The sequence below is a fragment of the Phytophthora cinnamomi genome (assembly GCF_018691715.1).
Source record: "Phytophthora cinnamomi strain GKB4 chromosome Unknown Contig21, whole genome shotgun sequence".
Lineage (NCBI taxonomy): Eukaryota > Oomycota > Peronosporomycetes > Peronosporales > Peronosporaceae > Phytophthora > Phytophthora cinnamomi.
In genome coordinates, this window is record NW_027150954.1 from 2516981 (window position 1) to 2588745 (window position 71765).

At 52.3% G+C, this 71765-nt stretch overlaps 5 protein-coding genes across 5 annotated transcripts; 3 read left to right on the top strand and 2 right to left on the bottom strand.

Annotated features, from left to right (window-relative positions):
- Positions 1 to 12815: 12815 nt before the first annotated feature.
- IUM83_03788 (uncharacterized protein) lies at positions 12816 to 13049 on the bottom strand (the record flags this gene model as incomplete). The annotated part of the gene is made up of 1 exon (XM_067927820.1): positions 12816 to 13049. One exon carries the CDS (start codon positions 13047 to 13049, stop codon positions 12816 to 12818), a length of 234 nt encoding a protein of 77 aa, XP_067795478.1.
- A 301-nt stretch (positions 13050 to 13350) lies between these two features.
- On the top strand, positions 13351 to 15440 carry IUM83_03789 (uncharacterized protein; the record flags this gene model as incomplete). The annotated part of the gene is made up of 2 exons (XM_067927821.1): positions 13351 to 13485; positions 14841 to 15440. The coding sequence occupies 2 exons, from the start codon at positions 13351 to 13353 to the stop codon at positions 15438 to 15440; spliced, it is 735 nt and encodes a 244-aa protein (XP_067795528.1).
- Positions 15441 to 15551: 111 nt separating this feature from the next.
- Positions 15552 to 16142, top strand: IUM83_03790 (uncharacterized protein; the record flags this gene model as incomplete). Its single annotated transcript, XM_067927822.1, has 1 exon — positions 15552 to 16142. The coding sequence occupies one exon, from the start codon at positions 15552 to 15554 to the stop codon at positions 16140 to 16142; it is 591 nt and encodes a 196-aa protein (XP_067795393.1).
- Positions 16143 to 17867: 1725 nt separating this feature from the next.
- On the bottom strand, positions 17868 to 20159 carry IUM83_03791 (putative secreted RxLR effector protein; the record flags this gene model as incomplete). The annotated part of the gene is made up of 3 exons (XM_067927823.1): positions 17868 to 17871; positions 18408 to 19441; positions 19563 to 20159. The coding sequence occupies 3 exons, from the start codon at positions 20157 to 20159 to the stop codon at positions 17868 to 17870; spliced, it is 1635 nt and encodes a 544-aa protein (XP_067795322.1).
- Positions 20160 to 40138: 19979 nt separating this feature from the next.
- On the top strand, positions 40139 to 40504 carry IUM83_03792 (uncharacterized protein; the record flags this gene model as incomplete). The annotated part of the gene is made up of 1 exon (XM_067927824.1): positions 40139 to 40504. One exon carries the CDS (start codon positions 40139 to 40141, stop codon positions 40502 to 40504), a length of 366 nt encoding a protein of 121 aa, XP_067795344.1.
- Positions 40505 to 71765: the final 31261 nt, after the last annotated feature.

Here is a 71765-nt window from a genome sequence, read left to right on the forward strand (position 1 = left end):
AGCGGCAGGCGCTTGTCAGCAGCGCGGCAGACGCATTTCTGGCTCACATCGGTCGACATGTAGGTCGGTAGGTAGGCAACCGAGACGTCCGTAGGCCGAAAGTCAGTCTACGTGTTCTTGCAGCTCGGCGACAATGGTTTCAGCACCTCACTTCGCGGAACGAGAGCGGCAGGCGCTTGTCAGCAGCGCGCAGCAGACGCATTTCTGGCTCACATCGGTCGACGTATGAGTCGGTGGGTAGGCAACCGAGACGTCCGTAGGCCGAAGTCAGTCTACGTGTTTCTTGCAGCTCGGCGACAATGGTTTCGGCACCTCACTTCGCAGAACGAGCGGCAGGCGCTTGTCAGCAGCGCGCAGCAGACGCATTTCTGGCTCCACATCGGTCGACGTATGGAGTCGGTAGGTAGGCAACCAGCGGACGTCCGGCCGAGGTGAAATCGTCGTTCTTGCAGCTCGGCGACAATGGTTTCAGCACCTCACTTCGCGGAACGAGCGGCAGGCGCTTGTCAGCAGCGCGCAGCAGACGCATTTCTGGCTCACATCGGTCGACGTATGAGTCGGTAGGTAGGCAACCGAGACGTCCGTAGGCCGAAAGTCAGTCTACGTGTTCTTGCAGCTCGGCGACAATGGTTTCAGCACCTCCTTCGCGGAACGAGCGGCAGGCGCTTGTCAGCAGCGCGCAGCAGACGCATTTCTGGCTCACATCGGTCGACGTATGAGTCGGTAGGTAGGCAACCGAGACGTCCGTAGGCCGAAAGTCAGTCTACGTGTTCTTGCAGCTCGGCGACAATGGTTTCAGCACCTCACTTCGCGGAACGAGCGGCAGCGCTTGTCAGCAGCGCGCAGCAGACGCATTCTGGCTCACATCGGTCGACGTATGAGTCGGTAGGTAGGCAACCGAGACGTCCGTAGGCCGAAAGTCAGTCTACGTGTTCTTGCAGCTCGGCGACAATGGTTTCAGCACCTCACTTCGCGGAACGAGCGGCAGGCGCTTGTCAGCAGCGCGCAGCAGACGCATTTCTGGCTCACATCGGTCGACGTATGAGTCGGTAGGTAGGCAACCGAGACGTCCGTAGGCCGAAAGTCAGTCTACGTGTTCTTGCAGCTCGGCGACAATGGTTTCAGCACCTCACTTCGCGGAACGAGCGGCAGGCGCTTGTCAGCAGCGCGCAGCAGACGCATTTCTGGCTCACATCGGTCGACGTATGGCAGGTCGGTGGGTAGGCAACCGAGACGTCCGTAGGCCGAAAGTCAGTCTACGTGTTCTTGCAGCTCGGCGACAATGGTTTCAGCACCTCACTTCGCGGAACGAGCGGCAGGCGCTTGTCAGCAGCGCGCAGCAGACGCATTTCTGGCTCACATCGGTCGACGTATGAGTCGGTAGGTAGGCAACCGAGACGTCCGTAGGCCGAAAGTCAGTCTACGTGTTCTGCAGCTCGGCGACAATGGTTTCAGCACCTCACTTCGCGGAACGAGCGGCAGGCGCTTGTCAGCAGCGCGCAGCAGACGCATTTCTGGCTCACATCGGTCGACGTATGAGTCGGTAGGTAGGCAACCGAGACGTCCGTAGGCCGAAAGTCAGTCTACGTGTTCTTGCAGCTCGGCGACAATGGTTTCAGCACCTCACTTCGCGGAACGAGCGGCAGGCGCTTGTCAGCAGCGCGCAGCAGACGCATTTCTGGCTCACATCGGTCGACGTATGAGTCGGTAGGTAGGCAACCGAGACGTCCGTAGGCCGAAAGTCAGTCTACGTGTTCTTGCAGCTCGGCGACAATGGTTTCAGCACCTCACTTCGCGGAACGAGCGGCAGGCGCTTGTCAGCAGCGCGCAGCAGACGCATTTCTGGCTCACATCGGTCGACGTATGAGTCGGTAGGTAGGCAACCGAGACGTCCGTAGGCCGAAAGTCAGTCTACGTGTTCTTGCAGCTCGGCGACAATGGTTTCAGCACCTCACTTCGCGGAACGAGCGGCAGGCGCTTGTCAGCAGCGCGCAGCAGACGCATTTCTGGCTCACATCGGTCGACGTATGAGTCGGTAGGTAGGCAACCGAGACGTCCGTAGGCCGAAAGTCAGTCTACGTGTTCTTGCAGCTCGGCGACAATGGTTTCAGCACCTCACTTCGCGGAACGAGCGGCAGGCGCTTGTCAGCAGCGCGCAGCAGACGCATTTCTGGCTCACATCGGTCGACGTATGAGTCGGTAGGTAGGCAACCGAGACGTCCGTAGGCCGAAAGTCAGTCTAGCTCGGCGTGTTCTTGCAGCTCGGCGACAATGGTTTCAGCACCTCACTTCGCGGAACGAGCGGCAGGCGCTTGTCAGCAGCGCGCAGCAGACGCATTTCTGGCTCACATCGGTCGCGGAACGAGCGACGTCAGCAGAGTCGGTAGGTAGGCAACCGAGACGTCCGTAGGCCGAAAGTCAGTCTACGTGTTCTTGCAGCTCGGCGACAATGGTTTCAGCACCTCACTTCGCGGAACGAGCGGCAGGCGCTTGTCAGCAGCGCGCAGCAGACGCATTTCTGGCTCACATCGGTCGACGTATGAGTCGGTAGGTAGGCAACCGAGACGTCCGTAGGCCGAAAGTCAGTCTACGTGTTCTTGCAGCTCGGCGACAATGGTTTCAGCACCTCACTTCGCGGAACGAGCGGCAGGCGCTTGTCAGCAGCGCGCAGCAGACGCATTTCTGGCTCACATCGGTCGACGTATGAGTCGGTAGGTAGGCAACCGAGACGTCCGTAGGCCGAAAGTCAGTCTACGTGTTCTTGCAGCTCGGCGACAATGGTTTCAGCACCTCACTTCGCGGAACGAGCGGCAGGCGCTTGTCAGCAGCGCGCAGCAGACGCATTTCTGGCTCACATCGGTCGACGTATGAGTCGGTAGGTAGGCAACCGAGACGTCCGTAGGCCGAAAGTCAGTCTACGTGTTCTTGCAGCTCGGCGACAATGGTTTCAGCACCTCACTTCGCGGAACGAGCGGCAGGCGCTTGTCAGCAGCGCGCAGCAGACGCATTTCTGGCTCACATCGGTCGACGTATGAGTCGGTAGGTAGGCAACCGAGACGTCCGTAGGCCGAAAGTCAGTCTACGTGTTCTTGCAGCTCGGCGACAATGGTTTCAGCACCTCACTTCGCGGAACGAGCGGCAGGCGCTTGTCAGCAGCGCGCAGCAGACGCATTTCTGGCTCACATCGGTCGACGTATGAGTCGGTAGGTAGGCAACCGACGCTGTTCGACACCGACCTGGCGCTCTTGCTTCCGCTCGATGTGTTGCCTTTGGACGTCGCCACGTTCCAGGTGTTGCCGTTGGAGTTGCTGTTGGCGTCCCGCTGAATGGTCACCTTCCTCGCAGCGACGCTGTTGGACACCGACCTGGCGCTCTTGCTTCCGCCCGACTTCGTGCTCTTGGACGTCGTCACGTTCCCGGTGTTGCTGTTGGAGTCGCTGTCGGCGTCCGGCTGGGAGGTCGCCTTCCTCGCAGTGACGCTGTTGGACACCGACCTGGCGCTCTTGCTTCCGCCCGACTTCGTGCTCTTGGATGTTGTCACGTTCTCCATGTCAGTGCCATGGATGTCGGACGCGGTCTCTGCTGGGTATCGTGCTGCTCTCGTCATCGCCTCTGTTAGCTTTATGGCTTCTACTCACGATCAGCTTGTTATTTAGAAATGCGGCATAAATAACAAATATGACACTGTACGCTTTCAACAGGGTATTATTGCATGAAGTTCAAGAGTACTCGTTCAAGTATAACCTGTAAATTATTTGATCGTTCAATATAACAGTATACATGCCATTTGAGTAAAAAAGGTACGATATCCCAAGGGTCGTATCGTCCTGCATGGCGCCCTTCTTCAAGTACTCGGTGATCTCGTCCAGCCCCTTAACCGTCGGGTATACCAACACGCTGTCGCACGTCTTGGCGCCGAACTTGGCCGGCTGGACCGGTTCCGTGAGTGGCAGCAGAAACACAAAGTGTCAGCCTTAGCTGTAGGCCGTCAGTTTCGAAGTGAGAGAGACTGCAGTGGCAGCGCCACGCGTCCTCCTCCTCCTCTTACATCCCTTGGCAGGTTGAGTGTAGTGCACACAAGTAGATGACCTGTACTTTTCCTATTGGCTAGTTTAATAATATATTTAGACCCAATTAGCGTGCATCATATCTTCCCATCATAACGACATCATAACACTCCCACTAAAAGTTCTGGCACATCCGATCTCAGATCGCATCTTGTGTTCACCACACGTATTCCATCCTTTCTTAAGACGGCTGTTAGCCGATCCTTTGTTTACCTAAGCTTACTTTATTTAATTGATTTCTTAGGTCACATGGCATTACAGCGTCCTCTTTTACACTTTTATTTACAGATTTCCCGAATTTATTAGGACGGCTGGGATCTGCATCGTAACTTACCCATTAGAAATAATTTTCTAATAATTTTCTCACAGAGCCAGAAAAACATATTTTTGGCTCATAAGATCGTTCACTATATGACAATATTTCGGCATATCACAAGATGTGATTACAGCCAAAACATACATCTATTCTGAAAATTATAATTCTGAAACCCCACTTTTCATATGTCTTCCTGGATTTCTTATGACTTCTGCCTATTACTTAATTGCTTCTGGGGCTCGCATATGGCCTCCTTGTTGGCCTTTCAAGCTCTCCACTCTCCTCACTTTCCATTTTGCTTTAAAGTTTCGGTTCGACTTTGCGCCTATGGCCGCAATTAAACCTTCGGGGTGCTAGGACAAACACGGTTAAAAAGTCCGGGAGCAATCCTGTGGCACCACCATCCAGAGGCCGAGGCGCACGCGTGGCACAGTTCCTATCCGCCAGGTAACCTCGGCTGCGGTCAACGGTGGCTCTGGCTGTGCTTGGACCAATTCATAGTGGTTCGTCCTAATCTAGTCTTTAACTAAAAGCTTAAGCATTTGAGAGTCTTAATAATACGGTAACGTTGCGTCTAAGTGTGTAGTCTTATCGCATAAGTCTTTGTCGTTTGCTTGTCCTTGGCTCAAAAGTATCTTTGCACTTCGACTTGAAGCCGGCTGGCATGGTGGATCTTAAAGACATACTAGAGAAAGATCGCAGACCCGATGGTTTCTCACAATCAAGTGATACTATAAAGATCGCAAGTCACGAGTTGCCCATGCTATGTTGCCGTGGTAAGGGTAAGCTTAGGTCCTTAACCCCCATGAGGCTCCTCAGCTTCTCAAATTGAGTTTGAGGCAGTGCCTTGATGAGAGCATCTGCAACCATATCATTAGTACTGCAGTGTGTTACTACTATTCTTCCATCGTCATGTACTTATCTCGCATAAAGCCCTTTAATATCAATGTGTTTTGTGGAAGCATGGTTAGCTGGGTCCTTTATTATACTAATTGCTCCTTTATTATCACACCAGCATACTATCGGTTGTTTTTGCCTAAAGCCCAGTTCCTCCAGTAGGTACCACAACCATTCGCTCTCTTTTATTCCCTCACTTGCTGCTATCAATTCAGCTTGTGCTGTGTGGAGACTGACTGTATCTTGCCTCAAACGTTTCCATGTAATACAGGCATCGGCCATAATACTCACATACCCAGTCACTGACTTTCGATTCTCATTAGCATTCGCGAAGCTCGCGTCTGTGTATAGCTCATATAATATCTATTTACTTTTTCCGTCGAATATGAGGCCACAGGTCGACGTTCCTTTCAGATACTTTAGTACTCTCTGTGCTGCCCTGTAGTGAGTTTTGTTATAACAGGGCAGGAACTTACTTAGTTCTCTGACTGCGTTTGCAATACCAAGGCGCGTACCACGGACTAGATACATCAAAGACCCCAGAAGCCCCCTATAATCAAATGGCTGAGCTGCTATTTGCTCTGGACTCATACTAACTTCCTTTTCGAGGACTATACTTTTGGATTGAGGTGTTGGCTCTGCTACACTCTCAGTCATATTATTGTTTTTCCTATCTCTTTTTATCTCCATTTTGAGGAGGTAGTGGATCTCGCCTAGATCTTTCATAGTAGATCGTGAGGCAAGTTTGGCTTTCACCTTATTCATAAGTATTACTTGCAGCGACAGTAATATCATCTACGTATACGCATATGAGTAATATGTGTTTCTCTCCTTTTACCTCCCACTTTTGCCGGTACAAACAGTACTCCTTTTTGCACCGGGAAAACCCTAATTGAAGTAAGAACTTATTGAGAAGCGCATACCAGATGCGCGGTGCCTGTTTGAGTCCATAAAGGCTCTTCTTTAGCTTGCACACTGTTGAAGCGTTCCCGTGCCGAAATCCGTGACGTTGTTGCATATATATCCTCAAATAAGGTCCCATTGAGGAATGCAGTGAACACATCCATTTGATGGACATACAGGTCCTGTATAGTTGGTATGGCTAAGAACAATCTCAGCGACTCATGCCGAGCCACTGGAGAGAAGCTCGCATCATAGTCAATCCCATATATTTGTGTATTACCTCTGACGACAAGTCGTGCCTTAAAACGATCAATTGTACCGTTAGGGTTGTACTTTACGTCAAAATCCAATGACAGCCGAGTACCTTTCGGCCTTTAGGTAGCGGGACGAGCTCCCAAGTTCCATTTTTAACTAGTGCCCGGTACTCAACTAATAATGCCTCCTCTCACTGTGTGGCATGAGGTCCCTGCCTTGCCTCTTTGAGTGATCTCGGAATTGGTATTAGCTTAATGCTCCGTGTGACCGTGTTAATTGCCACCACGTAGTCTTTTAGCCGAGAACTAGCCGTCCGTTTTCGACGGGGTCGTGGAATTGGGGGTACGCCCTCATTAGCCCCCACATCTCCCACTGTCTCCGTACTCATTGAGGGCAATGGCGACTCCTCTGTTCGTCTGTGCTTTGCTGGAGCGTGTGCAACCGCATCCCGTGTCCTCTTACCTAGCCCACACACCTCGTTTATGGTTTCTTGACTGACCTCAACGGTTCCCGATGGAAACGACTTGGCGATTAGGCCTGCAGTAGACGTGACGTCAAACATGACGTCTCGAGCTATGAGGTATTTATTCTCTTTTACGTGAAGAAGTCGGTATCCTTAGTAGTTGTCAGAGAGCCCAAGTAGTTTATACTCTACTGCTCTATCGCTAAGCTTTTGGTTAACTCGTTTATATTTTGGAATATGAGCGTAGCAGGTACTACCCCATATTCTCAAGCTGAACCCACTAGGCTTTTTCCCATATAGCGCTTCATACGGTGTTTTACCCTTTAATCTGGCTGTTGGTACTCGATTGACTACGGAGGTCATATACATCAACGCCTCTGGCCACCACTTTGAGCCATACCAGATCCTACCAAGGCCCACCTAACGTTACCCATAACGGTCCGATGTGCTCGTTCGGCTGAGCCATTCTCTTCTTGGGATTCAACATTTGACTGTTGGAAGATCAGGCCCTTCTTAGTACAGTACTTTTTCACAACTGTATTTATAGGCAGTGGCGTCGTCCACAACGGCCACGGCGTACTTAAAACCTGCTGTGCCATATAAACCAAGGGTTTTATCTTTCCCAATGAGTCCATATGAAGTGTATGCAGTGGTTCAGTTGCTTTTGCCCCTATCATGTTTGGTATGCATTCGACGAGATTTAGCCAGTGCACATATGCGACAAAAGAAGGCTATCTTTACGATGCCCTTTCGTTCGAGACAGTGCGCACCGTCAATTACTGCACTGGACAAGATGCTCATCAACCGGTCCTTTCCAACATAACCTAGTCGCAAGTGCCATTCTTTCACTGCATTATGAATGAACTTGGGATTAATACTTATAGCCTATAGTACTTTAGTACTATCTCCCACTCTTTTACTGGGGAGGTAGTACACCTCGTCAATTGCTACTGCAGCAAATACGAACCGATTATTCTTATCCAAAAAATATAGGTACTCCCCGCTCTTATCCTGAATGTGCCAATATCCCTGCGTTGCAAGGTAATATGCACTTAACAAATTGCTACTACACTCCTTATCAAAGGCAACATTCTTTATTGTGATATCACTGTAATACCCTTTTGGTTTGAGTATACTAAATCTCACCGTGCCTTGTAGCTTACTCAATGAGGTACCCCGGTTTCCGTACTCAATTGTGTGAGGTTGGCCTCGTCCAAGACTACTGAACCAGTATCGTCTTGGGCTTACGGCGTGTCCTAGCTGCCAAGTATCACACACCCTGTCCGCGAAGGGATTGAACACGAAATTCAACTCCAACCGGGAACACAACCAATTTCGGTGAAACAATGGCGCCAAAGCCCGGAACAGCGAACGGTGATCCAGGATTGGACGAAAGAGATGGCGCAGGCAGGCATTATTCGACCTAGCACCTCTGCATTCAGCGCTCCGACGTTCTGCGTCAAGAAGTCCGTGGGTTGGCGCATTGTGCACGATTATCGTCAACTCAATAGTGCCACCATTTTGCCAGCGATACCGATGCCGAGAAAGGAGGACACATTTGACGCGATGGGCGGTAGTTACTGGTTCTCCTGCATGGACCTTTTGTGGGGATACTATCAGGTTAAACTTCGTGAATCTGATATTCCATTGACTGCTTTTACGACGCCCGATGGGCTGTTTGAGTGTCTTGCAACCCCGATGGGTTTGAGCGGTAGTCCGGGCACATTTAACAGGCTGTTACAGCGAGTGTTCAGTGACTTGCGCGATGTGATGCGCATCTATTTTGACGACATCTACGTTTTTACGCAAGACAAGGACGTGCAGGTGCATGTCGACGCGTTGGACAGAGTGCTTCAACGGTGTCAAGAACAGCAATTGTACGTAAAATTGCCGAAGTGTCGGTTCTGCGTTGAAGAGATCCCCTGTCTCGGTGACTTTGTAGGTCGTCATGGTGTTCGAATGGACCCTGACAAAGTGCGTGTGATCAGCGACTGGCCGATTCCACATACCAAGAAACAAATGGAAAGCTTCTTAGGTACGACGGTCTACGTCTCACGTTTTTGCGCCGACTTCGCACAATTTGCAGGCCCACTGCACGAAAGTACTAAGGGATTACGCTCAAAGGAAACGTTACACTTGTCTGAGCATCAGTTGGAATGCTTCCATGAACTCAAACGCCGTCTCTCCACCCTCCTGTATTACAACTTCCTGATTTCGACAAACCGTTTGGTATTCGGATGGATGCCTCGAATTTTGCCATAGGGGGAGTCTTGTTTCAAAACGAGGGAGGGATGGAGCATCCGATTGCATATACAGGACGCAAAATGAAACCAGCGGAACTCAACTACCCTGTTCGTGAGCAGGAGTTACTGGCTATCACGCACGCCCTTCGCGTGTGGAGCGTTTACCTTCTCGATCGCCCATTTACCGTGGAGACAGACCACAAGAGCATCGAGACTATACTGACGCAAAAGACAACCAATCGTCATGTTGCGTGCTGGTTTGACGAGCTAGCTGAATTTCAACCGCAGTTCAAGTGGATTCCAGGAGAAAGTAACCAAGTGTCGGATGCAATGTCCCGAAACCCACTCTTTGAGCATAAAGCCGCTCAGGTTAGTCTCAGTGAGCTCATCGAAGCTGCTCGAAACCGTGAAATTGTTACTAGTATCCAAACGACAAGTGCGTCTGTGACGCACTCGGCCAAACAACTGTACTCTACCGACCGGAGAGTTCAGGGGTTGTTGCAGAGTATTTCTAGTGGTAAAGAGGTACCATGCTACTCTGTAAAGAATGGATTGCTATTTTACCAAACGAGAGACGATGAAAATGCTCGACTCGTAATTCCGGATAATGAAGATCTGAGGAACCGTGTTATTTGTGAAAACTACGATGCGGTCACGGCAGGTCACCCCGGATACTTTAAGACATACTTGAGTGTCCAGAAAAAGTATTACTGGCCCAAGATGTCGAAGTATATTCAACGCTATGTCAACACGTGGGAACGTTGTCAGCGGGATAAAGCACGCCAAACGAAGCCGCCCGGACTACTTCAGCCTTTGGAGATTCCAGGAGGTAGATGGGTTGATGTGTCGATGGACTTTATGATTGCACTGCCGAGCACGGAAACCGGAAAAGTGTCATTATGGTTATTGTGGACCGGTTGACGAAGCGTGCGAAGTTCATCGCAACCAATACGAATGCGACAGCAGAAGAGACTGCTGCGCTATTCATGGTCAATTATGTGAAAGACCATGGTGTGCCGAAATCGATCGTTTCAGACAGAGACTCCAAATTTACATCCAAATTCTGGCAAGAAGTGATCAAGACTTTGTAGACGACCCACAATCTGTCGTCTGGCATTCGCCCACAGACTGATGATCAGACCGAACGTACTAATCGGTGTATTGAAGACTATCTTCGCGGTGTTGTGAACCGATTCCAAAATGACCGGGATGAATATTTGCTTCTCGCTGAATTCGCGTACAATAGACGTGTTCATTCCTCAATCGGTATTTCACCGTTTGAGGCTGATCTGGGTTATGTGCCCTATATACCAGATGATGTGGCTAGGGACCCGGAATTTGAACAGTTGCACAAATCGGCGCAAGAATTTCTGCTCAAGCAAGATGCAATTTTGAAGATGGCACAAGATGCAATGAGCGAAGCACAAACTCGTATGAAGTCTTACTACGACAAGAACAGGTTTGCTCAAGACTTCAAACCTGGAGTTATGGTACTCCTAGATGGACGAAACTTGGACATTCGTCATAGAGGCTTCGCACAGTCAAAGAAGCTCGCACCGCGGTTTATTGGACCTTATCCGGTTGTGAAACAAATTCATCGTGACTCATACGAGCTGAAGTTATCGAAGGGGCTCAAGTTGCATCCCGTATTTCACACCTCATTGCTCAAGCCATATCGCAGTGACGAATCACGGAGCCAAAGTGGGAACAAAATGATTTTGAATGACGGTACGGAAGGTCAACTTGTGCGCGAAGTCATTGGTCATCGTAACAAGAAGAAGAAACTCCACTACCGGATTTGGTGGCATGGTGAATCACGCGAAGAAGCAACGTGGGAACCAGTAGAGAACCTGAATCAGATTCCAGGTCTCATTGACAAGTACTGCGAAACCAAGAAGAAGAGAAAGCTAGCTTCGAAATAGCGGTGTCTTCTTGGAAGGGAGGTGATGTGACGTGGACGTCCGTCTGCCAAAGAGATGGCAGAGGACTCCCACGTCAATTGCTAATACATACCTTTCTGTTTACGCTGTACAGCGTAACAAGACATTGCATGGTTTATATTCGTTACATGCTATCCTACTGGTCAATATCAAGAATAATCATGATTATGGGACGCATAAGAAGGAGTTTCATGCGACCTCATTGGCTAAAAATCCTTGAGATGTGCAAGAATCAAGTTTTCGAGCCGAACTTTTGATTATGGGACGCGAGTCGCATATTTGGATCAAGCTACGTTTTGGATTAGTAGATTCTCATTGGTAGATCAGGTTAGAATTATGATCTGAGATTGATAGACTTCAGTATGGGACCTGGATACTTGTTTGCGTGTCTAGATCGCCAAGATGTACTGGCTGTGCGGCGGCAATGAGCCGACGCCAAACTAACGATTCAATCAATCACTTTTCAACTTCCAATCTTCCTCTCAAGTGTTCGGCGGGCGCCCGCCACTGCGCCCTCAAGTTTCGGGTCTTCGCATCGATTTCTGTGACAGAAATCTACTCCACACCTTAGAGCATCTTGAATTGCCCCTGAACTGTGCAGACAAGAAACGTGGTTGTTATATACCTGCCAAGACGCGACAACACAGCAGGGGTGCCTGGTACATGTACCAGAGTCACGGAGGATCCGAGATGGTGCACGAGAGCAGCGCCGGCCTTCTTGGCGGTACATGTTCGTTGGTACTTATGGGGGATAGCAATGACCAATGAATGACCAAATGCTGGACTGTCTGAATTCTCTGCCGGGTCTAGAGCGACCATATTTCTAAAGTGACAACCCTTTAGTTAGTATGGAAATTCACTTCAGACATCCGTCCTTTTTCACCTATGTGGGACTAAAATCAGGGTGCTTGCGGTACGACTTCAACTTGTACACTGCGAGCAGAACTGCGCAAAGCACGCATGCAATATTCAGCACGAGCTCTACAGCGCGCTGTCACTTTGTGACGAGAGTACCAGTAGTGTCATGCCCGGTGGCCCGCACCCAACGTAGATATCCTCTCGCGCTTCACGCTCCATAGATGTGGTACCTCTTGTTCAACGGATTGCCTCCAGACGCCTTCACTTTCTCGTAGCGCTGACGGCACCTCTCCCTTTCCGCAGCCGCGTCAGCCCCTTCCTGTTTCCCAGGTACTCGATCCACAGCTCGATCTTGGCTTCATTTCGGTAATTCTGCATGATCTCGTGGTACTCGTCGCGCGGATACCACATGTCAAACTCGTGGTTAAGAATATTGTCGATCTGGTTCATTCAGCGCTGCGAAGCCAGTGTGCGCTAAGAGGAACTTCATCTCCACCATAGCGTCCACCACGATCTTGATCTTTCCGGAGGCAGTGATAAAGCTCAGGCAAGTCTCGAGTCTTCCCGCAGTTCCAGTCCACGCGCTCCCAGTACCTCGGTCAGCGCAACGTAGCGCTGGCTCCACTACTGCAGCATCTCCTTGTCCGTCTTCTTGAGGCCGACAGCGCCCACATAGGCCACGAATCCGAGGGGGGGGGGGGGGGGGCAGGCCCTCCAGTAACCCCTTGGCCTCCTCCTTCTTGTGCCGCGTGGCTCGGATCTTCTTCCTGGCGCCCCTCACCCAGCCCATCTTGCCGTCGCAGGTGCGGATCTTGTGCTCCTCCAGTGTGACGCGGCTGAACAGCGTGTAGTGCTTGCGCACCTGGCACGGAATCAGCGGGAAGTCCTTGTCGCGCACGCCGTGGTGCGCGCCATGTACTCGGGCAGCTCGGCCTCGCATCCGCGGCAGAGTACGTGCAGGATCGCCGTGATCATCACGGTGTTGTCGTTCTCGTATTTGCAGTTGAACCTGGTCAGATCCGGCTCGCACTGCGCGTAGCAGTCGCCCGTGAGCGCCTGCAGCTTGGTGAGCGTCTGGTTGCCCAGGAACTTGAGCACGTGCTCCAGCACGCCGATGTTGTACGCGCACGGCTTCTTGGCCGCCGTCGTGCGCTAGCTTCTTACCGCACTTGTTCTGGTGGTGCGTCATCACGCGCAACGTGAACGTCTGGCCGCAGAACTCCAAAGCGGCATAGACCGGCGCGTTCTCGTCGTGCGCGCTAGAGCAACCGGGCAACGAAAGCGACAGATTCGACTGGCTTGACCAGCTTGAAGCGCTAGGAGGAATGTTAGTGCCAAAAGCATAAATGATGGCAACCCGGACAGTGACACCGACGGCAACACTGCGAACGTGACGACGTCCAAGAGCATGAAGTCGAGCGGAAGCAAGAGCGCCTGGTCGGTGTCCAGTAGCGCCGCCGCGGGGAAGGCGACCTCTAAGCGGGACGCCGACAGCGACTCCGACGGCAACACCGGGAACGTGACGACGTCCACGAGCAAGATGGTGAGAGGCAGAACGAACTTCAGCGCTGACTCGCCATGTGTCTCATGTACCTTGCTCCAGTATTGACATGAGACCGCGAAGCAGATGCGCAAGACGATGATCACGCCGGAGCTATACAGGTTTCCCTGCTGAATCTGCAAAGGTGGGACCAAAACAAAACTGCGAGGTTACAATATCTGCACAGGTTGCGCATAGACGCTAATGTACTGCTTTTAATGAAGAATGTTACAGATCAACATAGCTGAGTTTGCGCTAGATACGATGCCAGAATGCATCCAGCAGTTCTTGCTAGTGGCCGGAGTTACAGCATTCCAAGCCTGTGACGCCCAACTTAAAGCTGTGTAGATTGAGATCTTCTCCTGTGGTAACCCTACTATATACCGATCAATGCTATCCTCGACCTAAATGCGCGTGAAGAGACTCTTGACGCACGCAATGATGCCCTGATCTAAGATATAATGTTTTTATGGGCCTTTCATTTTCTACCGTGATCTAGCAACTCGATGTTTCCCGCAGAGTGACATTTTCCCGCAATGATCTTACTAATTCAGTACATCCCACCAGACAGCTGTGGTAAATCTTGTGCACTGGCAGACTCCCGCACACTCTGTGTTCGCGGTAGATAGCCGATGATGGTAGTTGCAGATTCAGCGGGGACACCTGTATACACAGCAACTAAATCAATGTCTGAAGGTTCCTAGAACTGCCAATCTGACTAATATTTGGCTACACAGTACGTTGTTTTAATCCAAAACGGATTGGACACGTCATTACATTGCTACGATATGATTTGCTGAAAAACTCTATCAAATATAATTTCATTGGTCAGCCCTTATAGGTATATGAAGACCTATAACGGATCAGCAGTACTGAAAGAGTTAACTCTCTTTAAGAACGGCCCTGAGTCATACATATGCTCTCGCGAGACAACGTATCGATTCTACTCCCTCATAACTCAATCAATCTTTATCATTTTGAGGTGGTCAGTAGTTGTGAAAGACGCTGAGAAAGACCTGCTATGCGCTAACACTCGCGTTCTTTGCGCTTTAACCGGTGGCTCGTATACAAGAAACTGGTTGTGCAAGGTCGACACAAATTAGGACCACCCCCATCCCAATACAAAATCCAATATTAACCGAAACCCCGTACAAGGCGATATGACTAGAGATTTGTAGTGGGCATAGTTTCGGCAGTTAGTTAGACGCGTTAGCTCGTGCAGAACACGACGGTTACTCGCGATCCTACAAGCAACCTATTAAGTGCACTCGGACGCGAACGGGGGTGTCGGACTGAGGCGTAGATTTAAAGTACGAGTAGCTGTCGACTGAGGCTCCCATTCACTGATCGTTCTATAGCAAATCATAGAACACGATGCAGAAGACAAGCCGACCGAGAGGCCAGACGAAGACATGACCCTCGACGAATACATGGCGGCTCAGGCCAAGAAGGACGAAGCATCCATTCAAGCTGCCGCAGAGCTCAACGCGGAGGAAGCCGAGCTCCGACGCATGGAGGAGAAGGAGCAACATCGCTGCGACCATCTTCGGCAAGTACGCAAACAGAACAAGAAGATGATGGGTGAGCACCGTCATCACCAAACAGCGCGGAAGACGCATCGTGAACGCCGTCGCCCGCATCGCTCTGCAACCACTTCGGCTCAACCTGCCACCGAAGTTGATGCCGTCATGACCTCACCAGTTGCGGATGCCAGCGAAGACACTGACGTACCTTTCAGTGCTGAATTACTGGCACAGATTGCTGCGTTCCGCACCGCTGGGCATCACACGGAAGAAGAAGTACGCGACTTCGAGGAAGGGCTCAAGACGATGTCGGACGAGAGCTACCCCATCGAAATCGTACACGACCGAGTGCATCTGGACGGTCTCGGCTACTGGTACCAGATCCGCCACATGGACGGCTCGGAATGGTGGAACCCGCGTGAAGTCATGATCTGAGACAACCTCGAAGAAAACTGCAAGATCGTGGACGACTGGATCGACATCAACAAGCGCGAGACGCAGCCCTTTGAAAGGTACTACCGTGGCACCCAGACTGGCTGGAACCTCATGCGCTCCTCGCTGGACAACGACTGTGCGGTGGCCGCGATCAACGCCTTGTTTGAGGCGTCGGGTCGCTCGGCCCCCATCACGGACGAAGTCTGGACAGACTTCCTCAGCAAGAACAACTTTGACAAGAACGCAGGTGTCTGCATGACCAAGGTCGGTGCACTGCTTCACGACATCCGATCACGGATGCCGGAGCCACATGTGCACGCCGGGCACGTGTCCAAGCGGAACAATCTTTACAAAGGCAATGGTAAAGGCGTCAGTGGACTCCATCTTGGTGTTCGTAAGTACTTCGTGGACTGCTTCATCAGCGGACACGCTCGCCATTGCATGGCCATGGAAGTCATGGCAGGCGGATTCTACCAAGTCTTCGATGAAGGTGCTTGGATTCCCGCCACCGAGGCCAAGAGCTTCCTGATTCAAGTCACAGGGGTCTACCGCTTCGTCTTCACGGATGAAACCGGTGTTGAACCCCCGATCGGACGCCATCACAAGCGCCATCTCGACAATGATGAAGCCAACCGCCACCGCAAGCATCCACGCGGCGACGTACAAAACAACACAAGCAACATGGCACCAGCACACGACTAAGTGTTGGCAACAAGGATCAAGGCACTTCGATCAAGTGTCTTCACGTCAAGCCCGACTTATCATCGGAAGTACTTCGGCAACTCGACCATCCTACAACGTGAGTAATTAGTTTATAAATAGGTGGGCTAGCAGTGCACATTGCACAAACTCCTAAGTGTAATGTAATTTGTTGATCTATAGCAAATCATAGGGATACTGCTGACTTACCACTGAGATCTACGTTTGCGATCGCTTCACCCTCAATATCGCTTATGAGGCTATGCCGTGCTCCACTGCTACAGCTAACACTATTTACAATGCTAGGATACTGTCACAGCGAGCTCCCAGAGTGCTAGTGTCAACGTGTGAGCACCCGAAAGCATGCCCACTACAAATCTCTATTCATACCGCCTTGTACGGGGTTTCGGTTAATATTGGATTTTGTATTGGGATGGGGGTAGTCCTAATTTGTGTCGACCTTGCACAACCAGTTTCTTGTATACGAGCCACCCGTTAAAGTGAAAAACGCGAGTATTAGCGCATAGCAGGTCTTTCTCAGCGTCTTTCACAACTACTGTCGAACCCCCACCTCAAAATGATAAAGATTGATTGAATTGTGAGGGTGCACAGGGGTGGTCCTGTAGTTTTGACGCGCACTGTACTATAATGGTAATGCCGGATCACCTGGGCTGGTGTCCCCACTTTGGTAGCATGCACTACTACTGGTATGTGCTACCTCGGATTACTGTATATATGCTACCTCGGATTAGACCATACAGTGCGCGTCAAGATTATAGGACCCCTATGCAGCTCGTACGGTAACTCGAACAAATTTTATCACTTAGAGGTGGGGTTTGAGAGTACGAGCCATGCGCCGCCGCTACGCGGCGGTAGGTCTATGGTGGGTCCCAGTTGGGTGGGCCCGCCCGCCTCCAGTGCGCTCCGGCGGCTTGGCCAACGCCAAACAAAAACGAAACACTCAGTGGGAATCGAATCGATTCAATCGAATCCGAGACCTTATGATTGTAAGTTAGCCACCATCCCACTGCACTATGATTGATTGTCGCGCCCACTAATAAACTGTAGCGCGCCGACTTCGATTCAAATTTGCTCTCGAAGCCGATCTAACTCAAACTGCCTCATTATTTCCCCCCTAAGACTCACAAAGTTACGTTGCCCCTCCCGGTATTCCACTCTGTCGCTGGCGAGCTTTGTACTACGATTGACATGGAGCCAACATGAAATCCTACCAAGCTCGCCCAGAGGGCAACCGCTGAGTTCAAGACGCCCTCCAATGTCGGTATATCTACCGTTCGGGGCATTCGTTAGCGCAAGCAATACTTCAACGACGTAGACCTGAGGTCTCTACTTAATGGTTCCCATCAACTACGTTTACTTTGACTTTGTAAATATTATGAACCCGGCGATTTGACATGGTCCGCCCAAGCGAAACGGAGATATCCGCTGTACCTTTAAACAAATAGATTTATTTATGAATTGAGAACACCCGTAGACGCACTAAGCATACATAGCCACAGTGATCCAAACATGCTTCACCCCCGCTTCTTTTACCATATATATATATATATATATATGGTGTCTAGGAGTATCGCTAAGAAGTAACACAACTATACTATTAAGAAAAACTTACGCACACGAACTTTCGGTGTCCTCGAAGTTACATACTGTACGTACTTGCTGATTTGAATTGTTGTTTTCCAGACGTTTTATTGAAAACCCATGCGCCTATCTAATTCAAGTACACCATAGAGGCTATGTAACCCCAAATAACCACGATAACCAACAGACGTTCTATTTAAATACATGTAATATTCTTAAAATAATTTATTAGCTTAGCCTGCATGATTCTTTGAGCGCTACCGCGGCACCCAAACCGTCTACCATAATGGGTGGCTACACCACACGGGCGCTGTATACCTTGCAGTCCAACGGCTCCATCAAAAATGGAGTGGAACTAACTGACAAAACATAACTAATATTAACCAACCACAATTCATTCAATCAGAGCCGTCTTCTCTGCGCTCGGCAGCCAAGCGTTGTTTCGGGCAATCATAAATCCAGATTTGCATGACAGGAATGCGTTACGGACGGACATCAGGTCGCTCGTTTTAGTAAGTTAAGACTAGCCGATCGCCGCCCCTTCGCGGCGGTGGGTGTGTGTTTCGTCCTAGACGGTTACGCTCGCTGTTTCAGCTCGCTCCACTATTTGGCATAGCCCCCCCCCCCCCTCCGCTTCGCTCCGGTAGGTGTACAGCTCGTCCCAACCCGTTGCGGTCGCTGTTCGTGTAGTAGCCGAACAGCGGGCTCTCCAAAAGTCCGTCCCCTACACTTCCAAGCCTCAAGTGCTCGAAAGCTTCGTCCGGGGTGCGAAGGTCCGCCTTCCAAGCTTGGAACAACTCTTGTTCTACTCGTTTGACAATTTTCAAACGAGTAGGTATGCAACCTGGCTCCTTCTCTGCTGCGAGGATCATGGTTGCCAGACCGTCGTCGCCGTACTTCAAGCGGACCACCCCGATCGTAGTCACTCTCTTGTTGGGGTTCTTGACGAAGAAGTTGTCCGCGTACTTGATGTAAGTGCTGAATTGAGGACTAGCCAAGAGCTTGTCTCGCCCTATCTTGTCCAGTTTGAACAGCGTGAAGACCGTGGCTGGATCCTTATCTGTGCTTAACCAGTGCTGTAGCTGCTCGGACTGCAGTCTCGTGGCAATCGCCTCCGTGCTCGGCACCTTCTTCGCCGCATCAAGCATCGTAATGACGCCGTCGTCGCCGTAATGCGTGGTCAACGCCGCGATCAAACTCATCTTCTTGTCCGGGTTCTCCTTGTTAAAAGCGCTCACGTACTTCCCCCACACGTTCAACTGCGGGCTCCCGAACATCTTCTCCCCCGCCTTGTCGAGCTTCAGCAATTTGAACACGTCGTCCATGGACATCAGCAGCCAGCACTGTATCTGCTCCGACTCGAGTCGTTTCGCGGTGCTTGCCGTGCTACTAACCTTTTTCGCGGCCTCCAGGATCTGCACCACGCCATCGTCGCCGAAGCTCTTGGTCATGACAGTAAGCAGCGACAACCGGTGCTTGGGATTCTGCTGGTTGAAGACCTTCACGTAGTTGGACCACTCGGCCAGCCGCGGGCTCGACAGCAGGTCATCTCCTGCCTTGTTGAGCAGGTACGGCTTGAATACGTCGTCAGGAGACTTGCCGATGTTAGCCCAGTACTGGAATTGATTGACCTGCAGCTTGGTGGCCACGTCCTTCGTGTTTGCGACCTTCTTGGCTGCTTCGATCAAATTCACCAACGCCTCGTCGCCACACGTCGTGGTAAGAGATGTCATCAGCGACGTAGGGGTTCGCGTCGTTGAAGAGTTTCACGTACGTGTTCATCGTAACCAGCTCCGGGTTGGCGAGGAGGTCATCCCCCACCTTGTTGAGCTTGAACAGATTAAGCACGTCGTCCGGAGATTCCCCCTTGGACAGCCAGCTGTGAATTTGCTGCAGTTGCAGCTTGTTGGCGACGTCCTTTGTGTCATCCGCCGTCTTGGCCGCGATGACCATTTGTGTCAGGGCTTCGTCGCTGTACTGAACTTTCAGGGTTGACAGCATCGTAGTGGCCTTCCCGGGTGCTTGTTCGCCTAAATCATTCACGTTCTTGGCCCAGGTCAGGAATCGCGGTTTCTGAAACAGCTTGGCTACCGCCTTGTTCAAGCCCAAGCGCACGAAGACGTCATTGGCAGGTTTCCCCTTTGTCAGCCATCCCGCAATTTTCTTAGCGGAGGCGGCAGGCAGCAATGCGACTTTGGCCTTTTCGACGATGGAGACGGGCAGGCCCGCTCTCTCTTCGTCCTCGTCGACCCTCAGAGATCGACTGGCATGGATGCCGGTCGGAAGCGTTGGCGTTCTGGCGTTCCAGTCCGAGTAGGCATCGACATTCGCAAGGACAGCGGCGACAGCAAGCAACACGAGTATGATTACGGTAGTCATCATCCACGATGAAGACAAAGGAGCGTAGAGTAATAGCATGGTGTCTTGTTTGAAGTGTATTCTGGAAACAGACGGTTCGTCGGAAGTTATTTGGTCGCCAGCCGTACGGATTGTCACTTTGGTGATTGCATCCCGAATCTGCAACATTACTCTCTTGCTTGCATCCCGGGTTTAATTACCTTGGAGAATGGCATTTGGGTACTGCAGCTCTCCACTATACTGACCGTAACTTTCTCTAAAGTGGGTAGCAATGCCCATTTTAAGATGATAAGAAAGACTGCAGCTGGCACCCGTCGCCGACGTAGGATTTCGCGTGCCCTTGCCGCAGCGACCACTCTTGGGAGCCGCGACCCTGAGGTGCCCACGTCCGCTCGCCAGCGGCGTGGGAAATCTCATACTAATCCGGGGTAAATGGGGCAGATCTCGGCGAAGCCGGGTGACCTGCCTCATCTCCGGGCCAGTGGTCGTGTATGGGACCGGCGCTTTAGGTGGACGCACCTATTTGCGCTTTTGTGTCCGCGGCGGGGCGCGTGTATAGGACCCTGGAAATGGCGACGGTGTTCTTAGACTTTATGGCCAACGCGTCATGTGACTCTGTTGCGTGTACGCAGGCCAAAATGGCTCGAACGAAAAGGAAATGGACGCGCGAGGAGATCGAGCAGGCCTTGCGGGACAACGAGCGTATCAACGCAACCCCGGCTGCTCCAGAGGAGCCTGCCGCTAAAAGGCGCCGCCAAGCGCGTCGGAAGGCTAAACGATACAACTTAAACAAGGAATTTCAATCGCTTATCGTGACAGACACGGCCGCTACTGTCACGGCTGTCGAGAGTCACGTTGCGGCCGAAAACACGTCTGTTGAGCCTCCACCAATCCACAGAGAAGAACCTCCGGTCCAGGCAGCGGTGCCTGTTGATTCTACAGTTGTAGCGGCCGATGTCAGCGCAACGGAGCAAGTTCCCGGCCCGACCCCGGCGGAGGCAGCGCGTAGGAGGCGCGCAGCAATGACGGCGTCTCAAACAAAACGACGCCGCGCGCGAGACAGAGAGAGGGCCCGGGCCAGAAGGGCGAACATGACGGGATCCCAGCGCGAGCGTCAGAGACGTAGATATGCAGAGCGCCAACGGGCACGAAGGGCTTTACGAACAGAGCCTGAACAACAGCGCTCGCGAGCTGCAGTGTCAGCTAGACGGGCGGACCAGCCGGAGCATGAACGACGGACTGAGCTGGAGGTTGACCGACTTCGCCACGAACAACTGCGACTTCAGGAACCCCCGGAAGAACGGGAGGTACGCCTCGAGCGCGAGCGAGTTCGCCAAGAAGATCGTCGGGCTGCGCTAAGCCATGAAGTGATTGAAGCGGAGAGGTCCGCCCGCCGGGAGCATCAAGCAATGGTTCGCGATGCTCAAGAGGAGGAGGAGAGAGAGGAGCGGCGACAACAGGAGCGTATACGGCGCAGTACTCTTCGCAGAGGTCACGCCGTGGCGAACCAGGAGGATTTCAGAGTCTCTATGCTCAGCGGCGACAACATCGTCAATCGGCGCCACAGACTGCCTCCGACTACGGTTTGTCCTCATTGCAACGCATGGAAATGGCCTGCAGAGTCCAAGAAAGGCTGCTGTTTAGAGGGAGCGGTGCAACTACCCCCACTACGAGCTGCGCCTCCGCGGTTGCACCAGTTGTACACGGACGCCGAGTTTCGGCGCCGCATCCGAGCCTACAATCAAGTTTTTGCCTTCACGTCGATTGGGGCTTCCTCCAGCAACCGGTCCAACTTCAGGGACGTGAACCAAGACGAGAGCGTTGCTGGACAACGTGGCGTATACACGTATCGTATTCAAGGAGCCATGGGGCACTACCTGGGATCTCTTCTTCCGCGTATCGATACGTTCACAAACGAGCCCATGCCCCCAAGTTTGCCCAGATCTACATCGTCGATCCAGACATGCAACAACGTGCGGAGCGACGCCGAGGTATCTTCGCTGACCTCGATTCTGGAACGCTGCTGGAGATCGAGCAAATGATGGAGGAGTCCAATCCGTTCGCGCAACAATTTCTCAACTTCGCGGAGAAGCTGCGCGCCGACCAGGCAGCAGGAAAGGAGGTGGTTGATATGGTGTTCCGGCTACATGAAAAGAGGTCGAACCCGCGAACTGACAACCTCCCCACGGTCTCGGAAGTTGGAGCGACTCTTATCGAGGACGGCAACTTGGACAGTCCGCGGGACATCCTTCTGCGTACTAAAGATCACTCGCTGCTGCGCCTCTTCGAAACACACTCTGTGTATGACCCGTTGCAGTACCCCCTACTTCTCCCGCATGGGGAACTGGGTTGGACCTACACAGACGTATATGCAAACAACGTGGTGCGCAGAAAGAAGCGTGAAATGTCCCTCCGCGAGCACGTAGCCTACCGGTTATTCCAGAAAGTCGGTGACGAGTCGGTACTGCACCAAGGTGGGCGATTATTCCAGCAGTACTGCGTAGATCAACGAGCCAATTGCGAGCAAGAGCAACTGCGTTGGGTGGCATCCCATCAAGCTGAACGTCGCGCTGATTAGTACAGCGGGGTTCAAGACGCGCTTCTAAGTGAAAACGCGGCGGTTCTGCGCGAGGGAGAAGCCTATTGACGGAGTACAACCGCGAAACTGGGGCGCTCCAGCACCCCGATGAACCGCAGCGTCGCTCGGAACACTTCCTGGACCAAATCGGCAAGCGCATCGTTCTACCAGCCACGCATTCGGGGAGTCCGCGGGCCATGTACAAGTCTTACCAAGATTCCATGGCTATCGTGCGGGAGTACGGGAAACCGGACGTCTTCGTTACTATGACGTGCAACCCTACGTGGGACGAGATCCAAGAGAAGATACCGGAGCCAAACCAAAGCGCACAAGACCGCCCGGACATCGTAGCCCGCGTTTGGCAGCAGAAATTGGCGGCGATGCTGAAAGACTTGGATGAAGGCGTACTGGGACGTGTTCTGGCGAGGATCTACGTAGTGGAGTTCCAGAAGCGGGGCCTCCCACACGCACACATTCTGATTATTCTCGCAGACGAAGACAAACCGCGTACAAGGCAAATCATCGACAAATTGAGCTCCGCGGAGCTTCCCGACGCCGAGATCAACCCCCAGCTGTACGAAACCATCCTCACTTGCATGATGCATGGTCCATGTGGCGCGGCCAACCCCTCCAGCCCCTGCATGAAGGACGGAAAGTGTACGAAGGGATACCCGAAGCCGTTGGTAGAGGTTACCCAAGGAAACGTGAACGGCTTTCCTGTCTGGAGACGTCGCCGCCGGTCACCAGGAGTACTCAAGTTCAAGGGAAGGGAGTACAACAACGCCACCATTAACCAGTGGGTGGTCCCGTACAACCCCTACCTTTCGCAGAAGTACAACTGCCATATCAACATGGAGGTCTGTACGGCCCTCACGGCGGTCAAATACCTGTACAAGTACGTCTACAAGGGGTCCGACAAGGCTGTAATAACTGTGGAAACGGTGGGCGGGGAGTCGACCGGTGCAAGGATGGATCCCAACGAGATTCTTCGGTACCTGAACGCAAGGTATATATCTCCGATAGAGGCATGTATGCGGCTTCTCAACTTCTCCGTTCAAGGCAAGACGCACTCCATCGTACAGCTGACGATTCACCTGGAGAACGAGCAATTCGTGACCTTCCGTTCCAGCGACAACCCGGATCGTGTTCTCACGCGCGGTCGCCATACGATGTTGACCCGCTTCTTCGAACTGTGCGCGAGTGAGGCCCCAGAGAACCAAGTTGCAAAGACCATGGTGTACCAAGACATTCCGAAGCTATTCCAATGGGATGACAAGGCAAAGAAATGGGTTCGTCGCAAACAATACCAAGCGGCGCTTGGGCGGATGGTTCATGTGACCCCTCGGGACATGGAGAGGTTCTACATGCGTGTACTGCTGTGTCACCGCAAGGGACCTCAGTCCTTTGCCAAGCTTCGGACAGTGGATGGTGTTACGTATGCGTCGTACCGCCAAGGCGCACTCAAACTGGGCTACCTTGAAGACGACGCAGAATGGATTGCGTGTATGGAAGAAGCCGCTGCCTTCAAGATGCCGTACCAACTCCGCCAGCTCTTCGGTACGATCATTGTTTATTCTCAAGTATCGGAGGTTCGCGTACTGTGGAATCGATTCTACGAGGTTCTTTCTGAAGCCTTCGCCTACACATACCGGGGCTTGGAAGGACAGGAGAAGGAAGACATGATCAGGTTCCACACACTCAAGGACCTTAACGATCTGCTCCAGATCAGTGGCTACGTAGTGGCGGACTTTGATCTCCCTCAGCTGGATGAATACCCACGGCTGGTGTTGGATTCGCTGCTGAGGAACAACCTCATTCGACGCGAACTGGAGGGGTACCAGCACTCGACCCTTCAAGCCATTGTGGACCAAGAAAGCCAACTGAACGACGGCCAACGAGCTATTTACGACGAAATCATCCAGGCGGCCGAAGTACCAGTTCAAGGCAACAAGCTGTTCTTTATTGACGGTCCGGGAGGTACAGGGAAGTCAACTCTGTTGCGGCATATCCTGGCGAAAGTGCGACTGTCCGGGAAGATCGCGATTGCTGTGGCTTCGAGTGGAATTGCTTCGCTGTTGCTCATGGGTGGGCGCACAGCGCATTCAACGTTCAAGATACCTCTCAAGCTGAACGACAAGTCGACTTGTGCGATTTACAAACAATCGCGCCTCAAGATGTTGATCGAGCGGGCCAGTTTGGTTATCTGGAACGAAGCTCCGATGACTCACAGGCACGCCTTCGAAGCGGTCGACAGGTCTTTGCGTGATATCATGGGTAACGACCAGGAGCCTTTTAGAGGAAAGTATTTGTACTTTCCGGTGACTTCCGTCAGATTTTGCCGGTGGTAGTGCGCGGCACACCAACGGAGATCATCGACACGTTTCTGAGGTCATCTACGCTTTGGCGACACTTCAGGCAGCTGCATCTCACGGAAAACATGCGTGTACAGTCGGCAAGTAACGAAAGCACCGCCGCAGAGCTCGCGGCTTTCTCCGAATTTCTCCGAATTTCTCCTACAAGTCGGAGAGGGTAGGCACGAGGTCAACAGGTCCCTGGGCAGGGACTTTGTGAAGATTCCGCGCGATATGCTGATCGACAACATCTACGAAGAAGGAGACGACATGGAAGACGAAGAAATCGCACCTGGAGCTGTTCCACGGGGTTTGAAGAACATTATTGATAAGATGTAAGCCGACATCAACGATCCCGAGGTTGCTACGGACGAGTACTTTGCCAACAGGACCATCTTGACGACTACCAACGCCGTGGTGCACCGCATCAACCAAGCCGTCTCTGAACGACTCTCCGGGGAGGCCCGCGAGTATCTATCGGTGGATTCAGTGGATGACGACAACGAAGGCAACTTCTTTGAGCCGGAGGTGTTGCATTCGGTGACTATCAACGGTATTCCTCCACACAAGCTTACACTGAAGGAAGGCGCCCCAATAATGATGATGAGAAACCTGAACCCCGATTTGGGCCTCTGCAACGGAACGCGACTACGGGTTGTCCAGCTCAAGCCTCACGTTATTCATGCTACCATCATGACTGGCGAGCGCCTAGGCCAAAATGTTCTAATTCCAAGGATCGTCTTCGTCAGCGATGGGGACGCGCGCGAGTTCCCCTTCCGCTTGCGACGCAAGCAGTTTCCAGTTGTACCAGCGTTCGCCATGACCATCAACAAAACCCAAGGCCAAACTGTCCAGAACCTGGGTTTGTACCTGGCAACACCCTGCTTCTCCCACGGACAGCTCTACGTGGCGCTGTCGCGAGTTACATCCAGGTCCAAGTTCATGGCGAGTATCCGGAGCTGGAGGAAGACGACGGTGCATACACTGACAACATTGTGTACAGGCAGATATTCGAAGATGCTTAGGCGGAGTAGGCATTCAGCAGTACACACTTCATAATTACATAAATCTATGTCTTTTTTCAAGTGCGTTTCAGTTTAGCAGTATATCCCTTTGACGAAACCATCGCCCGCCGGAGCGAAGCGGAGGCGGGCGGTCCACACTACTGTGGCCAAACCCACACCCACCGCCGTGACGCGGCGGCGCTCGGCTAGTTATGTATTTATCCAGTCAACGCTTAGGTCCAGAAATTCGTCGTCTATTAACTTTAGGGCGTATGTATAGGTTGCTGTATCGCACTCGTAGCGCACTGTAGTCGCTGTGCGGTACTCGCGTCCTGTTGGGGGTCGCTGGAGCGCCTGCCGTCCGAGCGCTTCCTCGCTCCGCAGCGCGCGAAATAAAAAAAAAAAAACGAGTGTGAGCGCTGATGCAAAATCGACTAATCACAGCGCGTTGTAAATATAACGCATGACTATGCTGTAATATTGGGCAAAGATAAGGCAGTCCGGAAGATGGTGAGATGCCATAGGGCAGGTTACTAATGCGCTAATGCAGGGCGGTAGGACGATGCGCTACGGCAGGCTAATGCTGCAAGGGCGGAATACGACGAACAGTGGACAAACTTACAGGATACTCTGTTACTTGTAGTAGATATGTGAAAGACGCTAAGACCAGCTACCACTAGCACTCGCGTCTCTGTACTTTATCGGGTGGGTCGCAAATTAGAAGCTGTTTGTGCAAGGTCGGCACAAATAAGGACCACCCCCTTCCCGACTCAAAATCCAATGTATTAACCGAAGCCTGTACGGTACAAGGCGATATGAGCGCATTGGACATGTTTTCGGCAGTTACCACGTATCCGTACCGGCCATATGGCAGGTCAGATCTCGGTTATCTTGATTAAAGTATGCAGGCAATACTGGTCCACACAGAGAACACCGGATATAGTGGCGCCGGTTATAAGAGAAATCGACTATTAGAGCGCTTCCGTGTGGTCCCAAATCGTGACTATAGTAAATTCGAATCAAACCGGCTTTTAGGTTGTAAGGGAGTAAGAGAGCTCCACCGCCAACCGAAACCACACATTGTAAGAGGAGTGGGGGACACGTGGCTCACTTTTAAACGCGATCAGGAGTACAACAATGGTCTCGTGGAACGCTGTTTCGGAGGCGACAATTAGACAACTAGGGTTGTGTCAGCAAGCGTGAGCGCTAGGCTGGAGCGCGACAATGAACCGACTAGAAAGATGGAGCTTGGAGATCTAGAACTGCTGATATCTAGATTAAATTTATTGGGTGCGTTGAGCGCGCCGAGTTACGTCACTGTTGTAGATGTTGTTGGACACAAGTGAGCAGTCTTCAAGTGACAACGAACGCGCGGTGAGGCACTACAAGCGGAACAAAAGCTCCAGATCTATATGTTTGCCGACGAATTGCGGGACAGCGTACATAACATTGTCAACGCCACCAAGAGAATGACAATCATCTCTAAATGCCCGACTCTTACTTCCTTGTGGAATAGTAGTTTGTATGTTAAAGGATAGGTTGTTTCTATGGGAAAAAGTAGTTTGTATGCTAAAGGATATGTCCCTCTTATAACAGCAATAAATCGATAAGAGAGCTTGGGGGGGGGGGGGGGCAAACACCACTATATCCAGTGTTCTCTGTACCAGGCCTCCTTGCTTAACCATTGAGTACCGTGATCCTCGAAAGTCTTGTACACATACCTTAAACCCATGCAGCCCCTCGATCGGCGGGTTGCTCGCGACAGAGAGCTTGGTACGCTTCTGCGATGAACGTCGAGCTGTCGAGGTCGTCATCTGCTATGCTTTCGCGGCCTTCTTCACTGCGCGTAGTTGCACCAGCTCCTTTTCCGTGCAGGTTTCCCCCCCGACCGAGCTTGTTTTTCCAGCGGTCGCTTCGAATTCTCTTTTTTTTCGCGCTTCCTTAATTCTCTGCCTCTCAATCGCGCGCTCAACCTATTCCTCTTGCGTCTTTGCCGCTGCTTTAGCTTCCTCGGTTGCAACGAACATGTCGTGGTCGAGCAAGTCTCCAACCATGTACCGCTCACCAAGATATTTACTTCTTTTTCCTCTTTTGCTGCTTTGGGGCCGGTCGGGTTCCTGTAGTTTCTGCAGCTTCACGTATCATGCACCGAAGTTCTTCTAAGCCGACGCACATAACGCGCCAGATCCCGATAGTTCACATCCTCTTCAACACCTCTGGTGCCACCTTCTGAGAGATACACAAGTTGAAGGATCAGTCTCCGCGTCGAGCGGCAGAAGTCCATTGCGCCGCTGCCGAAGTTGCTCTCGATACTCACATAGGCTTCACCTGCAAGTCATAAGCTCACCCTGTGTAGGCTCACTCCGTTTAACGGTTTTACACGCACAAGTGTCTATAATCCTCTTGTGATTCGAACAGGTAAGATGTCTGTTAGAAGTTTTGGATACTTCCTCACCTTGGTGTAAGGTACACCAATGACTACATATAGTGGGTCACGACAATGAGTGGTCCGAGCACCTGTCGTAAAAAAACAGCGTATGTCTACCAATTAGAGACGTGCATATTGGCGGGGCTCCGACAGCCAGCCGCTGTCAACCCCTTTTACAGATAATAAACAGTTTTTGCGGATTAAGGAGGAATATATCAATTTGGAACCAATACATTCTCATTTTACCTTAACCTAGCTACTTGGTGTATTTATTTGAATTAAATTATACTTGTGGATTCAAGTATAATTAATTCAAATTATTGGGGATCGAGATCTTGTGCGGACTCTTCATCTTACGGGAGAAGTATTCACATTCACTGTCCATCTGGGGTTCACCATTTCGGAGATGGAGGTCCATTTGGGGATCATCGTTTGGGGACTTCAGAGCGCGCAGCAGTCTTGTGCGCTATCTCGACTCTCTGGGGGAGGCTCTGCACGTAGGTCTCGTGTTGGCTGGTCACCATCTGTTGCTAGTCATCGTCCATGAGGCTCTGGTGCAGGGTGAATACTGGCTGCATGTTTGTCTTGGTCGCACTTGATGGCGTCTGTAGCGTAGTTGGGGCAGGATGCCCCCCCCCCCCCGAATACGTTCCCAGGGCATTTTGCACCTTCCTTTGAGGTTAACCCACCGTCGGACTGGTCTACGATCCGGACCGAGGACCGTCAACTCCGTTTGGAGGAGATCCTTCCGGACCTGCGATGGCCACTTCCGCCAGACGTAGTGTTCCACAGATCTGGGTTCCAGCAGCAACCACTCCATGTCGCACGCACGCACTTCTTTGGACTCCAATGGTCTGACCGGTCACGGAGAGGAATCCACGGTTAGGGTTTGGGTAAGGGACCGAGAAAATTTTGTTCATTCCCATCGCCACACTATCACACAGTAATCAATCGATTGGATCCAGGAGTGACTACACACAACCTCCTAGAAACGCAGTTAATATGAAATATGGGGTCTCCGAAAGGAGAACCAACAACTGGAATATGAAATAGGACGGTCATTTCGAGGCGCGCGTGTCCTTGTCGTAGTATTATTGGTATGCACTACACCTACGGAGCGGCTGTGGTGGTCAAGAACACGCCATATCTGCACCTACGCATTCAAGGAAGAAGCAACCATCGTTAGAGAAAGAAGATCAGCACATCTGGTTATCGCATACAAATTAAGTCAGAAAGCGTAGACTTGCCTAGTAGCAAGAGAAGTAAGTTAGAGCAGAACAAGTAGCCATGTGTGACCTCGAAGCGTACCAAGAGCAATCGTGTGTGACCTTGATCATGTTGAGCAGAAAGAGTACTCGTGCACGACCTTGACACCTCAAATAGTTAGATTAGTCAGAGAAGACCCCGACGTTGGAGGGTCGCACCATCACGAGGCATGAGGCAAGGTGATGCCTGACCCTCTCTCTCCGAAAGACATCGCGTGTGGCGCCTTGAAAGTGTTGCTGTTCCACCGTTGCTGCGTCGGCTACTTGAGAAAGCCTTCCTGGCAGCATGATGATGGTGGAGTTCCGAGCGGTTGGATGACAATTTCAAGGTGTGAAGGCGGGTAACATTCAGAAAACCATCGGCCACCACATGTACAAGTATGTTTGTATTGCATTAGCTGCAATCTGTGACCTATAAACTCAAGCAACATTCTCGAATTAAACCAAAGGGGGGGGGGGGGGGGGCAATAAAATATTATTGGTTAGCTAAAGCTGTCCTCCCAGTAAAATTCGGGTTTAATCAGGAAGTTTAATGAGCTTTTAATAAGCCCTACACCTAGATGACGAAACCCGTCTATGTCCGTTAAGGATGACGCCCATTGGGTGCCTTCCAAAGCCTCCATAAAACAGTTTAATCATTAGGGGTAGGGGGGTTAAACGGGTCAATAAATGCGATGATAAAACAAGTTTTGCGTGGGATCAAAAAGTCCTCGGATCAAACAATTCATAAAACTCGTTTGGTCATCCGTTTAATGCCCCCCTTATCTAGCAACATGATTAAACAATGACTTAAAGTAAGTATAGGTTCATACAGCGCCCTTATGTAGAAATTCTGTTTGATTTGAAGTTGGGCGCGATCTTGAGGGGGTTCAAGGCGCGAAATGCGCGCGCGATCGCGCTGCGGAGCGGCTTTCATTTCAATTTTGGACTCCTCGAGCCGAAGCTGCAGCCCTGCATCGAGTCTGTACGTGTGCTATTTATTGAGAAGAATGCTGACGGCCCCGGATGAATGAATAACTATCTCTCTCTAGACTAGCATGCGCCCTACGTTGAACAAGCACAACACCGACGCGTTTTTGGCGTCTAAGCGACACAACGTTGCCAACGCTGTCCTGGCCCCTGAGGCTACGGCGCCTGAATCTGGCTTACCGCAAAGCCCTGGTGATGCAAGTAGCGAGTCCGCTGCAGCGGAGGCAGGCGACGCGATACCAGCGCCCACCGCCCCTCTTGATGCTGCAAAGTTGCCGGCGACGTCCTGTCCATCGAGCACCACCGTTTCGAGCGTGACGACGACGAGGATCGTGTCGATCACGAAGACAGTCACGCTCAAGACGACCACCGTCAAGAAGGCTCACGTCTCTCGGTCACCGCCGCCAACAACGACGGCTTCTGCTCCTGTTGCTGCCACCGCGACATCTACTAGCGACGGCATTCGCCACGCGTCGCCACCAGTCCACGACTTAGTCGTCTGCACTGACGTGGATCAGGCTGGAGATTCCCGGCCATCAGTGTCGTTGTGCGAGGGGGCCTCGGATATGGGTGTGAGAAGCGGTGCACTGCGAGCACCCCCCTCAATACTCGGAACAGCCGATTCTGCACGGAATACAACTGCAGATTCGCTGCAGAGTGCGGTAATGGTCTCCCATGAAAGCCGCGCGCTCTCCATCGCGCGGAATACGCGTACGGGAATGGGCAGTTTTGTGGCTGCAGCTGCTATCCTGCTGGTGAGATCATTGGCGAGTACCTCGGGCACTTGGACTTGTTCGGGCCGCTGTGCAAGAATGCCCCCGTGAACGGCGACTACAGGATACATCTTCGCACCCAAGTACGTCGGCATCAAAGTGGTGGAAGTCGGCGGAAATCACCTCTTTCTCAACCATGCCTGCAACCCGAGTGCCAGATTCCATGAAGCCCAAACGGTCCAGCGTCTGACCGTCGTAGCCGTCACGATCCGAGACATCTACCCGCGCGCTGAGGTAACTGTGTCGTACGGTGACAAAATGTGGTCCCTGTATCGTTGCGAGCGACGGCCACCCCGTTCACCTCAAAATCATGTATAAGTTGTGTCATTTGAATCTTTTGAAAATAGAAGCTTTTTGTTTCAGTTGTGCATACTCTATATCATACATTTCCCCCAGGAACAGGATGGGTTCATCCCCCCCCCCCCCTCGCCATCCTACACACAAATCGCCACGAAGTCGATGGGAGTACGTCTCACGCAGCTCGTCTCTCTCCATCGCGTCGCCGTGCTAACCTACTAAGTGTTGGCTTTCTTTGCATGTAGCGGGGATGTCAACCAGGGCACCAGAGCTACAGCGACGAGGAAGAGCTGTTGCTGTGTGATGTAGCCGCTAAATGCCTACCTACTGGTAGGAATAGGTGGGAGGCAGTAGCCGCCGATTACAACGCATCGAAGAAGCGGAAATGGGCCACCCGCTACTTGGACTCACTGCGGAGGAAGTTCCGTAATCTCTACGGCAAACTGAAGACTACAGGCAATAAAGGAGACCAACTCTCTCGTAGGCAACGAGCTGTCCTGTTGGCCCACGAAGTCCAATTTGCCAATTAAGAAGATAGGTAGAGCTCTTACCTCCCATGACGGGCGCGACAACGGCGAGGACGACGCCATTCTCCTCAGTGAAGTGACCGCCGCCACTAATTAAAACGGCAAGAAAACACCACTATCCGCCAAGGGCAAGGACGAAGTTAGCAGCGAGGACGGTGAAGACAAGGATGGGGACAATGCCGCTTCGGTATCGACCCATCTGGACGAGGAGGACAAGAGTTCGGACGAGAACACGCCCGACGAGACGACCGATGTCAACAATCCGTTCGGCCCCAGTATTTAACCGTTTCTCGATCTTCGCGAAGGTGGATCTGGCTTACGGGGCACCGTGGTATCATCACAAGGCCTCGTCCCGGCTGAGTTCGCCGCAGACTTTGACCACGACACCAACGCTTCCACCCCTAGTGATGAAGACGAGCTGGAGACATCGGCCAGTCTTGAGGGTGAAAGCAGTGACACATGCGTGGTAAGGAGAGTCGACGACAGTGTTAGCGGAGGACTAAGCGTCAATATCCCGTCCCCGTGAGTCACTGTCGGCACCCCTCCGACGTCTACAGCTAGTAGTGCAGCGGTGACGCGAGCGGTCGGACGCCCCAGGCTTCGTGACAAGCCGCCGGTGCCGTCAGTCGCCTCGCCGGAAGGGCGCATGCTACTGCGGAACCACGAGCGTGCGGCCGCTGATGCGTTGGGGTACGAAAGACTTAACACTACCAGCGATCGACTGGCGGGCGAGACCTTCGGGTTCTACGAGAGAATTTCGAAGCGATGGGTGGGCGCGAACCGGGGACTAAATCTAAACGATCCGCGTCCGAGAGCTCTGTATCGACTACATACACAGCGTCAAAGCGAATGCGCGCTAAAACGCGAACGGACTCTATCGACAGGGAACTTAAATGGGCAGAGGGTGTATACGCATCTACGGGGTCTGAGATGAAAGAGCTGCTGCTCTTTTTCCGCGAGAACGCTGATCGCCGTGCCGAAGCGGAGGATAAACGTCGCCGAGAAGAGCGTGAGGAGCGATGCGCGGAGGAGAAGTGAGAGCGAGAAGAGCGCGAAAAGGTTCGTTGTGATGAAGTAAAGAAGGAAGAGATGGCTCGAGAGAATCGCCGTGAGCAAGAGGCAGAGAGACGTCGGCACTTCGAAGCTCGGCTTGAACAAGATCGCGCCGAAGCTCAACAACGTCATGAGCAAATGATGGTACTGATTTCGACTATCCAAAATAACAAGTAGATAAGTGTAAGCACTGAGCGCACAAGAATGAAAGTGTTAATTACATCTTGAGTGAAACATGTTCATGAGCTTAGTACAGATTACTATACCTCCTATCGTCTTCGCCATGAACGAAAGTGGTCCGAATCTCACTAATGCCAACAGTACGCGCTCTGTAGTTAGCAAGCCGAAAGATGTTATCCAAGCGGTGCTGGCGCTTAGTGTTGCCGTAAGGCAGCGATATTACCAAGCGGTGGTACTCCTTTTCGATTGAGCCCATTCCCCACTCCGCGCTTTGCCGAATAGATGTTATCGCTCCCGATAACACACCTCCAGCTGCCTGAACAGAAGGCACTAGACGACTCCCATCGCCCTTCTTCAACGGCGTCAGAATTTTGCCGGTCGTGGCACCGCTGCGGGGGAGCGCGCTGTCTGCAGCCACACCGCTCGTCGGGGTTTAGCTCTGGTGAAGCTAACTTACGGCGAAAGTCCAGACTCGTGTCGCCATCGTTCCACGTGCCTGGACAATTGTGTTTCGCCCATACAATAAGCCCGTCTGCAGAAAAGCATAGTGTGCCTGTTACGAACACTCCATGTAGCCATCCGTTGAAGTGATAGTTTTGGATGTCGCGGTCCTGAGGCTGCTGCACCTGAAACAGCAACAAGTCATACGTGTAGGAGTAGTTAGATATAGTGCTGATCGAATAAATACGGTTTGTGACGTAAATACCTTGTGGGAGGGATCCCAAATATCAGACACAGCAGGCCGCGATACTCGCACCCTACGTAAAACGCCAACAATAAGCCCAGCACCTGGTGGTGGTGCTGGAGTTTCCTAGGGCGCCCACCTTTTGTATTGAAGGTAGGTATATCGTAGTAAGGCACAACAGTAGATTGTACGAGGCACTACTGAGGCGAAGAAAAATGGCTAGACGAAAGACAATTAATCAAATACAGCAAAGTTTCGTACCGAGACAAGCTAATCACCGATATCATGTTTTCATCGGTGCCTCTGAGCCACGTGTCCATCCAGGAAGACGGCTCGGGGTCCGTTAGGCAGTCTATCGTGATGTAATGGCGCATTCGCACAAGGCGCTGTCACTCCCAGCGTCTCCGCTCGTTGTGCAGCCTCCGACGCAAGTGTCGAAGGGTCTTGAGCGAACGCTGTCGCGCCTGTGAGGATGCAAAGAGCGCCACCAAGGAGCGTGCGTCTGGGCCGGAAATCGTTCCTGCTGCAAGAAGCACCAGATCAGCAAATGGCGAGGCTGGTTGCTCGGAAAGAGTCGATGCAACCTTTCCCGCCCTCGAGATCTTTACAAATAGAGATGCTTTCGTAAAACTTGTCCTACGTTGGATTGTCGTTTTCTGATCCTCATAGTGAATGTAGCATAGTTTCGAATATGCGTCAAAGGTCGCCGGATACAGGCCAGTTTTAACGCTGATTTTGGCCTAGGTTTTTATCGCCTCGATTTAGTCGGGTTTTAATCACCCGGATAGTGACCCTAGTTGAAGAATCAAAACTTTTCGATAAAACGTTTTTATGTAGGTTTTGGAAGGCGCCCAATGCATGAAACGATTAACACAGATTTTTGTACGATGGTCACACAAAAACGCCGTTTTGTATGCTCGACCAATTTTTTTGAAATTCCGTAAATCAACAACGTATGAAGCAAATACATCAACGAATAGAACTGATCTCCTATACGCAATGGGCTATCGATCTTGTAAGGCATTGCAATGCCAGAAGCAATGCATGCGTCGAAACACTGCCACTTGGCTGGAGCAGCGGCTTGTGGCCGCTCGAAATGGGGATTTTCCAAGGAGCTGAAGGCGAAGGGGAAAATCATTTTCCGCTGAGTGGAGGTCGTCCCTGAACGTGAAGATCGAGCGTCCGTGCTTCGACCGGGATCAGATCTCGTCCTCGCCGAGTGATTATATGTTTGTATATTTAGGTTCCTTGGTTTCCTACCCAACACAGGGGGCTGTAGCATGCAGTCCCCGGGCAGGTAGGTTTTCCCAACGCCATTCAGAGTTCACTTGCTCTTTGGCGGCACAACGATCAAGTTCATTCAGCGGCCAGCTTGGCTATCCTCCGCCACTGTCGCGCTCGAAAACCCGCCACACCACTCCCAGGGATGGCCTCTACGATCCATCTCTCCGGCCGACGCCAAGATTCGCCTACGCCCCTCGACCTGACTCTCCGAGTCCTAGGCTAAACCATGTGAATGTACTGTTCCTTGACCCCCATGACCGGAATGATGAAGGAAATGGGGCATTACCAGGCGTGCAGGTATATTCTATAAATAGCGCTAACTACATTCCTCGTTTTTGGACGTCAAGGTATGAAGTGCGATCGTTAACGTAGCCTGAGGAGACAGGGGCTCCCGAGGAGATAGGAGCTCTACAGGGCTGTGGGCTGCTTTATATTGGGTAATATGTTCCTGAGCATGAAATTCTAATTCTCTTCCAGAGAGCTCACTACGTTGCCGTTCTTGGCACGATGACGGTAAAGGGCATTCTAGCCCCAACTAGAAGAACCGTGTTCTAAGAAACGGGGTGGTGGGAGCGGTAATGTGGCGAAGTTATCCGCCGACTTATTGCAATCTTAGCGGTAAAACGTTGGCAAATCACCCAAACGAGCAAAACATTGGCCCTGAACGTCGACTACTGAGCATCAGTATATACCAATTGCGCACAACAAACCATTTACCGACGTAACAGCAGATCTTGGATCACTTCGCACTTTACGGCCTTTGGCGCACTTGGGTCCAAGATCTTCTCCGCCGCCTCTTCGGAGGATCCTCCTTCTCGAGCGAAGTGCCCCTCCGTAGGGCTGAGAATGGCGAGGAGAAGATCGAGGCGTCTGGCATGAGCGGCCACGTACCAGCCGATGTCCACCAGATAATTCACTGCCTGCCATGGCACCAACTTCAAGACCAAGGCGCGTTGGACAAGGCGGACCCTTCGCGCTGATGATGAACAAGACCCGTCAGTACACGAGAGACTAGGTAGCCCTCTCGTGTGTCCCCCGAATGTCACCTACCTGTGCGTGTGGGAGCTGGAGAACCCCACGCGTGAGCATGTCACGGAATCCAAGGACTTCCTCGTCTCGACAAGATTCGTTGCGGCGTCCGCCTGAGCGACGTGGTTGGACGAAAGTGAACTGCGTGGAGCGTGCGAGCTCCGTTGAGATTCAGTCTCCGGTTTGTGTGCGCCCCCAGCTGAAACGTGACTAGTTCTGCGTCTGCGACGTCTTCTCCAAGATCGACAAAAGAGCTTCGTTTTTCAGTTTCGGCGATCGGAAGATGACAGGACTAGGTGAGGCTCGTTCTTGACCGGGTAATTTCTGACTTGTGTATCGGTTCCGCCCTTCCGAGCCCTCTGCCCCCTGTCCCCACGCTGCGTGTGTTAGCTCAAAGCAACCGCACTAGTCACGTTAAAGGTACGTATGTACTAACCCCCGGACACTTGATCAACGGGTCCACGATCCCTCCCGAATGCCGCAACCAGTTCAAGCTGCTTCGTGAAAACATGTCGACTTCGACGGGCGGTTGGGAAGAGGAGTACAAGAAGTGAATTGACCACAACGAAAAAATGGTGACCGACTTCTACTGTCCAAGCACCACCGAGAAAAATGGGCTTCAAGTCCTAAGTATGAGTCCAACACAACGCAATATTATGATTTTACGACATAAGTCACAGCAACTCTACACAGAGCTACATCGCAAAGATAGCCGGAAGGCTTCAGAGCGGCAAAACTAGCAAAACAACCCGACGGACGGACACATTGATTGTTCGTCTTACTGCAAATCAGGCTTCTATAGTTTAAAAAAATGACCCACAAATAGAAGCCTTTCGCCATCATCAGCAGATCTTGGATCACTACTTAGGGTGTTGTATATAGATGAAGCAGTCAAATACTGCATACTTTCAGACAATTAGTAACGGTCAATTCTACTCAAGCTTTAACGTAGTTATACTCTATATGCGGATTGCGGGCTGGTGGATATATGCAGATTGGTCAGCAATTTTCTTGTTTCGGAGTGTTCCTTTTTGATAGTAGTCTTCTAGTAATTGCGGATTCAGCTCCATTTTTCTTTACTGGATGGCCGTCGTGCTAAGAACATTTCCGCCGTGGGCGAACAAGCTTTATCCTTCGCGTATTTACCTACATCATTGTCTGTTAGATTTCATGAAGGTGTCCAACGTACCAGCACCAATAAACCCAATTTGCGATTACTAGTCTGGAGCATGGAAACTACTATATCTAGCGTGATCGTATCGTTTTCGTGTCGTAGCTGGTCGAAGCTTCTGTTAGTTGATGAATTGGACCGTGTGATACTTTGCGGGATTACTTGCGACCCCAAAGCATGCAACATTGCAGATTAAGAAAAAAATATTCTACCACTTGAATTAACACACCTACACATACATTTCCGCTTCACTATGAGCCTAGAACAGTTTTGTCTAATAGTTTATATTTTCCTTTTGTATCGCTACCTCACTAAGAAACCTACCGTTCCGTGGTATCTATTCATAACGAACAGCCTCTTGCTTCATCTGATGTGGTCCTTTGTCGTTTTGTTGGATTTTTATAGATCCAATGGTGTTTTAATTTCGTCTTACTCGATGATACCGTCCTTGTTACCTTTGTATCAACCACATCACAATCGCTTGATGGAAATTCAGTCCGGAACTGTGCTAGAACATCCTTAGGCTTAATGGATTGATCGTGGGAAACGAGGTTCTCCAGATAGTGTGAACAGGTAGGCCTCATAGGTTCACGTCTGAACCCTGACGTCACATGTTTGTCGTAGTTATTGTTGTTGGGGATGCCATCGACATCAATTTCACGGTTTGTACCACGATCAACCACCATAGGTATTGGCGATGACGCTCTGCGCACCTTCTTTCGGCTTAGTTTTGACATTTCTGAGCGGATTTCATATTCAGACGGCGAATCATACGCTTTTGGGTGGTTAGACAATATCAATTCGAGCCTGCGCGCAGGACCGACCTTGTATGAGCTGTTTTCCTCCCCCTGTTGATACATTTCTGTAACCTCACTTTCATACTCCTTGATATGGCGGGCACCGTACCCCCCATACTGGCCGTCTAGCCCACCCTTTTGTTAGTTTTGGAAGTACGACACTATCGTCTTCAATATATGTTGCAATCGTAGCTATTTCACGTGGAAGGCCACCAGCTTCAATGATGAAAAGATCCCCGGCATTTTGCATAGCTATGAGCGAGCGTTTCGCGTACGCAGGAATATCTCGCTCGGCAGGATTACCACAAGACATACGCTGGATACGCCGTCCGCAGGGTACGTGTTGAGTTTGAGTTGAACGGCGTATACGCCGCAGAAGCTGGGCTACCGTCGTAATTTCTACGCCAGTGACAACACTAACAATGTTTCGAGAATGTGTTGTTGTAGTTGAAGAACGACTGTGCCGTAAATGTTCTTCCATTTCAATAAGAACTTCATCTTCACTGTCATCATTATCGCTCTCTAAACTGTCGTGATTATTGTCATCTTCACCGTTCAGACAACTATCTGCTTCACACTGGTCTCCGTTATAACGTCCATCAAAAGTGCTGGATGGAATATTTGATTCTATCTGGGATTAGACTCACCGAGTCTTAGCTAAGGATAGCGGTCGTTCTATTACCAGAACGACGTACGAGTCCGTACACCCTACGGACGCCAAGAGTCAACACCAGACTCTTAACTGTAAATGCCACACTGAATGTATTTCTCTTTGTCTGGGTGTAAATGTATGACGTTCAGTATCTAGCATAGTGAGCCCTAGTCTCTTGCATATCCATTGTGCCTATAAAGCCACCTACTGATGTTCCTACTGATTTAGGTTAAGATGTGGACCCCACAACTCCTGTGTATCCCACACACTGTAGTCATCGGGTAATATTCGCGTAACCCCGTTACACTCTCCCCCACCAAACCGTGGACACGTAGTGTCCACGCTTAACGGTATCAACTGTGTGATCTTGTTCCATCACGAACCTTTCTCGAGCTGGTCAATTCACATCGCGTGGATGACCCCTAGAACCTTCTCGGCGCAGAGCGCCAACGCATGATTCGCAGTCACAACGCGTTTTGGTGACCACAGACAGCAGTATCGGCGCGTCACATCCACGCCAGGGCACAACCCGCTTCGTTCCACAGCTCCCCGTGCTAGCGATGGCCTACCGGCGCCTATCGCTCCGGTGACGGCACCGCAGACGCCTAGCAGGCTCTCGGTGCCCCATTACTTCGCGGTGTATCACCTCAGGCACGGCTCGCTGCGCGAGAGGGCTAGATCACTTCGAGCGATGGCCCGACCGCCTATGCGGGCCAACGACGAGCTCATGGCGATCTTTGAGGAAGGTCATGTCGACTACGAGGAGTCTCACACGGGATCCTCGCATCGAGGGGGTGGGTCACCTGTGGCGCTGGGACTGAGCAAAATTTCCTCTGGTCCCTTATCCAAGCCCTAACCGTGGATTCCTCTCCGGGATTGGTAAGACTATTGGAGTCCAAAGAAGTGCGAGTGTGCGACATGGAGTGGCGGCAGCTGGAAACAAGATATGTGGAACAGTGCGTCTGGCGGAAGCGTCGTCCGTTCGGCCTAGCCGAACTGCGGGAGCTCACTGAGCCTCGGTACGCGCGACTCCGGGGCCTCGGAGGCCCCACAGAGGGTTCTGTCGTTACCAACAACTTGGACGAAGCTCAGGCCGAGCGCCCCGCGGTGCGGATGAACCTGCCACCGCGCTCTCAGCGTCCTGAGCTCCGGTCATTGCTCACGACCGGGCGCGCGGACTATAACGTCCAGCCCCGCGACACGGTCGAGGCCGCGCGTCAAGCTGCGACGCAGAACCTGACGTTGTACGTCATTGGGCCTCCGGCTCGTACGCCGGGCGAGGTCGATATGCGGAATTCGCTCCGCGAGCGGCTGCTCACACCCCAGGCCACTACGGTGGCAGAGTATCGCGAGCGTCTGTGACGCCAGGGCCTGCGCTAGTCCGTCCCGCAGATGCGGACGTACCCCGTAGTGCTCAACCCAAGCGAGGACCCCACAGTGTACGAAGCTCAGTTCGAGTTCTGGGCTGAGGGCAGCCGTCATTTGCCGTCGATGGAAGCTCTCCGAGCAAGCTTCAGTGAAGTGGATGTTCGCGTTGAACGCCGACTCCGCTTCGAGCACGGGAAGCTCCGCGCCAAGCGCCGCCTACCTGCTGGCTCATTCACGGCTAGGTGTAACGTACCACGCTCCTTTGAGCACTACAGCTTCTTCTCATCGCGAGGGAGGAGGAGCTGTGACTCAGGGTCACCCCGGAGCATTGCAACTGACCCAGCAGCTTCCCAAGCTATTGCCGGGAAGCGCGGTACGGCCGGCGTGCCGACCTTGAGCCCTCGGGGCGCTGGTGATCAAGCTGATCAAAAGCGTCCACGACGTCTGGGCAGTCTTGGCGGAGGGGTACCTCAAACTCCCATGGGTTTTCTGACTCCGGGTGCCCTCGCCATTTTACCAGATACTGGGTTAGACCCCGGCATCGCCGTTTCGCCAGGGTACTCTCTATATAGTAGTGGAGGTTCCCCTGCTCATCGAACAGCGCCGGAGGCGGGCGCTCTATCGCCAGACCGGCGACTGGTGAACGAGGGAGAGGCTGGGCAGATTCACCTTCGCTACGAGGAGCTCCGTGAGCACGTTGGCAACGTTGATCGGCGTCGAAGTCGATGCTTCGATGACGGCGTGGCGCTGGATCAGCGGGTGGATTGGATCCAGGTTACCGACGAAGTATGGAACCGCTTCCGTGATTTTGAGCAGGTTGCTCGTGACAAGGGGGATTGGATTCAGTTCCTTCGCTCCTGGGAACATCAGCAAGCGGAGCAGGTTGTAGCGCTGGAGCGCCAGGTGGCCGAGCTTCGCGGTCACGTCGATCTTCTCTCCCGAATGCAGGGCGTGCCTCCAGCAACTCCTGTGCCGGTGGAACTCTCGTCGACCTTGACGCCCGCGACTGCGTCCTCGATCTCGTTGATCCGCAATGCCCGCGGCGCCGCCATCCGCGCCTGTACCAGATCACGGTACGGCTTGATCAATCCCACGTGGAAGACGGGATGCGTCCGCATCTTCTTCGGAAGATTGAGCGTGTACGCTAGTTCTCTCTTGGCCACGACCTTGAAAGGTCCGATGAAGCGCGAGCGCAACTTCGTCTAGAAGACGGCTGACACTGCATGTGTAGGTAGGTTCTGTGTATTGAGCAACACCAGGTCCCCGACCTCATAACTGTCAACATTACCTCTGCGTCTGGCATCCGCATTTTCCTTTTGCTTGTATTGGCCTTCAGCCATGTCGTCACGCACGTGTCGTAAGACACTAAGACGCGTTGACAGAAAATCGTCAACCTGTTTACGAACAGTAGCCGGGCTGACTTCAGCAAGCCGATCGGCAAGGACGGTCATCTCTTCCCCAACCAAGGCCGGAGTCAAAGCGCGGCGTTAAAGGGGCACGGGGGTGGGCCAGACCGTTAACGTAAAACGGCGTATAGCCTGTGGAGGCATGTACAGCGTTGTTCAACGCAAACTCGACGAGCAGAAGCATAGTGCCCCAACGCTTCGGCGTTTCAGCAACAATGCTGCGGAGAACGTCCTCCACGACGCGATTCACGCCTCCGCTGACGTGCATATTGGCGGGGCTCTGACAGCCAGCCGCTGTCAACCCCTTTCATAGATGATAAACAGTTTTAGCAGATTTAGGAGGAAAATCAATTTACAAACAATACAGTTCTCATTTTACCTCAAACTAGTCACTTGGAGTCTTATCTAAGTTAACTTATATTTGTGTATTCAAATATAATTAACTCAAGTAATTACTAAGTACGCTTCCTCATACACGTTGCGCAACGTGTAAGCTAAAGTAGTGAGTCAAGTTAGACCCACTACACCTGGTAGCACTTTGTAGTCCGTCCAACGACCGACTGCTTGACGTTCGTACGAGGTGTACGAACGCGGAGCCGAGAACCACTGAGAACGGAGGTGCCGATGAAGAGCTCCAACACGCCTGCAACGCATGTTGCACGCGCTGACTGCCCCCACCTGTCTGACCCAGAGTGGGAACCCCTCCAACGACTGTCAACAGTCATTGGAGAAACATCGATAGCTACGATGCTGCGTACGCTATCGCCGACGGAGTAATATGGTGTTGCTCTGGGGTTCATCATGAAGGAGCAGCGTGATACTGCTTCCTCAGTGACGGCGTCGTCAGGGACGACACCGCGTGCTCAACCATTAAAGTTGAGCGTAAGCAATTACGTGGGAAGAGAGGGCGAGCCTCTCCTCTGATGGCTTGTCGAACTCGACACAGCCATAGCGGCTCGACGCATCGTCGACCCGCTGTCGAAGGTTGCGTTCGCCATGTCATGTCTTGGCGGACGAGCGAGGAGTTGGGCGTATGGACGCCGACTCTCAGATCCTACGTGCTTCAGTACGCACGAAATATTCAAAGAGGAGCTCAAACAAGCGTTTGAGCCCCCGCAAAACGAGTTCCGGTCGAGGGCGGAGTTCCTCGACCTTCTGCAGGGTAAGCATGGCGTCCATGCTTACGCGCAGCGCGCACGATACTTGGTATCAAATATCGTGACTAACCCGATCGACGAGGCGACCAAGGTCGTCACGTTCATGAAAGGACTTAGAGATGGGCCCGTGAAGACCTATATCTTCCGAGAGTACCCGAGTACTCTCGAAGCTGCAATCACCCTTGCCATGCAAGAAGAGTTTAGCCTGCGGCAGGCTAAACTCCATGTAAACGTACCGAGGCCACAACCGCGCCCGGTAGCGAGGACGGGAGGTCCGGAACCAATGGACCTCTCGAACGCAAGAACTCCTGGTTACCAGCGGCAGGGAGGCAACGTGCGATGCTTCCGTTGCGGAAGGATCGGTCACTTTGCACGGGAGTGCACAGCTCCCATGCCCCCTGGAGGTGGCCGTCGTGGCGATGCTAGGCATCGCCGCGGACAAAAAAAAAACGCGAACATCCAGTAGGCGCGGGGCGCCCTACTGGTAATGCAGTCACGTGTGCCGACATCGGTCAAGCAGCACTGAGGACTGCAGCCCCCCAGTGAGACTAGCTCTCGCTGCAAGAAACAAGATGACAGGCCGAACGTAGTCATCCTGAAGGTTTACTCGAAGAGGGCGAGTGACTCTCTTCGAGCTTTGGTAGATTCAGGCGCGTCGAACAGCTTTGTTCGACTACGAAGCCTGCCGTGACTTGACTTCGAGGAGGTAGATACACCTCGAAGTCTTCTAGAGGTACGACTCGCAACAGGTGCCATCGTAAAGACCGAGAAGCGTGTCGTGAACGTGCGCTTCTCGTACAAACAACGAGTGTTTGTCGAACACTTTATCATCCTGGACCTGGACGATAAGTTCGACGTGGTAATGGGCATGCCGTCGCTTGCACCGCATGATCCGGTGATAGACTGGAAGAAGCGCACGCTCGTGCGCTTCGGCCGCGACAGCGGAACAGAGAGCGATGGCCCTGTTACCGCAGCGCACGCACCAGCAGGTGCGCGTGGCTCGCCAGTCGAGACAGCGCTTAATGCTGCTGTCCCGGAGTGCCCAGGAAGTGCGCGAGGGCGCGCGCAAGTGAGATCAACCTCGGCAAGGCTGCCGACGTCAGAAGAAAAAGATGCGTTGGTTCCGGGAACCAACACCCACGTTCAAGTACGCATGGGACAGTCCCTGACCCGAAGAGGTCAGGTCGACGACGACGTGTCGACCCTGGGAGCCGACGCACCCTCGGTCATGAGAGGCTCCGCCAATGACTGGCGTCGATGTGACGAAGGCGTGTCAACTCCGGGAGTTGACGCTGCAAACAGTGCGGACAGTTGCAAACGTACCGCACTGCAATTTGCATGCTGTCGTGCAGCCGGGCTGCACGACGAAGCGCCATGCGATCAAGCCGGGCTTGATATCGCACGGCCGCAGACAGGGTCTGCCGGCGAACAACTGTCCACGGCCGGGCCTGGATCAGAAGAACAACTGTGTGGAGCCGGGCTCCGCACAACAAAAAGACGGCGCATGCAGAAAACGCTGCGCAAGGCTCGGTCCGGGACCGAGACGCGGCAAGGACCATCCGCTGGGCAGACTGAGGCGGTGACGCCGGATGTCGAGACGCTAAGCGTCTTGACGCGCACCGATACTGGATTCCACTATCGAGAAATGGAACTCGCTAGTCCTCCGACAACGGCGTCGGAGTTGACTTCGCTTCCAGTCATGAGCTGGAAGCGCTTCACGCGCGACTTGCACGATGGACGCATCGAGCAAGTCTGCGTTCTTTCGGACAGCGAAAGAACGGAGAGCGAGAGCGAAGAGCTGAGGCAGCTCTTCATGGGAAGTACCACTGAGAGTGAAGACACTCTCAGTGCGAAGGCGAAGCGAGAGCGCTTCGAGGAACAAGATTGGGACTCGACTTCAGCGAGTCCCTATTACGAACTGTTGAGGGAGTACAAAGACGTACTCCCGGAAGAGATTCCTGCGGAGCTTCCGCAGGATAAGGGCATTCAGCACGAGATTGATCTCGTGCCGGGCACGAAGTACTGTGTCACGCGGCAGTGGTCACTGCCGCGAGAGCAAGTTAAAGCAATCGACGATTTCTTTGAAAGTCGTCGCAAAGCAGGACGAGTGCGGGAATCGAAGTCCCCGCACAGTGCTCCGACGTGTTGTGTCAAAAAGCCACAAGGCGGATGGCGCATCGTTCATGCGTATAACAAGCTGAACGATGCGACGGTACCGGTGCATCCGCCGATACCGCGAAAAGATGTTATCATCAATTCGATGGCCGGGAGCACCGTTTACAGTGCTCTCGACTTGCGAGATGGATTTTATCAAATCCTAATGCGTGAGAGCGATATCCCTCTCACGGCAGTGAGCACACCAAGCGGCATGCTCTGGTAATGGCTAGTAATGTCACAGGGACTTAATAACGCCCCTGCGACTTTCAACAGGTGCGTGACGCACTTGTTGCGCTCGGTGCGCGACTTCGCGCCGAGCTACTTCGATGATGTGTTCATCCACAGCCGGGCTGTGGACGGGAAGACCGACATAGAGATGCACAGGGTGCATCTCCGGAAGCTACTTGGGCTTATGCGAAAGCATAAGCTCTACGCGAACCTGACGAAGTGTATCTTCGGGGCGAGCGAGATACCCATCCTCGGGTGTCTCGTAGGGAAGAATGGTGTTCGCCCTGACCCAGATAAGGTCAGAGTGATTAACGAATGGCCAACGCCTTCAAGTGTCAAGGAACTGAGGCAGTTCCTTGGCTTGGCCACGTACTTGTGCAAGTACGTGGAGGATTACGCGGGCAAGATCCGCCCGCTGTCACAGCTTCTTAAGAAGGAAGCTGTGTGGAATTGGACAACCGATTGCCAAAAGGCATTCGATGCAGTCAAGCGGGGCTTGACTGAGGAACCGATCTTGGCAGTGGCTGACCAAGATCGTCCATTCCACGTCGTATGTGACGCATCCGACTTCGCGATCGGATGCGCGTTGATGCAGCACGATCACGAGGGCCGTGATCGTGTCGTCTACTACCAATCGCGTCAGCTGAAGCCAGCTGAACGCAACTATCCGGTGCATGACAAGGAACTCCTTGCCATGAAATATGCACTCGCAAAGTTCCGAGTGTATCTACTTGGAAGTAGACCATTCGTGGTCTACACCGACCATGCATCACAGCGCACTGCAGTGAAGTCCCCACACATTTCACAAAGAATGGCGAGATGGCTCTCATTCTTTGCGGAGTATAACTTCCGGGTCGAATACAAACCCGGAAGATTGAATGTAGTGGCCGACGCGTTATCACGGCGGCCGGACTACGCAGAAGCTGCTGACGTCAATGCCATTGGCGTCATGCGATTGAGCACACCCACATCGTCTCTGTTGGATGATGTGAAGGCCGCGTACGCGCACGACGCGGACACGAAGCTCTTGCTGGTCTATGGCACAGCGCCTTCTGACAAGGCTAGTCAGAAGTTGCCCAAGCACCTTCGAGCGCGTGCACACCGCTTTCGTGTGCACGACGGACTACTGCTATACAATGCAGTCGACGACAACGCGGATCGCGTTGTCGTGCCGAATGACCATGACCTGCGACTCAGGATCATGTATGCATATCATGATGCCCCGACTGCGGGTACATCTTGCTGCGGTGCCGGCAGAGGTGACCGAGAAGCAGACGGCCCGTCTGTTCGTCGACATGGTGTTCAAACACCATGGCATGCCGACTGACATCGTGTCGGACAGAGACCCGAGCTTCACAGCGCACCTGTGGCAAGAAGTGTTTACACTTCTTGGGAGCCAGCTTTCAATGTCGACTACGGACCATCCACAGACGGACGGTCAAACAGAGCGCGTGAATCGCGTGCTCGTCGATATGTTGAAGAGCTACGCTCACTCGTTCCAATACTGGAGCGAGTGCTTATCGATGGCAGAGTTTGCCATCAACAACTCAGTGCATGCCTCGACCGGGCATACACCGTTCTACGTGAATGCTATGCGGCATCCACGTCTACCGAGTTTACTCGGAGTGGTGGCTCCCACTTTAAGTGGGGGAGGATCTACGACTGCAATACAGCAGCCGCAGAAAACCGCTGACACTTGCACAGTGTCAGCTGCAACAATGGACAAACCACATGAGTCTGCGCAGGGCGCAGACTCCTCTAACGACAAGGACAAAGACCACGGGTCTGCGCAGGGCGCAGACACCGCAAAGAACCACGCAGAGGCCCGGCCTCTAGCAGAGGGCGAGCTGAATGACTTCAGCTCGGATGCAATCGACTTCATTAACAAAACACAAGCCGTAATTCGGTTTGTCCAAGACACAATAGCAGCTTCTGTTGACAAACAGAAGCTGAACGCAGACAATGTGGGCAGAGGCAACACAAATGAATTTAACCTTTCTTTGCCTACAAGTGTGAAGACGATCACGTGCTCGTTAAACCCCACATAGGCAATCGACTACTCTTGGCACATGAAGTACTACGCCTCACTATGATGGTGTTCCTGGGTCTCAATTCAATCAACGAAGAAAACTTCTCCGCTTGGGAAACACATCTCCACGTTCTTGGCCTAGAATTCTACACCGCAGAGTGCGCCATCTCGATACCAGGAGATAACGTAGCCAAAGGGCTCGGAAGGATCCGTTTGATGCAACATCGACAATTTAGAACACGCACCCAGCTTTAGCAGCTTCTCGGTAGCTTACGCCATGTGTGTTCGTGTTTACGGGAGGTAATACCTTTCTACCAGCGTCTTCAAGCTAGCTCCCCGGAGTACGCGGTCGTGGGTTTTTGTAAAATTGCATCTCGCGTGGATTTCACGGAGGATTGCAAGCGTGACCGGCTGTTTCTGTTTGGAGGGTGGCGACATCCGTTGCATCCCACGCATGGTCAGCTTGTGTCCGGCATGGAGGCTAACTGTGTAGCCGCGTTCGAGCATATGATGCCATGAGATGTGGTTAATCGCGGACAGAACGGTCTTCGTTGATAGCGGTTTGCCTGTCGATGTTGTAGTTGAGTGCCAGTAGTGGTCGGTGAACAGTGCAAGTTGGAGAAAATGTTGTTGGACTCCTGTCGGCAGCCACCAGTCGTATCCGTGCGAGAGACACCATGCTGTCCAACGTTTCCAAGTGGATGCATATTTCGGTCTTGATGCAGTGGCCAATACTTGTGATTGAAGTTGGTCAAGAAGGTCATGTCGAGTTTCCGCAGTGTCCGGGGGACAGGAATCTGTTGCCATGTATGAGATAAGTTAGACCATCATTGGCTATGAGGTGGTGTCCACGCGCGTGATCCAGCGTCGGCCATAAAGTTGAACGCCCCAACAAGGTGGCTACACTTCATACGAAACTCGAAAATGGCTTCAGCCAGCCCTATTGCGCGATAAACCTCTTGTGCCATCGGATTTGAGCTTGATAGTTTGTTGGCCCATAATACCGCGGACGTGTTGTCCGAATACGCTCTTACCAAAACCGCCGTGTAGTCGTGTTCGAGGCCCAAGTCGGCCCAAAAACCCAAGGAGCAAGTGCGACGAAAACAGCTGGCGTTCATGGCCGTCGAATTGGATCTGAGTTTACTGTTTGGCGGCAGGATCCAGCACGACCAGACCCAGATTGTTCGCGTCCATGTACAAATGTACGTCGGCCGGATGATCCTTCGTAAATATGGCAAGAGGCAATTTTTGAAGTTGGCCATCACTCAAAATCGCCTCGAATCGTATTAAGCCTTGACGAATGTTGTTATCTACAGGTATTTTGCCGTATCGTGGAGCTCACACACACGCGCAGTCGTGAGCTATTTTCTTTTTACTCAGACGATCTGAGTGTCTCGCCGACGGAAAAAGAACCAAACCATACATCATCCGCACAAACGACATCAAGTTCAGTACCAGCCAAAATGTCACAACACAGTCCCTCAACACAGCTGCGGCCGTCTCGGTTCACTTCCGGGGAAGAAAACCTGACCCAGCCTGCGCGGGAACCACACGCACACTACACATGTCCGGTTCGTCGTGACTCTACCCGGTACTAGCCTCATGGGAGCTCGTTGAGATCTCTCAGAGCTTCGAAAACAACACAGCGCTCTGTTCTACCAGCCCCGGAAACGTTCTCACTGCAAAAACATGGGGCGATGCAATCAAAAGTGCAGCAACTGCAATCGGAGCAGATCCAACACGGTTCGGCGCCCACTCCATCCGAAGCAGTGGGGCAACGGCAATGTTTGCGGCTGGTATCGACCAGCTCACGATAAAGCTCTTCCGGCGATGGTCCTCAGATGCGTTCGAAGTGTATACAAGAATGAACGTCACGATCTCCAGGTCCCTGGCTCAGCAAATGACAGAGGACGCAAAATATCGTGTTACCCGGCTCCGCCGGTGGGGGCTTCGGCCAGCTCAACTCGTCCGAGCCGGCCTAGCTAACACTTCATTTGAAGACAGACTAATTATTTTGAGTGAAAATTCGAGGTTCAATTTTAGTATGGGTCACACTAATTCCTGTAAGAGCGTGCTCGCTACGCAGTTGGAGATGGAGATGGCCCCGAAAGCAAACAAATATTGAGTTATGATTAGACCACAGGGTAAAAAACGGGGGATTCGTAAATTATGGGAGTGTATCATGGATACCAATGCTGTTTACGAGACAATACTGCAGGGCGCGACTAGCTCCCGTCTATGGATAAACTGCCATAATTAGTATAAGACGCGGTATTAGCACATTGAACTCGTTTATTTTGCATGCAGCTGACTTGCATAGGCAAAGCTCAGAAAAATATAATGGGAGGTGGTTTGTCCATATTTGCCTGTAGGTATCTGTTACGAGACAGCCTTATCTAAAAAGTGTATAACTTTCACAAAGTACCACCCAGTTACTGATGAGCCACTGGAGGCCCAAAACCAGCCTGCTTGAACTTCATTTCTCAACATTCCAGTAGCACGTTGCCGACCACCGCCGCCCAAGTCCTCGACCGGCTTACACGCTACAGTGCCTACAGTAATTAGTCTGGGCTCAAAATTAGTCGGGACCAGACTAATTCATGTGTTACAGAAATCAGGATCTACTACAACTAACAGAGTATCCTGTGTGTTTGTCTGGTGTCCGTCGTATTCCGCCCTTGGGGCATCAGCCTGCCATAGAGCATCGTCCTACCGCCCTGCGTTAGCGCATTAGTAGCCTGCCCTATGGAATCTCACCATCATCCCGACTGCCTTATCTTTGCCCGAAATTACAACGCATAGCCATGCGTGATAATTATAACGCGCTGTGATTGGCCGATTTTGCCTCGGCGCTCACATTTCCTTTTCTGAATTCCGCGCGCGGCGGAGCGAGGAAGCGCTCGGACGTCGGGCGCCGCTGCGAGCCCCACAGGACCCAAGCGCCGCACAGGGACTAAGGTACGCTTAGCTACATAGTTTCCAAACTGTAATATACGGGTCGGTTTCGGGAGTTCCGCCTGTTGGGATAACTGGTACCTTCAGGGCAGTCGAGGTATTATAATGTGGGATTAAGGGCGGCCTGGTGCCTACTCCGGTGGGGCCACGGGGGAGTTGCAGTGGGTTCCACGACACGGCCATGTAGTCGAGACTCCCCCGTTGGTGCACAGATGCCAGGCAGGCCGTCCCGAATCTGCAACATTGCTCTCTTGCTTGCATCCCGGGTTTAATTACCTTGGAGAATGGCATTTGGGTACTGCAGCTCTCCACTATACTGACCGTTACCTTCTCTAAAGTGGGTAGCAATACCCATTTTAAGATGATAAGAAAGACTGCAGCTGGCACCCGTCGCCGACGTAGGATTTCGCGTGCCCTTGCCGCAGCGACCACTCTTGGGAGCCGCGACCCTGAGGTGCCCACGTCCGCTCGCCAGCGGCGTGGGAAATCTCATACTAATCCGGGGTAAATGGGGCAGATCTCGGCGAAGCCGGGTGACCTGCCTCATCTCCGGGCCAGTGGTCGTGTATGGGACCGGCGCTTTAGGTGGACGCACCTATTTGCGCTTTTGTGTCCGCGGCGGGGCGCGTGTATAGGACCCTGGAAATGGCGACGGTGTTCTTAGACTTTATGGCTAACGCGTCATGTGACTCTGTTGCGTGTACGCAGGCCAAAATGGCTCGAACGAAAAGGAAATGGACGCGCGAGGAGATCGAGCAGGCCTTGCGGGACAACGAGCGTATCGACGCAACCCCGGCTGCTCCAGAGGAGCCTGCCGCTAAAAGGCGCCGCCAAGCGCGTCGGAAGGCTAAACGATACAACTTAAACAAGGAATTTCAATCGCTTATCGTGACAGACACGGGCGCTACTGTCACGGCTGTCGAGAGTCACGTTGCGGCCGGAAACACGTCTGTTGAGCCTCCACCAATCCACAGAGAAGAACCTCCGGTCCAGGCAGCGGTGCCTGTTGATTCTGCAGTTGTAGCGGCCGATGTCAGCGCAACGGAGCAAGTTCCCGGCCCGACCCCGGCGGAGGCAGCGCGTAGGAGGCGCGCAGCAATGACGGCGTCTCAAACAAAACGACGCCGCGCGCGAGACAGCGAGGGGGCCCGGGCCAGAAGGGCGAACATGACGGGATCCCAGCGCGAGCGTCAGAGACGTAGATATGCAGAGCGCCAACGGGCACGAAGGGCTTTACAAACAGAGCCTGAACGACAGCGCTCGCGAGCTGCAGTGTCAGCTAGACGGGCGGACCAGCCGGAGCATGAACGACGGACTGAGCTGGAGGTTGACCGACTTCGCCACGAACAACTGCGACTTCAGGAACCCCCGGAAGAACGGGAGGTACGCCTCGAGCGCGAGCGAGTTCGCCAAGAAGATCGTCGGGCTGCGCTAAGCCATGAAGTGATTGAAGCGGAGAGGTCCGCCCGCCGGGAGCATCAAGCAATGGTTCGCGATGCTCAAGAGGAGGAGGAGAGAGAGGAGCGGCGACAACAGGAGCGTATACGGCGCAGTACTCTTCGCAGAGGTCATGCACTCGCAAACCAGGAGGATTTCAGAGTCTCCATGCTCAGCGGCGACAACATCGTTAATGGGCGCCACAGACTGCCTCCAACTACGGTCTGCCGTCATTGCAACGCGTGGAAATGGCCTGCAGAGTCCAAAAAAGGCTGTTGTTTGGAGGGAGCGGTGCCGTTACCTCCACTACGAGCTGCGCCTCCGCGACTGCACCAGTTGTACACGGATGCCGGGTTTCGGCGCCGCATTCGTGCCTACAACCAAGTTTTTGCCTTCACGTCGATTGGGGCTTCCTGTAGCAACCGGTCCAACTTCAGGGACGTGAACCAAGACGAGAGCGTTGCTGGACAACGTGGCGTATACACGTATCGTATTCAAGGAGCCATGGGGCACTACCTGGGATCTCTTCTTCCGCGTATCGATACGTTCACAAACGAGCCCATGCCCCCAAGTTTGCCCAGATCTACATCGTCGATCCAGACATGCAACAACGTGCGGAGCGACGCCGAGGTATCTTCGCTGACCTCGATTCTGGAACGCTGCTGGAGATCGAGCAAATGATGGAGGAGTCCAATCCGTTCGCGCAACAATTTCTCAACTTCGCGGAGAAGCTGCGCGCCGACGAGGCGGCGGGAAAGGAGGTGGTTGATATGGTGTTCCGGCTGCACGAGAAGAGGTCAAACCCACGAACCCACAACCTACCCACGGTCTCGGAAGTTGGGGCGACTCTTATCGAGGATGGCAACTTGGACAGCCTGCGCGACATCCTTCTGCGTACTAAAGATCACTCGCTGCTTTGGCTCTTCGAGACGCACTCTGTGTATGACCCGTTGCAGTATCCCCTACTTCTTCCGCATGGAGAACTGGGTTGGACCTACACAGCTGTGTATGCAAACAACGTGGTGCGCAGAAAGAAGCGTGAAATGTCCCTCCGCGAGCACGTAGCCTACCGGTTATTCCAGAAAGTCGGTGACGAGTCGGTACTGCACCAAGGTGGACGATTATTTCAGCAGTACTGCGTAGATCAACGAGCCAAGTGTGAGCAGGAGCAACTGCGTTGGGTGGCATCTCATCAAGCCGAACTACGGGCCGATCAGTACAGCGGAGTTCGAGACGCGCTTCTAAGTGAAAACACGGCGGTTCTGCGCGAGGGAGAAGCTCTACTGACGGAATACAACCGCGAAACGGGGGCGTTACAGCACCCAGACGAACCGCAGCGTCGCTCGGAACACTTCCTGGACCAAATTGGCAGCGCATCGTTCTACCAGCCACGCATTCGGGGAGTCCGCGGGCCATGTACAAGTCTTACCAAGATTCCATGGCTATCGTGCGGGAGTACGGGAAACCGGACGTCTTCGTTACTATGACGGGCAACCCTACGTGGGACGAGATCCAAGAGAAGATACCGGAGCCAAACCAAAGCGCACAAGACCGCCCGGACATCGTAGCCCGCGTTTGGCAGCAGAAATTGGCGGCTATGCTGAAAGACTTGGATGAAGGCGTACTGGGACGTGTTCTGGCGAGGATCTACGTAGTGGAGTTCCAGAAGCGGGGCCTCCCACACGCACACATTCTTATCATTCTCGCAGACGAAAACAAGCCGCGTACACGACAAATCATCGACAAGTTGTGCTCTTCGGAGCTTCCCGACGCCGAGATCAACCCCCAGCTGTACGAGACCATCCTCACTTGCATGATGCATGGTCCATGTGGCGCGGCGAACCCCTCCAGCCCCTGCATGAAGGACGGGAAGTGCACGAAGGGATACCCGAAGCCGTTGGTAGAGGTTACCCAAGGAAACGTGAACGGCTTTCCTGTCTGCAGACGTCGCCGCCGGCCACCAGGAGTACTCAAGTTCAAGGGAAGGGAGTACGACAACGCCACCATTAACCAGTGGGTGGTCCCGTACAATCCGTACCTTTCGCAGAAGTACAACTGCCATATCAACGTGGAGGTTTGTACGGCCCTGACAGCAGTCAAATACTTGTACAAGTACGTCTACAAGGGGTCCGACAAGGCTGTAATAACTGTGGAAACGGTTGGCGGGGAGTCGACCGGTGCAAGGATGGATCCCAACGAGATTCTCCGGTACCTGAACGCCAGGTATATATCTCCGATAGAGGCATGTATGCGGCTTCTCAACTTCTCCGTTCAAGGCAAGACGCACTCCATCGTACAGCTGACGATTCACCTGGAGAACGAGCAATTCGTGACCTTCCGTTCCAGCGACAACCCGGATCGTGTTCTCACGCGCGGTCGCCATACGATGTTGACCCGCTTCTTCGAACTGTGCGCGAGTGAGGCCCCAGAGAACCAAGTTGCAAAGACCATGGTGTACCAAGACATTCCGAAGCTATTCCAATGGGATGACAAGGCAAAGAAATGGGTTCGTCGCAAACAATACCAAGCGGCGCTTGGGCGGATGGTTCATGTGACCCCTCGGGACATGGAGAGGTTCTACATGCGTGTACTGCTGTGTCACCGCAAGGGACCTCAGTCCTTTGCCAAGCTTCGGACAGTGGATGGTGTTACGTATGCGTCGTACCGCCAGGCCGCACTCAAACTGGGCTACCTTGAAGACGACGCAGAATGGATTGCGTGTATGGAAGAAGCCGCTGCCTTCAAGATGCCGTACCAACTCCGCCAGCTCTTCGCGACGATCATTGTTTATTCTCAAGTTTCGGAGGTTCGCGTACTGTGGAATCGATTCTACGACGTTCTTTCTGAAGACTTCGCGTACACATACCGGGGCTTGGAAGGACAGGAGAAGGAAGACATGATCAGGTTCCACACACTCAAGGACCTTAACGATCTGCTCCAGATCAGTGGCTACGTAGTGGCGGACTTTGATCTCCCTCAGCTGGATGAATACCCACGGCTGGTGTTGGATTCGCTGCTGAGGAACAACCTCATTCGACGCGAACTGGAGGGGTACCAGCACTCTACCCTTCAAGACATTGTGGACCAAGAAAGCCAGCTGAACGACGGCCAACGAGCTATTTACGACGAAATCATCCAGGCGGCCGAAGCACCAGTTCAAGGCAACAAGCTCTTCTTTATTGACGGTCCGGGAGGTACAGGAAAGTCAACTCTGCTGCGGCATATCCTGGCGAAGGTGCGACTGTCCGGGAAGATCGCGATTGCTGTGGCTTCGAGTGGAATTGCTTCGCTGTTGCTCATGGGTGGGCGCACAGCGCATTCAACGTTCAAGATACCTCTCAAGCTGAACGACAACTCGACGTGTGCGATTTATAAGCAGTCGCGCCTCAAGATGTTGATCGAGCGGGCCAGATTGGTTATCTGGGACGAAGCTCCGATGACTCACAGGCACGCCTTCGAAGCGGTGGACAGGTCTTTGCGTGACATCATGGGTAACGACCAGGAGCCTTTTGGAGGGGAAGTATTTGTCCTTTCGGGTGACTTCCACCAGATTTTGCCGGTGGTAGTGCGCGGCACACCAGCGGAGACCATCGACGCGTGTCTTAAGTCATCTACGCTCTGGCGACATTTCAGGCAGCTGCATCTCACGGATAACATGCGTGTACAATCGGCAAGTAACAAAAGCACCGCCGCAGAGCTCGCGGCTTTCTCGGAGTTTCTCCTACAAGTCGGAGAGGGTAGGCACGAGGTCAATAGGTCCCTGGGCAGGGACTTTGTGAAGATTCCGCGCGATATGCTGATCGACAACATCTACGAAGAAGGAGACGACATGGAAGACGAAGAAATCGCACCTGGAGCTGTTCCACGGGGTTTGAAGAACATTATTGATAAGATGTACGCCGACATCAACGATCCCGAGGTTGCTACGGACGAGTACTTTGCCAACAGGACCATCTTGACGACTACCAACGCCGTGGTGCACCGCATCAACCAAGCCGTCTCTGAACGACTCTCCGGGGAGGCCCGCGAGTATCTATCGGTGGATTCAGTGGATGACGACAACGAAGGCAACTTCTTTGAGCCGGAGGTGTTGCATTCGGTGACTATCAACGGTATTCCTCCACACAAGCTTACACTGAAGGAAGGCACCCCAATAATGATGATGAGAAACATGAACCCCGACTTAGACCTCTGCAACGGAACGCGACTACGGGTTGTCCAGCTCAAGCCTCACGTCATTCATGCTACCATCATGACTGGCGAGCGCATAGGCCAAAACGTTCTAATTCCAAGGATCGTCTTCGTCAGCGATGGGGACGCGCGCGAGTTCCCCTTCCGCTTGCGACGCAAGCAGTTTCCAGTTGTACCAGCGTTCGCCATGACCATCAACAAAGCCCAAGCCAGAACCTGGGTTTGTATCTGGCGACACCCTGTTTCTCCCACGGACAGCTCTATGTGGCGCTGTCACGGGTTACATCCAGGTCCAAGTTCAAGGCTTTGATCGAGTATCCAGAGCTGGAGGAAGACGACGGTGCATACACTGACAACATTGTGTACAGGCAGATATTCAAAGATGCTTAGGCGGAGTAGGCATTCAGCAGTACACACTTCATAATGACATAAATACACACTTCATAATTACAGAAATACATGTCCTTTTGGAAGTGCGTTCCAGTTTAGCAATGTAATCCTTTGACGAAACCATCGCCCGCCGGAGCGAAGCGGAGGCGGGCGGTCCATACTACTGTGACCAAACCCACAACCACCGCCGCGAAGCGGCGGCGCTCGGCTAGTGTTCGTATTTAGTCTGGGCACAAATATTCATAATTAGTCTGTCTGAACTGGGCTCGTCTTGGTGAAGTGGTATGGTTCATGACCCCGCACATGATGACTATTCGACATAGATGTTGAGGCGCAACCGCGCCGAGGACAGACGTTTCTTTCTTTTTTAGATGTGGGGTAGATATGTGTCGATAAATGAGCAGGCGGTACACAATTATGTCTTTATTTCTTCCCAAATTGGTACCCGTTTCTATTTACTTTCTAAAATTAGTACTGTCACGAGAATATCGAAACTGATACGAGTCAAATCGAGACAGCTATGAGGACGAAAACCTCATGTTGAACACGACCATTTCTAGCGGATGAACACGGCAGCTGTGATAAACACTTGGCTGTGCGCCGCTCAAGTTCAAACTGAAGTTGCAGTTCAAGTCACATGTTAGATGATAAGGAAGAGAGTCATGTAGTGCAGTAGCGAGAACTATAAAGCGAAGCACGTCTAAAACTCTATCAGACCTCGATTTACCCGTTCAAGAACAACCAAGTACTGATTGCTACGGCGACGGCATCTTGCCTGAGTGCTTCAGCTACTACTTTCTCTGATCAAGTGCTACCATATACCAAAGCGTGACGACGCTTTTGCGACAAGTACCCATTTCTTTCTTTCTTCCCAATTATTGTGTCTATTCAGTCTTTGTTGGACGCGGCAGCAGACGGGGACAACCAGCGCCTAGGTGGCCAAAGTCGCCCACTCCCACTTACGCCAGAGGGATTCAGGTGGTCCCTCTGGAAGGGCTTCCCACGGGGTGGTCCATGTTTATCCGCCTCGGCAGGTTGGACTATGTAGGACAAAGAAGATAACAAAATACATGGGTCCAGAGTCGCCACTCTGGAAATTGCGTACCAACGAGAAGAAGAGGGTTCATACAGTCTTTTATTTTGGGGGCACTTGTGGACAGTTCACAGACTATATTTTTGGGGGCTACTAAGTGTGTTGCTCTATGTGCTGGGTGTTGATGGTACATGGCCAACATCGCTATTTTTTTCTCACTTACAGGAAATCATCCAGAAGTACCCACTGAAAGCAAGACAGCAGATGAACAAGTGTCAATCAACAAAGCCGAAAGTGAAGCTAGATACCGCGTAGAGCGAGCAGAAACCCACATCCTCGACAAAGTCATCGTTTGATGTTTACCTAGAACTCTGAAAGCGACAGTCTTAACTACATAAATACACGTTCTCCTTACCACCAGCTGGCTATTTAGATATTCAAAATTAGTCTATGTTCAAAATTAGTCTGTCCCTCTTGAAGACAGACTAATTGGTATGAGTGGAAAAAAATTCGATGTTCAATTTTAGTATGGGCCAGACTAATTACTGTAAGCCAAACCGCCGCAGCACCAGCAGCTGCAGGACGCGGTGGACAACCGCCAGCTGTAGGTCTGGAGCGCCTCCAGTGGCCGCGACCACCACAGCACCACGGCGCTGCAGCCACGTTATCGGGATCCGAGATCAGGTGTCCCGTGTCAAGAAGAAAGGAGGATATCCGCGTGGTATTTGCGGGGATGCATAATCGGCGGACCATAACCAAGGTGATGATGTCACCGAGGGCCTCAAGATGACTTCACAAGGTAAAGGCGGTCCAGTATAGTAGTGGTTGGCCAGCAGAAGAGCCGCCGGCAGATAGTACAGTTCAGTTCAGAACTTCCGACATCAAGACAAGGCACTTCTTCACATCAGTCTTTGTATTGAGCGGTTAGCGCCTGTGTGTGCCTTGTGGCCGTTTCCTACCTTCTTGTGACGTGTACTCGGGGCTCTGGATTGATTTGGCCATCCTGGTGCCATCCTGATAGCGTAGTGTGTCACATTGTTTGGACTCAGCTCCCAGTGTTCGACAGTAGGACATTCTAAACGGTTTGGTAAGGTATTGGATTGTGTCGCGCACTTTGGTTTGGTCCCGCGGAGTAGCTGCGACAGGAGATCTCTGGTAGATCTCGTACATTTTGTACAACAAGTTCTCGTACAGTGGGAAGATTTACCTCGCTGTGGAAGTGTGCCCGCGACAGAGTTAACTTAAGTCTCGGCCCGCGAGTGCACTAACACCCCCACACTCATTCCTTCATATTACACGTCTTCTCGGAATTACGCTAGATAAAGATCCGCGTCCTGATACAAGTGTACACAAGGTTAGGTCCGGAGATCCTGAGGATCTCTGGGAGTTTAGCTTGCAGGGGTACCCCCCTCCCCGTAGTTGCGTGGGAGGACACGTGTTGGAGTTTATTCGTTTTTATCTTAAGGGCTCCACTACATTTCATCAACTGAGCATTGTTCTCCATAACGTTGAGTATCTTGTGTAGAAGAATTCACGTGTGACGGCGTCCATTTCTTCATCCCCAAAACGTGCCCAAAGTCCCTAAATTCCCCAAAACGTTTTCTAGAAAATTAGGGAGCGCTACCCTTGTTTTACTTAGTCCCCAAAATTGAGCCCCCCAAAATATTTCTTACATTTTATTACTGCAGATCCCAAGGTGATTTTTCAACAACGCAGTTGAATGAATAAATAACGGTTTTGTGAAAGTTGTGAATTGACTGGGTAATGCGTTGTGTACCTAAGTAGATCTAGCTAAACAAGCTTAACCTAGCGAAACCTGGGAACCTCAGGGTACTTGATGACGGCAGGATGACTCGGAGGATCGGCACGTTTCATGCGAATGTCACTCTGCATCTGCAAAAAACGCGCTGCCTCTTGCTTGATGACCTCCACAAAATGTAGAAGACTTGGATGAGGCGTACCAGTGCATCGGCTAACGTGCGGTTGTACGCTTTGAGAGAGTTATTCGTCCAGTTGACCCCTTCAACGTTATCACGAATCATCGCAGAGATATTCCAGCGTTATATCGGATACAGCCCCATCGATGTGCGTGAGAAGTAGGCCCAAAAATCAACCCATTTGGCCTTGTGAGTGGTGACGTTGATGACTCTCTTGATGCGACGCACGACGTAGGGGATGCCGTTTTTGCGAAGCTGCTTCTCTGGCACTACCGTGAGCATATCCAGACATGCGGGGGCCATGACCTTCTTGATGTCATCAGCGGGAATTCACAGCGCAATTAGCTTGCGACGGATTGCTTGTTTCCAATGAAAATGGCAGTTGATCAAGTAGGAGTCGCCGAACTGATCTTTTACAGCAACATGCAGAGCCCGTTCGAAATCGCAGACAACTGCCTTTGGCTTGCACTTCATCTTGCATTGGATTTGCACCCATTTCAAGATGTGCTTGTAAGCCCTGTGATCCTTCGACTTACTCAGAACTCAGAAGCGTGGCACGTACATATTGTGCGCGCGATCGTAAACCATGATGATCACCGTTTGCTCGGACGGACTGTGAGTTATTTTGAACGTGACATCGACAAACAGACTGACACCTTCATACAAAAGAAGCTGGATGAGGTCAGGATGACCACATTCCATAATCCGGCAATACTTGTCGTCATTTGAGTAGCCCATGTTGAACTGCAAAAAGTACCGCTTGTCATCGACCGACACGTAACAAACGGGTGCCGTCTCGGTGGCTTTCAGAGCACCACCACCGATGGCTGCGTCTCTGACGCGGTTGATGTGCTGGACCGCCTCAGTCTTCTTGAGAAAGGTAAGGCCCCCCCCCCCCCCCCCCACGTCACCATACTAAGCGACGATGACATCACGCACGTCTCTCCAGAACGTCCAGGCATCTCGTGTTGATGAGTCACACATCGAAGCTCAACCATCTTGCGCATTTCATGCATATCGCTTTCTTGGAGCCCCAGCACGTATGCTTGCTCTTCTTCTTGATCTTGCCTGAATCCTTCACAATCAATCGCGCCCTGCACCCCGACTTGGTGTAGTCACTGCACACGTAGTAGCGAGTGTCCTTGTAGTGGTCCTTCTAGTGGTGCATGTAGCCGTCATTCATGGCAGCGAAACGTAAACAATAACGCGCAAGAAAATTCACAACTGAGATTCGTTCTTGTCGCTTCTAACTACACGGTAGAGACGATTTGATGTTTCGAAGAGGGTAAGAACATGAATCTGAGCTGGTCTTAAAACGTTTTGGGAACACATACATAAAAACACGAAGCATGCTGTCCCCGAATTGTTTTTGGGGAACGTCTTCAAAAGCGTCGTTGTCCCTCATTTTTGGGGGGAGTCCACATTTCCCCCAAATTCGTATTGGTGTATTTGACGTCACTGATCTAGCTGAGTTATACCACATCCATCTTATGATGCTCCTGCGATGAGAACATTTTAGTGACTATACCTTATAGTTATTTATCACAGCTTTAACTTTTGGGGACAGTGTGGGAAATTTTATTTACATTTTGGGGACTAGCGAAACGAATTTATTGAAAGTCCTCAACGATTTTATTTTTTTTTTTTGGGGGGGAGGGGATTTTAGGGGCCTTTGGGTACGTTTTGGGGATGAAGGAAATTCTCCCCGTGTGGCAATATAGAATGTAAACCCTTTCACACTCTTGCGAATGGAGTAATGTGACGGCTCCTCGTGCTGCTGTCCAAACAACCTCACTGCAAAGTCTCCACGATGGGTGTTCATCAACCTGCATGAAGCCAACTCCCACATCCTATTTTCAGAAATTACACTATACACACACTGTCCTCCCAGACTAAAGCTTCACCTCTTATTTGGTGAGACCGAAAAGTGGTCTGACCAAGCAATTACTTAGTCACCCTTTGATCAGCTTTATTCACCCCCTGAAGTTGCAATCGCATTAAAAACAGACTAGCTTTCACTATGCGTTCAAACGGCACCCCCAACTTTAAACTCACGTTGACTTGAAGTTCGATGCGACCGCGCACCGAGACCTTTCATTTTCAGATTTCCGCGCGCTGGCGCGGGGGTACATGTTGAGCATCCACGAAGAGAGGTGCGGAGGTTGGATTTGTGACCAGTTGTCTATGGAGCTAATTGGCTACAACGTCTACTCTGCTGTTGTTCCTGTATCATAGTCTGCGACGAAGTGGCTCCACAGAATTTGCCCAAGCGTCTATCCGGTAACCCTGCCTGATGGGTCCAGAAAAAGACATGCGACGCTGGAGATCGCCAACCATGGTGGAGAGCAGGGACACGCACAAGCTGAGAGTCCAAGCAAGCGGGTGTGGAGTGTGGAAGGAGTCTGCCCGAGAACGCTTGGAAGTGGAGTCTACTGAGCACAAGTCACCTCCAGAATCCCCAATCTCTCGACTCCAGACGAAGGAACTCCGAACGCCAGGCTCCGAACGCCAACCTCTCAACGAAGCGACCACACGCGACCAGTCGCCGCCTGATTTGTACCCAGAAAGTCCTTTCAAGTTTCAAGTATAGTCCAGACAAGATGTTAACGGCTGACCAGGATATGTTATGTACCGACCAGATTCCTGCCCGACCCATGACTGCTCGACGTGTGACGTGATTACGCCACGCCCAACCATAGTTAATTCAAGATAAAATGACTGCTTCCAGAGAGATTGTAGGTACACATACCTAGCAGACTAGATAATCAGAGAGTTTAATTTGCCAAGTAGAGCGCAAGTGCCACTGAGCCCTTAGGGACGAGGTTGTGCTGTCAAGCAGCGAGAGGAACAAGCCTTGCCCGGAGGAACCAACCCTGCCGGCGGCCCTAAGCCGTGAGGCCTGCGTCTGGACGCGTCGTGACCGCGAATACTGCCGTGGAACTCTCCCAAAGGCTAAGACCAAGTTCGGCGGTGATCAGGCGACGCGCGCCTCGAAGTGACCTCTCCTATTTCATATTCCAGTTGTTGGTTCTCCTTTTGGAGACCGCATATTTCATATTAACTGCGTTTCGAGGAGGTTGTGTGTAGTTACCCCTGGATCCAATCGATTGACTACAGTGTGATAGTGTGGCGCTGGGACTGAGCAAAATTTTCTTGGGTCCCTTACCCAAGCCCTAACTTTACATTCCTCTCCGTGATTGGCCAGACGATTGGAGTCCAAACAAGTGTGCGACATGGAGTGGCTCAAGTGAGCCTACTGTGGCTCACTACTTTAGCTTACACGTTGCGCTACGTGTACGAGGAAGTGAAGAAGTTTATTAATAATTTGAACTAATTATACTTGAGTCCACAAGTATAATATAAACCAAATAAAGACATCAAGTAGCTTAATTAGGGTAAAATGAGAATTGAATATTGTTTCTAAATTGATCTTCCTCCTAAATCTGCTAAAACGGCTTTATCATCTACGAATGGGGTTGACAGCGGCTGGCCGTCAGAGCCCCAACAATATGCATGCCTCTAATTGGTAGAAAGAAGCTGTTTTCTACCAATAGGATCTTTGGGTAGGTGTGGATCACTCATTGGGGCACGCATTGTGGCCGCTTCAATGTATCCATTGGTGTGACTTACACCAAGTTGAGGAAGTATCTAAAACTTTTAACAGATATTTTATCTGTAAAAAACACAAGTGGCTTGTAGCCACTTGTGCGTGTAACCCCGTTACAGTGGTGGCTGCTGGAACCAAGATCTGTGGAACACTACGTCTGGTGGAAGTGGGCATCGCAGGTCCGGAAGGATCTCGTCCAAACTGAGTTGACCGTCCTCGGTCCGGATCGTAGGCCAGCCCGACGGTGGGTTAACCTCAAAGGAAGGTACAAAATGCCCTGGAAACGTATCCGGGGGGGGGCATCTTGCCCCAACTACGCTACAGAAGCCACGAAGTACGACCAAGACAACCCTGCAGCCAGTATTCACCCGGCACCAGAGCCTCATGGACGATGACTAGCAACAGATGATGACCAGCCAACACACCACCTACGTGCAGAGCCTCCGCCTAGAAAGTCGAGATAGCACACAAGACTGCTGCGCGCTCTGAAGTCCCTAGACGGGACGATGGCTCCCAACGATGATCCCAAAAATGGACCTCCACCTCCGAAATGGAGAACCCCAGATAGACAGTGAATGTGAATCCTTCTCCCACAAGATGAAGAGTCCGTACAAGATCTCGATCCTCCATAATTTGAATTAATTATACTTGAATCCACAGTATAATTTAAATCAAATTAGAAAACCTATCATTTAGCATACAAACTACTATTCCACAAGGAAGTAAGAGTCGTGCACTTAGAGGTAATTGTAATTCTCCTGGTGGTGTCGACAACGTTCTGTAGGCTGTCCCGCAATCCGTGAGCAAACAGGTAGATCTGGAGCTTTTGCGCCGCTTGTAGTATGGACCATTACCAGGATATCCGTAACTCATTCCTGACACGCTAACCCGGACTTATGATTGGCCAAAACAACGTTTGGCTGCCGTGCGAAGCGAAGGCGGCTCTGACTGAATGAAATGTGGTAGGATAATATTAGTTACAGAGACCACCGGATACAGTGGCGCCGGTTATAAGAGAAAATCGAATATTAGAGCGCTTCCGTGTGGTCCCAAATCGTGACTATAGTAAAATCAAGTCAAATAGGCTATTAGGCTGTAAGAGTGTATGAGAGCTCCCCCGCCAAACCAAAACTACATAATGTAAGAGGACTGGGGGACACGTGGGTCATTTTTAAACACGATCAGGAGTACAACAATGGTTGCGCCAGCACCTCACTATCTACGAAAAGAACAAACTCCGTCGCGTGGAACGCTATTTCGGAGGCGACACTTAGACAACTAGGATTATGTCAGCAAGCATGAGCGCTAGGCTGGAGAGCGACAGTGAACCGACTAGTAAAACGGAGCTTGGAGATCTAGAACTGCTGAACAACACAAAGAGAGAGAGAGAGAGAGAGAGAGAGAGAGAGAGAGAGAGAGAGAGAGAGAGAGAGAGAGAGAGAGAGAGAGAGAGAGAGAGAGAGAGAGAGAGAGAGAGTCGACACACGCGAGCTGTTTTCAAGCGAGAGTGGCGGTTTTGGTGTGGTAAAGTGTCAATCAAGAAAAGTTCCCCGAGGAGGGCGATGCCCATCAATCGCCAGGTAGGACCGGGACGGGTCCAGATCCAAGCAAGACGATGAAAAAGAAGACGGGAAATGACGTGCGATCCGGCTATGTGACGCCCGAGTGTCAGGAGGAAGAAAACATCCGATCCGGTGTGGTCGCTATCGATCAGAGCAAGTAGAGGCTACCGGATCTGGGACCTGGCTAAGTCGGCAGACCTAGAGCCGGAGGGATGCACGCGTGAGCGCAAGGAACGACGGTATTGGCTGAGCGGGACCGCGACAGGGCAGGATTGGCAGCCGATCGGGACGGTAACTGATCGGGCATACAGGTTTGGGAAATCTCGCGATCGGCATACAGATTCAGACAGATCGCCGATCGGCGGAGGATGGGAAGCGTCTGAGGGCACAGACAGGGCAAGAATCCAGTTGACGTCGAGTTGTAGAATCAGAGTAGGAATGGTAGGCTGTAGGAGGACACAGGCTGAACATAAATCAGAGTCGAATTTGCATCCAATAGCACAAGTGCCTTCCATGCCAATAGATCTCGGGGAATTACATTGGCTCGACATCAACACAAAGGGGAAGGTAGTTGATCTAACAGTTTGGGTAAGTCTGGAGTAATACATTGGCCAGCTTTCCCTACTCTAGTGATCTACTGTTTGTGTGCAAGTCCTCGATCGACCGGAGTTGTCTGCTTGGCCGGCGATTGCTTTCTCTCTCAACGAACTCGATCCCGCTATTGGAAGCGGCAAGCAACTCAATGAAAGGAAAAAAGAAAGGAACGCCCACAAGAAGGCAACAACAGGTCCCGGATCAACTCCAGTCCACTCGATCGCAGCTGAAAACACTCGATCGAGGAACCCAACCGGACGCAGAGCGAAGATTCCCGCGCTGCTCCACCCCATTTCCCCGCGTCACGCCTAGGCATTCTATCTTCACCAAGTGCTGCATCTTCGGAGTCCCGAGAGAGCAGATCCAGCCCGCCGACGGGTACACAAGGTGGTACCAAGTTCAGCCGATCACGGATCGTTGGGAGACCTCCTCCGTTAGTCGGTGTCTGGATATTGGTGGGAAGCTCGATCTAGCCTTAACCAGATTTTGGCTGATCCCGCTACTCCGCATTGGCGAGGAAGAACTCGCACAGCGAGGCACTAGAAGGGACGCAAAAGCTCCAGATGTAGATGTTTGCCCACAGATTGCGGGACACCAGCGTACAGAACGTTGCCAACGCCACCAGGAGAACGGCAATCGTCTCTAAGTGCTCATCTCGTACTTCCATGCGGAATAGTAGTTTGTGCGTTAAATGATAGATTTCCTCTTATAGAAGCTATAAATCTAGAAGAGGGCTTGGAGAGTTGGTGACCAAACACCTCCAGTATCCGGTGTTCTCTGTATTTTGTTTATCACTTAGTTCCACTCCATTTTTGATGGAGCCGTTGGACGGCAAGGTATACAGCGCCCGTGTGGTGTAGCCACCCATTATGGTAGACGGTTTGGGTGCCGCGGTAGCGCTCAAAGAATCATGCAGGCTAAGCTAATAAATTATTTTAAGAATATTACATGTATTTAAATAGAACGTCTGTTGGTTAACGTGGTTACTTTGGGGTTACATAGCCTCTGTGGTGTACTTGAATTAGTGTGGCGCACGGGTTTTCAATAAAACGTCTGGAAAACAACAATTCGAATCAGCAAGTACGTAAGTAACTTCGAGGACACCGAAAGTTCGTGTGCGTAAGTTTTCGTAATAGAATAGTTGTGTTGCTTGGTCTGAACACTTAACGATACTCCTAGACACCGAATATATATGTGGTAAAAGAAGCGGGAGTGAAGCATGTTTGGATCACTGTGACTATGAATGCTTAGTGCGTCTACGGGTGTTCTCAATTCATAAAGAAATCTATTTGCTTACAGGTACGGTGGGTCTCTCCGTTTTCGCTAGGGTGGATCATATCAAATCTTCGGGTTCATAATATTTACAAAGTCAAAGTAAACGTAGTTGATGGAAACCATTAAGTAGAGACCTCAGGTCTACGTCGTTGAAGTATTGCTTGTGCTAACAAATGCCCCGAACGGTAGATATACTGACACTGGAGGGCGTCTTGAATTCAGCGGTTGCCCCCTGGGCGAGCTTGGTAGGATTTCATGTTAGATCCATGGAAATCTTGGAACAAAGCTCGCCAGCGACAGAGTGGAATACCGGGAGGGGCAACGTAACATTGTGAGTCTTAGGGGTGAAATAATGAGGCAAATTGAGTCAGAGCGGCTTCGAGATCAAATTTGAATCGAAGTCGGTGCGCAACAGTTTTGTGCCGGTCCTCTTATCTTGCCCGAACCGCTGGGCAGGTCGTATACTCACGCTGCGAGGTCGCTCGTGAGCTTCGTAGTCTCAACACAGTACTGGCCGTCAGAGATCCACTTGATCTCCCCCTGCCGGAACGCCCGCCTCGTGCGTTCGTTCCAATTTTATTAAGAGATTAGTCAATAACCTCAATAGAGCTAGCAAATGCCAACACTATACTCGTTCTCGTCCTCGTACAACCACTCGCACGCGTTCAAGTAGCACGCCGACTGTCCCCAGATCCCGCGCGTGACGCTTCTGAAACACCCCCGGACCTCAGTGTCCGCCGTTGCTTCCACCCACGTCGTACGCCGCCTGGAACCCACTCGTCGCACCGCTTGCTGCCGCACTCGTAGCCCACAGTGGCGTCTCCGCCACCACACTCGTTCTCAGTTACTCTCGACTCGGGGAGCTCTCTCTCCACCTCGTCCAATCCGTAAGAGGGGCGCTCACTTCGCCGTCGCCCTCCCTTGTCCGATTCAGAAGTGAGCCTTCACCTCGACTCGTCCGATTTGTAAGCGAGGGCGCTCACTACGCCGTCGCTCGTCCAATTCGGAAGTGAGGCGCTCACTACGCCGTCACCCTCACTCGTCCGCACGTTTACTCAACCGACCGCATGGAGGTACTTCAACGCGCTCGGCTGCACGGCGGCCGCGCTCTCCACCAATGCGCGTCCTCCGATCGTGCCATTCGCACGTCTGATTCTCCTCAGCGTTCCCGCAACGCATCCCCAACAAACTCGCTCTCTGCTCGTCGTGCTCGCTGCACTCTTCGCGCACGTCGCGTTCGTCAAGCACGTCGCGTTCATCGCGCACATGACGTCCATCTCGTACATGTGCCTGTTGAAGGCCCACCCGTAGACCTCCACTGTTACACGCCTTCATCCACCCCAGAGTCTTCCACGACTCTGTCGGCTTGAAACAACGCGTCGTACTCCTCGACTGATACCCATCGACTTCGATCATTTGCACGCGGGTTTCGTCGTCGCTGCTCCGTTGTTCGCACAGGCCTGAGCTCATACTCGAGCACATATTGGCCTGCTCGATTCCTGCGTCGTCGTCTCCGAAGTTCCACCACGAGCTCGTGCGATCTCCACCGCACCTTCGGACTCGCCATTGGTCGTTCACGTCGCTTCTTGCCGATTGCCGCAATCGCTGTCTGGACAGGAGCCGCCGCTGCTGGAGCAGTTGTCTCTGGTGTCGCACCATCCGCCCGCCGTCCGACTGCATTCTCGTAGTTCAGCTGTATCTCGATATCTGCCGCCGTCCGCTGTAATGATACCACCGGGTAGTGGTAAGATACCAGGAACGACACGTGCACAATGTGCCGCTCCGGCTCAACCGTCACGTCCTCGCGCTCAACCAAGTAGTTGTCGTTTCCCACTGGCTCGACCACACGCATCGGGCCTAACCATTGATGTACGAATTTAGACGCCTTAGGCCCACGTGGAGGCTTAAACATCCAAACACGATCTCCGGAACTGATCGTCCGTCTATTCCGCACTTTCCTGTTGTAATACTTGGCTTGTCGCTCTTGCTCGCGCGTCCTAGCCACCTCTGCACACCGTCTGCCGCTTTCCATCCCCGCCAACAACTGTCGGTGGTATGCCATCACCTCACCGGCCTCGCTAACACTCGTACTTCTCATTAACTCGTTAGGGCTTCTCAATCTTCTGCCCATCATGAGCTCGTTCGGTGACAGTCTGACTGTCGAATGCTGTCCAGAATTATACGCATAGACCGCAAAGTCCACCCATACATCCCAGTCTCGCTGCGCGTCCTCATTCATGTATGTCGCAACGCAATCCTTCCATGTCCTATGGAACCGCTCAACTAATCCGATCATCTGGGGCCTGTACGGCACCGGGTTGATCTGCTGCGCCTGGAGCAGGATAACCAGCTCCTCGATCACCTTGCCCGTCAATTCTAGAGCTCCATCTGTCAACAACTCGCGAAAAGGTCTGAACTTGAGGACCACGTGCTTCATCAGGAACTCGGCCACGTTCTCGGCCGTATGCTGCTTCACCGTCACGGCCACAGCGTAGCGCGTCACGTACTCCAGTGCCGCAATCACGTAGCGCTGACCGCCATCACTCATCGGCAAAGGCCCTGCAACATCCAGCGCCCACCGGTCGCCTACGTCGCCGCCTCTGATACTTCGGAGCGGAGGCACTATCTCTCGTGGCCTCGCTTTCCTGCTTCCGCACTCCTGACAGCCGCGTACCCATTGTTTCACCTCTTGGAGTAGTCCTGGCCACCAATATACTTGGGCGATCCGTGCGTGGGTAGGGGGAGCTCTCAAGTGCCCTGCCCACACGGAATCGTGGCTCTCCTTAAAGACAATCGCCCATAGCTCCGGTGGTAATACCACACGTCGTCCATTCGCGGTGTTGATCAGCACCAAGCCGTGCCGTGTCTCAATCTTCATGCTCTTGTATTCGCCCGCGCTCACCAGTCGCTGCACTAGCCTACTCCTTTTCTGTGCTGTCACGATGTTCTCGTCCGTCAGCTGGAGTGTCTGCACGCCCACGCGCTGCTCGTTGTTCTCGTTCACTGACGTCACCTGCCGTTCGTTGGCATGCATCGCCGCCGATGTCTTGGTTGCAACGCCGTCACCTCCAAGTATGGGTCCTACTCGTGGTGCTTCATCTCCTGTCAACTTCCGTGGAGTCGTTGTCATTTGCTGCCGTCGTCCGCTTCGTTGTACGGCACCACCGTCGTCCGTCTTGGCCATGTGCGGCCTTGTGCCGCTCGTCTTCGATATGCCGCTCGTCATCGTCGTGCCGCTCATCACCTCCGTGCCGTTCGTCGCATCCGTCGCTGCTCGTGGTGCCCGGGTATCGCTGTCTGTGCCCCCCACGTCCTGCCGAACACCAGTCGTGGTCGTGTCTATGCTGCGTTCTGCGCGCCGCGGTATTCCGCGCGCTCCCTTCGTCGCCTCACTGCTCGGCGCGGCGTTCGCGTTCAAGACCGCCTTCTCGTCGGCCACCATGAACTGCACTTCCCGCGATTCCGCCGGCGTTCTCTTCAGTGCCTCTCGTCTCGACATGGGCGTCCTCGGAGTCCTCGCCGTCGTCAATGTTGCTGCCTCCACCGTCTCGCGTTTCGCGTTTGACTCGACGGGGCCGTGCTTGCGCTGTTTCGTCGTCCCGGATGATGGTTGTGTTGCAGTCGCCACTGCGATGGCTCGCTCAGCGTCACCCCCACCAGTATGCCGTCCTTTGTCATCACGCCGTGTTGCTGCATCATAGTTCTGCTGCCCGTCGCTCTCGTTGCCACCGACCACATTGCTAGCCCACGTCACTCGCCTCCGTCGTGGTAACTGGTCACGCTCGTCGTCCGCGTCGCGCAGTTTGGAGTCGCCGCCGTACACGATCACCACTGCATCAGCTTCGTGTCGGTCGTCGTCTCCGCGCTGGCCGCTGTCTCCGCAGTGCTCCTCGTCGACACGCTGGTCATCGTCCTCGCGCTGGCCGTCGTCACCGCCCTCAAGTGGCTGTCCGCCGCCTGCTTCAGATACAAGCCCTCGTGGCTGGGGTCGCCCGCGCACTGCACCTCCGTCGTGCACGTCGAGCAGGTCGCCGCGGCTGTTCTTCGTTCTCGCCGTCTTCTCACTGTCTCGCGGCTCCGCCGTTACTTGTTCAGTCTGGTGCTCGTCCCGGGCAGAGTCGACCGCCTTAGCCGTGCTTTTCGCTATTTTGTCCGCGGTGCCTGCTGATGCTGCTGCCGCTCGCCGCTTAGCCTTTCGCCGTCTTCCAATCGCTGCTAACACCGTAGCAGTTGTCGGTGCTCGCGACAATGCATCAGCGACCACGTTCGTCGCTCCCGGCCGATATTGCACATCGAAATCAAACTCCTGCATAGTCAACGCCCACCGGTGTAGCTTTCCCGTCAGGTCTGGACTCGTCATGAGCCATTTCAACGCCGAATGGTCCGTGATGATAGTAAATCGTCGACCGTACAAATATGGCCTGAACAATTTCATAGACCAGACCACTGCTAGACATTCTAGCTCAGTGATCCCATAATTCGCCTCTGTCACGCTATTCACCTTACTTGCGTACGCAACTGGTTGCCGTCCAATCCCGCGATCTTGCATGAGGCATGCACCGAGCCCCACCTTGCTTGCGTCGGTTACTAGTCGAAAGGGCAGAGAGAAATCGGGATAAATCAAAAGAGGCCGAGTCGTCAGTACCTCCTTCACGTGCTCGAACGCCGTCTGTTGTGCGCTTGTCCATTCCCATCGCACTCCCTTTCGTAACAGTTTGGTCATAGGCGCCATGATACCGCCAAACCCCTCAATGAAGCGGCGGTAATACCCCGCTAAGTGTACGAAGCGCTTCACTTCAACAACTTCTCGTGGTTGTGGGAAATCTCGCACCGCACTTACGATCCTATCCAAGGGTCGTACGCCATCTGCGCTCAGTTGGTGACCAAGGTATTCCATCCGTCGTGCCGCAAACACACACTTTTTAAGCTTCAATGTAAGTCCTGCCGCCGCAAGTCTCTCAAGCACGCAAGCCAACTCCAAAATGTGTCTCTCAATTCCTCCACGTGTATAAACCACGATATCGTCCAGATAAACTAAACACGTAGTCCATGTCAGCCCTCGTAGTACATTGTTCATCATTCGCTGAAATGTAGACGGTGCATTAGTTAGTCCAAATGGCATTCGCACGAACTGATACAACCCTTGCTTCGTTGTGAAGGCCGTCTTCGCTTTGTCTTTCTCAGCAACTCGAATCTGCCAATATCCAGCTTTTAGGTCCAAAGTGCTGAACAATAAGGCGCCACCCAGTGCCTCGAGAGTCTCATCGATTCGCGGAAGTGGATACACATCTTTCTTC